The 72,089-nt window shown below is 39.7% G+C and overlaps 8 pseudogenes; all 8 read right to left on the minus strand.

Moving 5' to 3' along the window:
* Positions 1-3,708: 3,708 nt before the first annotated feature.
* Positions 3,709-3,815, minus strand: LOC146006112 (U2 spliceosomal RNA; annotated as a pseudogene).
* Positions 3,816-20,836: 17,021 nt separating this feature from the next.
* Positions 20,837-20,972, minus strand: LOC146005854 (U2 spliceosomal RNA; annotated as a pseudogene).
* A 3,871-nt stretch (positions 20,973-24,843) lies between these two features.
* LOC146005861 (U2 spliceosomal RNA) lies at positions 24,844-24,979 on the minus strand (annotated as a pseudogene).
* Positions 24,980-39,534: 14,555 nt separating this feature from the next.
* LOC146005855 (U2 spliceosomal RNA) lies at positions 39,535-39,670 on the minus strand (annotated as a pseudogene).
* Positions 39,671-43,479: 3,809 nt separating this feature from the next.
* Positions 43,480-43,615, minus strand: LOC146005856 (U2 spliceosomal RNA; annotated as a pseudogene).
* A 3,808-nt stretch (positions 43,616-47,423) lies between these two features.
* On the minus strand, positions 47,424-47,559 carry LOC146005867 (U2 spliceosomal RNA; annotated as a pseudogene).
* A 5,514-nt stretch (positions 47,560-53,073) lies between these two features.
* On the minus strand, positions 53,074-53,209 carry LOC146005857 (U2 spliceosomal RNA; annotated as a pseudogene).
* Positions 53,210-57,024: 3,815 nt separating this feature from the next.
* Positions 57,025-57,160, minus strand: LOC146005868 (U2 spliceosomal RNA; annotated as a pseudogene).
* Between the last annotated feature and the right edge of the window lie 14,929 nt (positions 57,161-72,089).

Here is a 72,089-nt window from a genome sequence, read left to right on the forward strand (position 1 = left end):
ACAGGTCTGATCCGGATGAACAATCTGTCCGATGACAGCCTTCAGCCTGTTGGCCAGTACCTTGGCGAGGATCTTGTAGTCCACGTTCAGAAGAGAGATGGGCCTCCAATTTTTCAGCTCACATCTCTCCCCCTTCCGCTTATACAAGATCGTGATCATCCCTTCCCTCAGCGAAGGAGGCATTTTCCCCTCCACCACCATCTCCTCATACAGCTCGAGCAGGTCCGGGCCGATTAGATCCCACAGCGCTACATAGAGCTCAGCTGGGAGACCATCGTTACCTGGAGTCCTGCCTTGCCTAAAGGATTTGGTGGCAGAGAATACCTCCTCCAGCGTCAGGGGAGCGTCCAGCGCCGATCTGCCTGCAGGATCAATAGGGTTAGTGATACCTGACAGGAACTTGTCGGCCATGTCGTTGTCAGTCGTCTTAGGGGAGTAGAGGTCGCTGTAGTAGTCGCGGACGACCTTCATCACGCCCTCCTTCCCCTGTCTGGGAATGCCATTCTCATCTCGCAGCTCGGTCAGGGGCGTGTGGCCAGAGTGGAGTTTCCTGAAAAAGAAAGAAGAACACTTCTCACCCTTCTCCAGATTCTCCACCTTGGAACGGAAGACGATGCGTCTGGACTCCTCCTCAAAGTGCCTTTTCAGGCTCTTTTTGGTCTCATCCAGGTCATCCTTCACGTCCCAGCCGCACCGCTGGAGGTCCACCAGGGACTGGAGCTCACGCTGCAGATTTCTGAGGTTCCTCTTACGGTCGCATGCCTGGATACGCCCTTTGACCTGAAAGAAACTGCGGATGTTAGATTTGGCATATTCCCACCAGTCAGACATACAGTCAAAATAACATTTGTCATTTTTCCATGTGATGTAGGCATCCTTAAGTTCAGCCAATACCTCCTCCTTTTCCAGCAGTGCACAGTTCAACTTCCAGGAGCCTGGGCCAGGTGGAAAACCATGGCCCAGGATACCTTGGAAGAGAATGGCCCTGTGGTCAGAGAAGAAGCAGGGAACCATAGAATGCCTAACCTGCTGCACTGCCCGGGAGGTGAACACAAAGTCAATGCGGGAACGCACAGAGCCATCGGGGCGGCTCCACGTGAAATTCACGGAGCCTGCCCCCATGGAGCCCACTGCGTCCCGCAGTGACGCTTCGGCCACCATTTCCCGGAGCAGATTGGACGTGATGTCCAACTTCGCAGAGTTGCAGGTGCTTCGTCCATCCCCTTCGATCGGGCAGTTGAAGTCTCCAGCCATCACTACAGCCCTGGTGGTGGCGAGCTGGGTCCGCAGGGTCTGGAATAATTCCAAACGCTCATTCTTGATAGGTGAAGCGTACACGCAGATAAGCCTGATGGGCTCACCTGCCCAGGAGCCGTCTACGACAATAAGTCTGCCGCAGACAAGCTCCTGAACAGAATCCAGCGTGAAGAGGCTCCCCCTGATCAGAATGGCTACCCCTGCAGACTTACACTCACCTCCACCGGACCAGTAGGACGGGCCATGGGACCACTGCCGGGCCAGGTGCTTGTAGGACCTGGAGAAAGGGAGAGAGCATTCCTGCAACATGTAAACATCACATTTCTGATAGTCAAGGAAAGTAAAAACAGACTGTCTCCTAGCCTTATCCTTAATGCTCCTCACATTAATGGTAAGAATATTAAAAGCTACCATCTGTTAAGAGAAAGGGTAGGTTAGGTTACGATACGTTTACGTTACCACTCCCATCAGGGGGCGCAGCGTCCGGCTCTGCAGCTGGATCTCCTTCATGGGTTGGTTCCGTAATGCCAAGCAGCTGGTCGATGTCGCTGTCGCAGACGAGTTCAGTCGCCCCGAACTCGTCGTAACATTCCACCAAGGCCGCCATCTCCTCCTCGAGGGAGGGGGCGGGCTGGGGTGGTTCCACCAACTCAACTGCTGCCTTTTTGGAAGTTTCCGGGTCGGCAGCGGGGCTCTCCAACACCTTCCTCTTCCGTCTCAGCGTAGTCGGACCTGCAGGGGCAAGGGGTGGAAACTCCTCCTCGGAGAGGGGAGGGGCAGAGGGGGTGGAGGGAAGAGGGGTGGGTTGGGCAAGAGGTCGGGAGGGTGAGGGAGGGGGGTGAGCAGCAGTGGAGGGGGGTGCTGTCACAGAGGGAGGTAGGGGAGGAGGGGTGGGGATGACAGGGGCAGGGGAGGGTTTCTTACCACCTTGTTTCTGCGGCTTCGGCTTTGGCTGCTTCTGTACCGGCTGGGGAGGCACCATGGGGGTAACTCCCTTCACTGCTGCGGCGTAGGACCTCGCTCTGTCAGGGCATGCCTTGTAGAGGTGGTCTCCTTTGCCGCACAGGTTGCAGACGAGCTTCGTGGGGCAGTCCTTTGTCTCGTGGCCGGCCACGTGACAGAACTTGCATGCCGAGACCTTGCACTCTCTTCCCACGTGGTCTTTCCCACTGCACTTTCGACAAGTGCGTGGTTGATCCGCGTAGTAGATGAGTCCAGCGGTTCCCCCCAGGGAGAAGCACTGTTTGAGGTGCTTGACTCCGTCTGGGCACGAAGTGTCCTTGTGGAGCCTGACCACCACCGACCACTTTCCGTCCCAGAGCCCGTTGCTCAGCAGGACCCTTGTGGGGTCCCTGATGACCGTGCAGGATCTGCTCAGGAACGTGACGATGTCTTTGGCAGGCACATGTGGACTTCGCATTGAAACCATCAACCGCCTCTCCTCTCTTTGAATAGGGCAGTTGCCCACAAAGCGAGAGAGAGGGGAATCAGGCTTCGCCGCTTTCACCGCCTCCCAATACCTCTTGCAGATGGCAATGGTGGCGAAGGTGACGTAAAAGATCCCCTTGATGAAGGTCTGGGTGCTGAGGACTTCGGGGGCCGAGAATCCTTGGTCCAGGACCATCATCTTGCCGAATTGCACCAGCGAAAGGTCCGGCACCCGTCCGTCCACCTCCTTCAGCTTCATCACCACGGTCTGCCTCATCCAGGGTTCCAGGGCTGGGGTAGCCTTGGAGCAATCCCTGGCGGGCACCGCTGGTGGTGTTCCTGAAGGGGGGCAGGAGCTGGGGCCGGCCACATCTGCTGAGGTTACGGCTGGGGACTTGCCCTTCTTCCCGGCGAGGGGGGCCGGAGCGGAGGCTGTGGCCATCCTTCCGGCTTCTCGGGGCAAAAGGGTCTTTTCCGGGACCCCGGCAGGGGGGGAAGGAGGAGATCTCTTCAGAGGGCAGAGCAACACAAGTCTAACCCTCCCAGGTGGCTAGAGAGCGATGCACGGCTTCAGAGGGCAGAGCAAAGCAAGTCTAACCCTCCACGGAGGCTGGGGAGCGTTGCAGAGCTTCGGAGGGCAGAGCAGAAAGTCTGACCCTCGGCGGCGGCTCCGGAGCGGTGGAGGCTTCAGAGGGCAGAGCAGAAAAGTCTGACCCTCCTAGGCAGCTCGGGAGTGCTGCAAGGCTTCGAGAGGGCAGAGCAAACAAGTCTGCCTCTCCCAGGTGGCTAGGGTGCGTTGATCTCCCTCCTCAGGCGAAATCCTCTTCTCCTCGCAGTCGGGGGCGGAGCTTCTTCCTCGGCGTCGAGAGGCGGAGGGGTCGGCAGTCGCTTCGGAGGGCAGAGCAGAGCAAGTCTGACCCTCAGTCTTCTCCGGCTTCTCCCTCTTCAGCGATGTCTTCTCCTCCTCGCAGTCTCGACGTCTTCGCTCAATTCGCTCTTCTCGGCCTGGCAGCGGTAGCCCTGAGAAGGACCGTTGTCGGTCCAAGAAACAAGGAGCAGAGCTGCCTCTCAGAATAAACTGATAAGAACAGATACTACACTTGATCTTAGCCAAAAGGCTGAGGTAACATGTGCAGAGAGAGTTACATTTGGGTGGGGTGTGTTGAAACTGAAATCTAAATTGCAGTGTAAACATAATGCAGCCAGTATTTATCCTGCACAGAAACAAAATAACTCACACAAATCTAACTCTCTCTTTACAAGTTACATCTGCCCCACCTGCTGTGCACATGGTTTTTCCCATTTTGAGAACAAATTTGTACTGTGATCAGATCTGAATAAGGGCCAAAATAACATACAGTAACACAAACAACATAAAAATCTGAAACCTCATAAATTATAATAAATTAACATAAATTAACATAAATTAACATAAATTGTAGTAAGTTTAATGAAAGCAAAAGGACCAACATAACACTACATAAAGCAACATAAAACAACATTAGCAACATAAAACTACATAACCTGCATAAAAAAACATAAAGCAACACAAAAACCATAACACCACATAAACAACATAAAAACCTGCAACCGCATAAATTATCATAAATTATCATAAATTAACATAAATTATAGTAATTTCAATGAAAGCAAAATGACCTTAACCCCTTCCCGACATTTGACGTATATATACGTCATGGCCGGGATGTACTTCCCGACACATGACGTATATATACGTCATGACTTTAAACTGTCCCCGCGTCTATAGACTATAGTCTATAGACGCGGGGACAGAGGGACGATGTCTGCTGTCCCTGACAGCAGACATGTCCCTGCATGCCCAGGGGGGGCTGCGATGCCGCCCCCCGTCGGCAATCGCTGTGATTGGCTGTTCAGTGTGAACAGCCATTCACAGCGTTTTCCTGTGTTACCGGCGAATCAGACGCTCGGTAACACAGGTGTCAATCACCGCCGGGCGTCAGGGGGCATGAGGGGGTCATCGGTGACGACGACACCTCACCCCACCTGCCCCCAAGGCTGTGATTGGTCCGTGGGACCCACGGACCAATCACAGCCAAGGCGCGTGATTTAAACTAACGGTGACTGCACTGCAGACGCCATTCCGGTCTGGAATTGCGTGCAGAGCGGTCACCGTGCCAATCTGTCGTGATACATACCTGATCCTTGCCTGAAACTTACCTGATCACCGCTGATCACCGCTGGTAGCATGCTGCCAGCAGCTGGATACTTCCTGGATCTTGTGACTTCTGTGTGTGCTGCTGCTGCAGTGTCATAGAGTCACAGATCGTGAGAGATAGGGACAGATAGTGATAGAGAGTGATAGAGAGTGATAGAGAGTGCTATTTTTTGTGTCTGCTGCACCCCCTTTTGTGCTGATCACTATATCTGAGGTGATCAGCAACTTTTTGGGGGTGCAGAGTTTTTTTTTTTATATATATACCTGTCAGTTGCAGCAAAGGTTGTGCTGCCTGTGCAACTGACTGCTGCCCCCCCCTGCTGCCCCCCTTTTGTGCTGATTGTGCTGATTAATTAACTGATCAGCAACTTTTTGGGGGTCCAGGGTTTTTTTTTTTATATATATACCTGTCAGTTGCACCAAAGGTTGTGCTGCGTGTGCAACTGACTGCTGCCCTCCCTGCTGCCCCCCCTTTTGTGCTGGTCAGTTTAAATTAGTTAATCAGCAACTTTTTGGGGGTCCAGGTTTTTTTTTTATATATATACCCTGTCAGGTTGTGTGTCTGCTGCCCCTCACTGCTAATCAGTGTTGCATCACTGCATCACTGATCTGCAGGTTTTTTTTTTTTTTGGAGAGTGCAGTGGGGTTTTGTTTTTACACCCACGTTGCTTGTGTGGTTGTCCTGTGGCCGCTGAGCGCTGATCAGTGACGTACAATCACTGAACAGCATTTTTGGCACAGGGTTGATATCATTTTTTTTCTGCAGTTTTTTTTAAATTGTTTTTTTTTGTTTTTACACCCACGTTCTTTTTGTGGGTGTCCTGTTGCCTTTGAGCGCTGTTCAGTGACGGACGTTACTGACCAACATCTGTGCTCAATTTTTGGCGCAGGACCTTTTTTTTTTTTTTTAACCCCTTCAATTTTTTTTTTTATTGGGATCAAATTCCTGTATAAAGTATTTTTTTTTTCTGCAGTTTTTTTAAATTGTTTTTTTTTGGAGAGTGCTGTGGAATTTTTTTTAAAATTGTTTTTACACCCACGTTGCTTTTGTGGGTGTCCTGTGGCCGCTGATCAGTGACGTACAATCACTGAACAGCATTTTTGGCACAGGTTGATATCATTTTTTTTCTGCAGTTTTTTTTAAATTGTTTTTTTTTGTTTTTACACCCACGTTGTTTTTGTGGGTGTCCTGTTGCCTTTGAGCGCTGTTCAGTGACGGACATTACTGACCAACATCTGTGCTCAATTTTTGGCGCAGGTCCTTTTTTTTTTTTTTTTTAACCCCTTCAATTTTTTTTTTATTGGGATCAAATTCCTGTATAAAGTATTTTTTTTCTGCACTACATACACACTACACACTACATACCCCCCGTGTTGAAATAAAGTTTGTACCCCCCCTACCCTATACACGTGTTGAAACATTACACTTACAGAAACACAAAAATAAAAATGGCATCCCAAATGTCATCCCAAATGACATCCCAGTCATCCAGAAGAATGTATTCAGCGGAGGAGGCATATGCCATGCTTGCCTCTGACTCTGACTCTGACACAGCCAGTGATGCAAGCGGGGAATTTGAAGGATTCGCCTTAAGCTCCTCTTCCTCCTCTGCTGATGAGGGACCCCCTCAAAGACGCCCCCGTAGAGCAGCTGAGACCCCCCCCAAATGATTGATCCCGTATGGATCCCACCACCAGACAATTTTGAGCCCCAGGTTCCTGAGTTTTTGGCCATCCCAGGAATCCAATTTGATTCAGCAGGTCTCAGAGAAATTGACTTTTTTCAAATTATTTTTCTCTGATGATTTTATAAATTTAATGGTGGACCAAAGTAATTTATATGCCCAGCAGTTTATTGCTCAAAACCCCACATCATCATTTGCTAGGTGGACCCCTGTAGATGCAGTAGAGATGATGACGTTTTGGGGTGTGGTGTTACATATGGGCATAGTAAAAAAGCCAGAAATTAGGCAATATTGGAGAACAGATGTTCTGTACAGCACCCCATTTTACCGTATGGCCATGACTCGGGCTCGTTTTGAGATAATCCTTAAATTTTTACATTACACCGATAATACACTGTGCCCACCCAGAGATGATCCCACCTTTGACCGGCTATTCAAAGTCAGGCCGGTCATTGATCATTTCAGTGCCAAATTTGCAGAGATGTACATCCCTGAAAAATTTATTTGTATTGACGAGTCCCTTATACATTTTAAAGGAAGGGTTACATTCCGCCAGTACCTTCCCAGTAAGAGGGCAAGGTATGGCATAAAAATGTATAAGCTGTGTGAAAGCACCTCAGGGTACACCCACAGGTTTAGGGTATATGAAGGGAAGGATTCAAGAATTGAACCGCCAGAATGCTCCCCCTCCCTCGTAGGTGTTAGTGGAAAAATTGTCTGGGATTTAGTGCACCCCTTCCTGGATAAAGGTTATCACCTCTATGTGGATAACTTTTACACTAGCATCCCCCTGTTTAAGGCCCTTGGTTCAAGAGGTACAGCAGCTTGCGGTACTGTGCGTAAGAACCAAAGAGGCCTCCCAAAAACGCACATTGCCCAAGTAATGAGAAGGGGTGAAAGCAGGGGAATATGCACCGAAAATATGTTGTTGGTCAAATATAAGGACAAGAGGGATGTCCTTATACTGACAACAATTCATGGAGACAGTACCACCTCCATCCCTGTACGAGGTACCAGTACCCACACCTCAAAACCTAATTGTATCCTAGATTACAATAGGTACATGGGCGGAGTGGATCTTTCAGATCAGGTACTGAAGCCGTACAGTGCCCTGCGGAAAACAAAAATCTGGTACAAGAAGCTGGCCGTTTATATCATCCAGATGGCACTGTATAATGCTTAAGTGCTATTCCGTTCTACCAGACAGAGGGGGACATTTATGCACTTTCAAGAGGAAGTCATAAAGGGCCTAATATTTGGGAACCAGCAGGCAGAGGGCCCCCGTATTGTACCAGGGCAGCATTTTCCTAACGAAATCCCCTCCACTGCAAGAAAGGGCAGGACACAAAAAAGGTGCAAAGTTTGCTATAAAAAGGGAATAAGAAAGGAAACTATTTTCCACTGTGAAACTTGCCCCGACAAACCCGGCCTATGTATAAAGGAGTGTTTTAAAATATACTACACATCTATGGATTATTAGGTTCATCATTTCACCGTGCTTCGGGGGTCTTGCTAATGCCACATAGCACCCACCATTCATTCCACCAGAATCTGAGCTGTAAAATCCAAAAATCACTCCTTCCCTTCTGAGTCCTGCCATGCACCCAACTGGTATTTTTTGGTCACATATGAGGCATTGCCATACTCGGGAGAAATTGGGGCACAGATTTTGGGGTGCTTTTTCTCCTTCATACCTTCTGAAAATGAAAAATTTTGAGCCAGAACTCCTTCCCTTCTGAGTCCTGCCATGCACCCAAATGGTATTTTTTGGTCACATGTGAGGCATTGCCGTACTCGGGAGAAATTGGGGCACAGATTTTGGGGTGCTTTGTCTCCTTCATTCCTTGTGAAAATGAAAAATTTTGAGCCAGAACTGCATTTTTGTGTAAAAAATTTAATTTTTTATTTTCACTGCCCAGTTGTACCACAATTGGTGAAACCCCTGGGGGTTTGAAATGTACACTATACCCCTAGATGAATTCCCTGATGGGTGTAGTTTGCTAAATGGGGTCACTTGTTGGGGGTTCCACTGTATTGGTGCTTTGGGGGTCTTGCTAATGCGACATAGCACCCACCAACATTCCACCAGAATCTGAGCTGCAAAATCCAAAAATCACTCCTTCCCTTCTGAGTCCTGCCATGCACCCAAATGGTATTTTATGGTAACATGTGAGGCATTGCCGTACTCGGGAGAAATTGGGGCACAGATTTTGGGGTGCTTTTTCTCCTTCATACCTTCTGAAAATGAAAAATTTTGAGCCAGAACTGCATTTTTGTGTAAAAAAATGTAATTTTTCATTTTCACTGCCCAGTTGTATCAAAATTGGTGAAACCCCTGGGGGTTTGAAATGTACACTATACTCCTAGATGAATTCCCTGAGGGGTGTAGTTTGCAAAATGGGGTCACTTGTGGGGGGGTTCCACTGTATTGGTGCTTTGGGGGTCTTGCTAATGCGACATAGCACCCACCAACATTCCACCAGAATCTGTGCTGCAAAATCCAAATATCACTCCTTCCCTTCTGAGTCCTGCCACTTTTTGGTCACACATGAGGCATTGCCGTACTCGGGAGAAATTGGGGCACAGATTTTGGGGTGCTTTGTCTCCTTCCTTCCTTGGGAAAATGAAAAATTTTGAGCCAGAACTGCATTTTTTGTGTAAAAAATTTAATTTTTCATTTTCACTGCCCAGTTGTACCACAATTGGTGAAACCCCTGGGGGTTTGAAATGTACACTATACCCCTAGATGAATTCCCTGAGGGGTGTAGTTTGCAAAATGGGGTCACTTGTGGGGGGTTCCACTGTATTGGTGCTTGGGGGGTCTTGCTAATGCGACATAGCACCCACCAACATTACACCAGAATCTGAGCTGCAAAATCAAAAAATCACTCCTTCCCTTCTGAGTCCTGCCATGCACCCAAATGGTATTTTTTGGTCACATGTGAGGCATTGCCGTACTCGGGAGAAATTGGGGCACAGATTTTGGGGTGCTTTGTCTCCTTCATTCCTTGTGAAAATGAAAAATTTTGAGCCAGAACTGCATTTTTGTGTAAAAAATGTAATTTTTCATTTGCACAGCCCAGTTGTATCAAAATTGGTGAAACCCCTGGGGGTTTGAAATGTACACTATACCCCTAGATGAATTCCCTGAGGGGTGTAGTTTGCAAAATGGGGTCACTTGTGGGGGGGTTCCACTGTATTGGTGCTTTGGGGGTCTTGCTAATGCGACATAGCACCCACCAACATTCCACCAGAATCTGAGCTGCAAAATCCAAAAATCACTCCTTCCCTTCTGAGTCCTGCCATGCACCCAAATGGTATTTTTTGGTCACATGTGAGGCATTGCCGTACTCGGGAGAAATTGGGGCACAGATTTTGGGGTGCTTTGTCTCCTTCATTCCTTGTGAAAATGAAAAATTTGAGCCAGAACTGCATTTTTGTGTAAAAAATGTAATTTTTCATTTGCACAGCCCAGTTGTATCAAAATTGGTGAAACCCCTGGGGGTTTTAAATGTACACTATACCCCTAGATGAATTCCCTGAGGGGTGTAGTTTGCAAAATGGGGTCACTTGTGGGGGGGTTCCACTGTATTGGTGCTTGGGGGGTTTTGCTAATGCGACATAGCACCCACCAACATTCAACCAGAATCTGAGCTGCAAAATCCAAAAATCACTCTTTCCCTTCTGAGTCCTGCCATGCACCCAAATGGTATTTTTTGGTCACATGTGAGGCATTGCCGTACTCGGGAGAAATTGGGGCACAGATTTTGCGGTGCTTTGTCTCCTTCATTCCTTGTGAAAATGAAAAATTTTGAGCCAGAACTGCATTTTTGTGTAAAAAATTTAATTTTTCATTTTCACTGCCCAGTTGTACCACAATTGGTGAAACCCCTGGGGGTTTGAAATGTACACTATACCCCTAGATGAATTCCCTGAGGGGTGTTGTTTGCAAATTGGGGTCACTTGTGGGGGGGTTCCTAAATTTTAGCATCTTATGGTGCCTAGAAACCTACATGGTGCCTAAAAAATAATCTCATAAAAAGGAGGCTCCAAAATCAAGTAGGTGCTCCTTCTATTATGAAGCCTGTGGTTTGGTCAACGTGCACACTAGGGCCACATATAGGATATTTATGAAAACAAAAGAATTGGGGGAATCAATTTTTAGTCACATTTCTCTAGTAAAATCTACTGTGTTCCTTAGAAAAATGTATTAAAATTGCAAATCTGCAAAAAAAATATGAAATTTTGAAATTTCACCTACACTTTGTTTTAATTCCTGTGAAACACCTAAAGGGTAAACAAACTTCCAAAATGCTGTTTTGAATACTGTGAGGGGTGCAGTTTTTGAAATGGCATCATTTATGGGGGTGTCTCACATACAAGTCCCTCAATGTCACATCAGAACTGAACTGGTCCCTAAAAAAATCAGTGTTTGAAATTTTCTTGAAAATTTGAGAATTTGCTAATCAAATTGTAAGCCTCCTAGTGTCCAAAAAAATTAAAAGGAAGTTGAAATAATGATGGAAACATAAAGTAGACATATGGTCTATGTTAGTTATTAACTATTTTGAGTGGTATGATTATTTGTCTCACAAGCAGAAAATTTAACATTTTGCAAATTGCTAAATTTTCCATTTTTTTACGACATTTTGGTATTTTTCACAAAAAAACACAGACTGTATCGACCCAAATTTACCACTAATTTGAAGTACAATGTGTCACGAGAAAACAATCTCAAAATCACTGGGATAAGTAAAAGCAAAAAAAAGTTATCCCCACTTAAGTGATACATGTCAGATTTGAAAAAAAATGGCTCTGTCAGGAAGGCAAAAACTGGCTGTGTCAGGAAGGGGTTAATAACACCACATAAAGCCACATAAGCAACATAAAACTACATAAACTGCATAAAAACACATGAAGCTACACAAAATAACATAAAGAAACACAAACAACATAAAAATCGGAAACCGCATAGATTATCATAAATTTACATAAATTAACACAAATTAACATACATTAACATAAATTGTAGTAATTTTTCTGAAAGCAAAAGGACCAACATAACACCACATAAAGCAACATAAGCAACATAAAACAACCTAAAACTACATAAACTGCATAAAAAACTTGAAGCAACACAAAATAACATAAAGCAACCCAAACAACATAAAAATCTGAAACCGCATAAATTATCATAAATTAACATATATTATCATAAATTAACATACATAATAGTAACTTCAATGAAAGCAAAATGACCAAAATAACACCACATAAAGCAACATAAAACAACATTAGCAACATAAAACTACATAACCTGCATAAAAAAACATAAAGCAACACAAAGGCCCTTATTCAGATATTATCACAGTACAAATTTGTTCTCAAAATAGGCAAAACCATATGCACTGCATGTGGTGCAGATGAGTATGAAGAAACTCAGGAGCCCGAGGTGTGCTCCCTACCACCAGTGCTGTGCCTAAACACGTGCATAGTAATTTCAATGAAAGCAAAATGACCTTAATAACACCACATGAAGTCACATAAGCAACATAAAACTACATAAACTGCATAAAAATACATGAAGCAACACAAAATAACATAAAGTAACATAAAAATCTGAAACCGCATAAATTATCATAAATTTACATAAATTAACATACATTAACATAAATTAACATAAATTGTAGGAAGTTTTATGAAAGCAAAAGGACCAACATAACACCACATAAAGCAACATAAAACAAAATTAGCAACATAAAACTACATCACCTGCACAAAAAACATAAAGCAACACAAAAACCATAACACAACATAAACAACATAAAAATCTGCTACCACATAAATTATCATAAATTAACATAAATTATAGTAATTTCAATGAAAGCAAAATGACCTAAATAACACCACATAAAGTCACATAAGCAACATAAAACTACATAAACTGCATAAAAATACATGAAGCAACACAAAATAACATAAAGCAACACAAAAAACATAAAAATCTGAAACCGCATAAATTATCAACAATTTACATAAATTTACATAAATTTACACACATTAACATAAATTAACATAAATGAACATAGATTAACATAAATTGTAGTCGTTTTCTGAAAGCAAAAGGACCAACATAACACCACATAAAGCAACATAAGCAACATAAAACAACCTAAAACTACATAAACTGCATAAAAAACTTGAAGCAACACAAAATAACATAAAGCAACCCAAACAACATAAAAATCTGAAACAACATAAATTATCATAAATTAACATATATTATCATATATTAACATACATAATAGTAACTTCAATGAAAGCAAAATGACCAAAATAACATAACATAAAGCAACATAAAACAACATTAGCAACATAAAACTACATAACCTGCATAAAAAAACATAAAGCAACACAAAGGCCCTTATTCAGATCTTATCGCAGTACAAATTTGTTCTCAAAATAGGCAAAACCATATGCACTGCAGGTGGGGCAGACTTAACATGTGCAGAGAGAGTTACATTTGGGTGGGGTGTGTTGAAACTGAAATCTAAATTGCAGTGTAAACAGTATTTATCCTGCACAGAAACAAAATAACTCACACAAATCTAACTCTCTCTTTACAAGTTACATCTGCCCCACCTGCTGTGCACATGGTTTTTCCCATTTTGAGAACAAATTTGTACTGTGATCAGATCTGAATAAGGGCCAAAATAACATACAGTAACACAAACAACATAAAAATCTGAAACCGCATAAATTATAATAAATTATCATAAATTGTCATAAATTAACATAAATGAACATACATTAACATAAATTAACATAAATTGTAGTAAGTTTAATGAAAGCAAAAGGACCAACATAACACCACATAAAGCAACATAAAAAACATTAGCAACATAAAACTACATAACCTGCACAAAAAACATAAAGCAACACAAAAACCATAACACAACATAAACAACATAAAAATCTGCAACCGCATAAATTATCATAAATTATCATAAATTAACATAAATAATAGTAATTTCAATGAAAGCAAAATGACCTTAATAACACCACATAAAGTCACATAAGCAACATAAAACTACATAAACTGCATAAAAATACATGAAGCAATACAAAATAACATAAAGCAACACAAACAACATAAAAATCTAAAATCACATAAATTATCATAAATTTACATAAATTAACATACATTAACATAAATTAACAAAAATTGTAGGAAGTTTAATGAAAGCAAAAGGACCAACATAACACCACATAAAGCAAAATAAAACAACATTAGCAACATAAAACTACATAACCTGCATAAAAAAACATAAATCAACACAAAAACCATAACACAACATAAACAACATAAAAATCTGCAACCGCATAAATTATCACAAATTATCATAAATTATCATAAATTAACATAGATTAACATAGATTAACATAAATTATAGTACTTTCAATGAAAGGAAAATGACCTAAATAACACCACATAAAGTCACATAAGCAACATAAAACTAAGTAAACTGCATAAAAATACATGAAGCAACACAAAATAACATAAAGCAACACAAACAACATAAAAATCTGAAACCGCATTAATTATCACAAATTTACATAATTTTACATAAATTTACATACATTAACATAGATTAACATAGATTAACATAGATTGTAGTAGTTTTCTGAAAGCAAAAGGACCTAAATAACACCACATAAAGCCACATAAGCAACATAAAACTACATAAACTGCATAAAAACACATGAAGCTACACAAAATAACATAAAGCAACACAAACAACATAAAAATCGGAAACCGCATAGATTTTCATAAATTTACATAAATTAACACAAATTAACATACATTAACATAAATTGTAGTAATTTTTCTGAAAGCAAAAGGACCAACATAACACCACATAAAGCAACATAAGCAACATAAAACAACCTAAAACTACATAAACTGCATAAAAAACTTGAAGCAACACAAAATAACATAAAGCAACATAAAAATCTGAAACCGCATAAATTATCATAAATTATCATATATTATCATAAATTAACATACATAATAGTAACTTCAATGAAAGCAAAATGACCAAAATAACACCACATAAAGCAACATAAAACAACATTAGCAACATAAAACTACATAACCTGCATAAAAAACATAAAGCAACACAAAGGCCCTTATTCAGATATTATCGCAGTACAAATTTGTTCTCAAAATAGGCAAAACCATATGCACTGCATGTGGGGCAGATGAGTTTGAAGAAACTCAGGAGCCCGAGGTGTGCTCCCTACCACCAGTGCTGTGCCTAAACACATGCAAAGGGGGCCGTGCTATCGAATGGGCTTATCTCCCGAAGGAGACGGGCCCCGTTTTTCCCCTAACCCCTCTCAACCATAAGGCCGAAGAGGGGAAAATAGGGAACGGTGGGTCCTCTTCACCGAAGCTTAGAGAGACCCTCTTTCCTCAACCCCCGGCAGGGTTAGGACGGTGGGTCCTCCGCACCCGAAGGTTTGGAGAGACCCTCAGTGGACTTCCCTCCGCCTTGCGGCTCGGGGTCGGCCTCGGGGGGACCGCAGCTCTCCCCAAAAGGCGAGAGCTTTGGCACGTTGGGGAAATGGAAGGCCCGTAAGGGTCGACCACACTACCCAAAAAAAGTGACAAACTACAGAAAACAGAAAACGCGAAAAGTGCATGAACGTGAGAAGAAGAGAAATAAATAATAAAGAGGACCCCAGCCAGAGGGCCGGGGTGGGGGTGTGAAAAATTGTCCTACCCCATCCAAAATGACGAGGTAAGGACGTGAAGCACTAACCTAGAGGGAAGTGCGCAGTGCTAGTGCCATACTAGTGCATGGTGATTTTGGGATCACCTGTGCATGTTCGGCACCCCCGAGTTTCCCCGGGGGCACAGTGCAGCCTCGGACTCCAAGCAGCCGACCGATCAGCGTCCGACCAAGTGTTTCTCTGCTCCCATCATAGGGCACTTTCCAGCCCCTGGCATGGGAATGGGTACTCCACTGGGCTTTTCGAAAGACTCCCTTAGGGGCTGCACCCCCCTCGGAAGAGCAATCTACTCAGTCTCAGTGTTTCTCCGATCCCAAGGTTAAGGTACTAAGCTGGGCCTTTCGCGGTCTCCCCATCAGAGGCTACGAACCTCTAGAACAGGAGCCATCTACTCAGTCCCAGCCTTTCTCCGCTCCTTGGGAATGGATACTAGACTGAGCCTTTTGCTGGCTCATCCTTCAGGGGCTACGAACCCCGTCAAGAGAGTAAAACTACTAGGCCCAGTGTTTCTCCCCCCCTCTTACCAGTTGATTTAAGGAAACAACACCTCCTACCAAAGGCAGAGGTGAAGGTACTCAGCCAGACATTTCACCACTCCCAGGCAAAAAAGAGGGGTCCCACACCCTCCACCCATCAGAGCAGCTACTCAGTCCAGCCTTTCTCTATTCTCTGCCAGAGGCCAGTCCATACCCACTGATAAGAACAGATACTACACTTGATTTTAGCCATAAGGCCGAGGTAACATGTGCAGAGAGAGTTACATTTGGGTGGGGTGTGTTGAAACTGAAATCTAAATTGCAGTGTAAACATAATGCAGCCTGTATTTATCCTGCACATAAACAAAATAACACACAAATCTAACTCTCTCTTTACAAGTTACATCTGCCCCACCTGCTGTGCACATGGTTTTTCCCATTTTGAGAACAAATTTGTACTGTGATCAGATCTGAATAAGAGCCAAAATAACATACAGTAACACAAACAACATAAAAATCTGAAACCGCATAAATTATAATAAATGATCATAAATTGTCATAAATTAACATAAATGAACATACATTAACATAAATTAACATAAATTGTAGTAAGTTTAATGAAAGCAAAAGGACCAACATAACACCACATAAAGCAACATAAAACAACATTAGCAACATAAAACTACATAACTTGCATAAAAAACATAAAGAACACAAAAACCATAACACAACATAAACAACATAAAAATCTGCAACCGCATACATTATCATAAATTTTCATAAATTAACATAAATGAACATAAATTAACATAAATTATAGTAATTTCAATGAAAGCAAAATGACCTAAATAACACCACATAAAGTCACATAAGCAACATAAAACTACATAAACTGCATAAAAATACATGAATCAACACAAAATAACATAAAGCAGCACAAACAACATAAAAATCTGAAACTGCATAAATTATCATAAATTTACAAAAATTAACACACATTAACATAAATTAACATAAATTGTAGGAAGTTTAATGAAAGCCAAAGGACCAACATAACACCACATAAAGCAAAATAAAACAACATTAGCAACATAAAACTACATAAACTGCATAAAAAACATAAACACAACATAAACCACATAAAAAATCTGCAACCGCATAAATTATCATAAATTATCATAAATTAACATAAATTATAGAAATTTCAATGAAAGCAAAATGACCTAAATAATACCACATAAAGTCACATAAGCAACATAAAACTACATAACCTGCATAAAAAAACATAAAGCAACACAAAAACCATAACACAACATAAACAACATAAAAATCTGCAACCGCATAAATTATCAAAAAATTACATAAATTTACATACATTAACATAAATTAACATAGATTAACATAAATTGTAGTAGTTTTCTGAAAGCAAAAGGACCTAAATAACACCACATAAAGCCACATAAGCAACATAAAACTACGTAAACTGTATAAAAATACATGAAGCAACACAAAATAACATAAAGCAACACAAACAATATAAAAATCTGAAACCGCATAAATTATCATAAATTTACAAAAATTAACATACATTAACATAAATTAACATAAATTGTAGGACGTTTAATGAAAGCCAAAGGACCAACATAACTCCACATAAAGCAAAATAAAACAACATTAGCAACATAAAACTACATAACCTGCATAAAAAACATAAAGCAACACAAAAACCATAACACACCATAAACCACATAAAAATCTGCAACCGCATAAATTATCATAAAATTATCATAAATTAACATAAATTAACATAAATTATAGTAATTTCAATGAAAGCAAAATGACCTAAATAACACCACATAAAGTCACATAAGCAACATAAAACTACATAAACTGCATAAAAATACATAAAGCAACACAAAATAACATAAAGCAACACAAACAACATAAAAATCTGAAACCACATAAAGTATCATAAATTTACATAAATTAACACACATTAACATAAATTGTAGGAAGTTTAATGAAAGCAAAAGGACCAACATAACACCACATAAAGCAAAATAAAACAACATTAGCAACATAAAACTACATAACCTGCATAAAAAACATAAATCAACGCAAAAACCATAACACAACATAAAAATCTGCAACCGCATAAATGATCATAAATTATCATAAATTTTCATAAATTAACATAAATAAACATAAAGTAACATAAATTATAATAATTTCAATGAAAGCAAAATTACCTAAATAACACCACATAAAGTCACATAAGCAACATAAAACTACATAAACTGCATAAAAATACATAAAGCAACACAAAATAACATAAAGCAACACAAACAACATAAAAATCTGAAACCACATAAATTATCACAAATTTACATAAATTAACATACATTAACATAAATTAACAGAAATTGTAGGAAGTTTAATGAAAGCAAAAGGACCAACATAACACCACATAAAGCAACATAAAACAACATTAGCAACATAAAACTACATAACCTGCATAAAAAACATAAAGCAACACAAAAACCATAACACAACATAAACAACATAAAAATCTGCAACCTCATAAATTATCATAAATTATCATAAATTAACATAAATTAACATAAATTATAGTAATTTCAATGAAAGCAAAATGACCTAAATAACACCACATAAAGTCACATAAGCAACATAAAACTAAGTAAACTGCATAAAAATACATCAAGCAACACAAAATAAAATAAAGCAACACAAACAACATAAAAATCCGAAACCGCATAAATTATCACAAATTTACATAAATTTACATAAATGTACATACATTAACATAGATTAACATAGATTAACATAGATTGTAGTAGTTTTCTGAAAGCAAAAGGACCTAAATAACACCACATAAAGCCACATAAGCAACATAAAACTACATAAACTGCATAAAAACACATGAAGCTACACAAAATAACATAAAGCAACACAAACAACATAAAAATCGGAAACCGCATAGATGATCATAAATTTACATAAATTAACACAAATTAACATACATTAACATAAATTGTATTAATTTTTCTGAAAGCAAAAGGACCAACATAACATCACATAAAGCAACATAAGCAACATAAAACAACCTAAAACTACATAAACTGCATAAAAAACTTGAAGCAACACAAAATAACATAAAGCAACACAAACAACATAAAAATCGGAAACCGCATAGATGATCATAAATTTACATAAATTAACATAAATTAACATAGATTGTAGTAGTTTTCTGAAAGCAAAATGACCTAAATAACACCACATAAATTCACATAAGCAACATAAAACTACATGAACTGCATAAAAACACATGAAGCTACACAAAATAACATAAAGCAACACAAACAACATAAAAATCGGAAACCGCATAGATGATCATAAATTTACATAAATTAACACAAATTAACATACATTAACATAAATTGTAGTAATTTATCTGAAAGCAAAAGGACCAACATAACACCACATAAAGCAACATAAGCAACATAAAACAACCTAAAACTACATAAACTGCATAAAAAACTTGAAGCAACACAAAATAACATAAAGCAACACAAACAACATAAAAATTTGAAACCGCATAAATTATCATAAATTAACATATATTATCATAAATTAACATACATAATAGTAACTTCAATGAAAGCAAAATGACCAAAATAACACCACATAAAGCAACATAAAACAACATTAGCAACATAAAACTACATAACCTGCATAAAAAACATAAAGCAACACAAAGGCCCTTATTCAGATATTATCGCAGTACAAATTTGTTCTCAAAATAGGCAAAACCATATGCACTGCATGTGGGGCAGATGAGTTTGAAGAAACTCAGGAGCCCGAGGTGTGCTCCCTACCACCAGTGCTGTGCCTAAACACGTTCAAAGGGGGCCGTGCTATCAAATGGGCTTATCTCTCGAAGGAGACGGGCCCCGTTTTTCCCCTAACCCCTCTCAACCATAAGGCCGAAGAGGGGAAAATAGGGAATGGTGGGTCCTCTTCGCCGAAGCTTAGAGAGACCCTCTTTCCTCAACCCCCGGAAGGGTTAGGACGGTGGGTCCTCCGCACCCGAAGGTTTGGAGAGACCCTCAGTGGACTTCCCTCCGCCGTGCGGCTCGGGGTCGGCCTCGGGATGACCGCAGCTCTCCCCAAAAGGCGAGACCCTTGGCACGTTGGGGAAATGGAAGGCCCGTAAGGGTCGACCACACTACCCAAAAAAAGTGACAAACTACAGAAAACAGAAAACGTGAAAAGTGCATGAACGTGAGAAGAAGAGAAATAAATAATAAAGAGGACCCCAGCCAGAGGGCCGGGGTGGGGGTGTGAAAAATGATCCTACCCCATCCAAAATGACGAGGTAAGGACGTGAAGCACTAACCTAGAGGGAAGTGCGCAGTGCTAGTGCCATACTAGTGCATGGTGATTTTGGGATCACCCATGCATGTTCGGCACCCCCGAGTTTCCCCAGGGGCACAGTGCAGCCTCGGACTCCAAGCAGCCGACCGATCAGCGTCCGACCAAGTGTTTCTCTGCTCCCATCATAGGGCACTTTCCAGCCCCTGGCATGGGAATGGGTACTCCACTGGGCTTTTCGAAAGACTCCCTTAGGGGCTGCACCCCCCTCGGAAGAGCAATCTACTCAGTCTCAGTGTTTCTCCGATCCCAAGGTTAAGGTACTAAGCTGGGCCTTTTGCGGTCTCCCCATCAGAGGCTACGAACCTCTAGAACAGGAGCCATCTACTCAGTCCCAGCCTTTCTCCGCTCCTTTGGAATGGATACTAGACTGAGCCTTTTGCTGGCTCATCCTTCGGGGGCTACGAACCCCGTCAAGAGAGTCAAACTACTAGGCCCAGTGTTTCTCCCCCCCTCTTACCAGTGGATTTAAGGAAACAACACCTCCTACCAAAGGCAGAGGTGAAGGTACTCAGCCAGACTTTTCACCACTCCCAGGCAAAAAAGAGGGGTCCCACACCCTCCACCCATCAGAGCAGCTACTCAGTCCAGCCTTTCTCTATTCTCTGCCAGAGGCCAGTCCATACCCACTGATAAGAACAGATACTACACTTGATCTTAGCCAAAAGGCCGAGGTAAAATGTGAAGAGAGAGTTACATTTGGGTGGGGTGTGTTGAAACTGAAATCTAAATTGCAGTGTAAACATAATGCAGCCAGTATTTATCCTGCACAGAAACAAAATAACTCACACAAATCTAACTCTCTCTTTACAAGTTACATCTGCCCCACCTGCTGTGCACATGGTTTTTCCCATTTTGAGAACAAATTTGTACTGTGATCAGATCTGAATAAGGGCCAAAATAACATACAGTAACACAAACAACATAAAAATCTGAAACAGCATAAATTATAATAAATTATCATAAATTGTCATAAATTAACATAAATGAACATATATTAACATAAATTAACATAAATTATAGTAATTTCAATGAAAGCAAAATGACCTAAATAACACCACATGAAGTCACATAAGCAACATAAAACTACATAAACTGCATAAAAATACATGAAGCAACACAAAATAACATAAAGCAACACAAACAACATAAAAATATGAAACCACATAAATTATCATAAATTTACATAAATTAACATACATTAACATAAATTAACATAAATTGTAGGAAGTTTAATGAAAGCAAAAGGACCAACATAACACCAAATAAAGCAACATAAAACAACATTAGCAACATAAAACTACATAACCTGCACAAAAAACATAAAGCAACACAAAAACCATAACACAACATAAACAACATAAAAATCTGCAACCGCATAAATTATCATAAATTAACATAAATTATAGTAATTTCAATGAAAGCAAAATGACATAAATAATACCACATAAAGTCACATTTTATGTTGCATAAAACTACATAAACTGCATAAAAATACATGAAGCAACACAAAATAACATAAAGCAACACAAACAACATAAAAATCTGAAACCGCATAAATTATCAACAATTTACATAAATTTACATTAATTTACATACATTAACATAAATTAACATACATGAACATAGATTAACATAAATTGTAGTAGTTTTCTGAAAGCAAAAGGACCAACATAACACCACATAGAGCAACATAAGCAACATAAAACAACATAAAGCAACCCAAACAACATAAAAATCTGAAACAACATAAATTATCATAAATTAACATATATTATCATATATTAACATACATAATAGTAACTTCAATGAAAGCAAAATGATCAAAATAACACCACATAAAGCAACATAAAACATTATTAGCAACATAAAACTACATAACCTGCATAAAAAAACATAAAGCAACACAAAGGCCCTTATTCAGATCTTATCGCAGTACAAATTTGTTCTCAAAATAGGCAAAACCATATGCACTGCAGGTAGAGCAGACTTAACATGTGCAGAGAGAGTTACATTTGGGTGGGGTGTGTTGAAACTGAAATCTAAATTGCAGTGTAAACATAATGCAGCCAGTATTTATCCTGCACAGAAACAAAATAACTCACACAAATCTAACTCTCTCTGCACATGTTAAGTCTGCTCTACCTGCAGTGCATATGGTTTTGCCTATTTTGAGAACAAATTTACAAGTTACATCTGCCCCACCTGCTGTGCACATGGTTTTTCCCATTTTGAGATCAAATTTGTACTGTGATCAGATCTGAATAAGGGCCAAAATAACATACAGTAACACAAACAACATAAAAATCTGAAACCGCATAAATTATAATAAATTATCATAAATTGTCATAAATGAACATACATTAACATAAATTAACATAAATTAACATAAATTGTAGTAAGTTTAATGAAAGCAAAAGGACCAACATAACACCACATAAAGCAACATAAAACAACATTAGCAACATAAAACTACATAACCTGCATAAAAAACATAGAGCAACACAAAAACCATAACACAACATAAACAACATAAAAATCTGCAACCTCACAAATTATCATAAATTAACATAAATTAACATAAATTATAGTAATTTCAATGAAAGAAAAATGACCTAAATAACACCACATAAAGTCACATAAGCAACATAAAACTAAGTAAACTGCATAAAAATACATGAAGCAACACAAAATAAAATAAAGCAACACAAACAACATAAAAATCCGAAACCGCATAAATTATCACAAATTTACATAAATTTACATAAATGTACATACATTAACATAGATTAACATAGATTAACACAGATTGTAGTAGTTTTCTTAAAGCAAAAGGACCTAAATAACACCACATAAAGCCACATAAGCAACATAAAACTACATAAACTGCATAAAAACACATGAAGCTACACAAAATAACATAAAGCAACACAAACAACATAAAAATCGGAAACCGCATAGATGATCATAAATTTACATAAATTAACACAAATTAACATACATTAACATAAATTGTAGTAATTTTTCTGAAAGCAAAAGGACCAACATAACACCACATAAAGCAACATAAGCAACATAAAACAACCTAAAACTACATAAACTGCATAAAAAACTTGAAGCAACACAAAATAACATAAAGCAACCCAAACAACATAAAAATCTGAAACCGCATAAATTATCATAAATTAACATATATTATCATAAATTAACATACATAATAGTAACTTCAATGAAAGCAAAATGACCAAAATAACACCACATAAAGCAACATAAAACAACATTAGCAACATAAAACTACATAACCTGCATAAAAAACATAAAGCAACACAAAGGCCCTTATTCAGATATTATCGCAGTACAAATTTGTTCTCAAAATAGGCAAAACCATATGCACTGCATGTGGGGCAGATGAGTTTGAAGAAACTCAGGAGCCCGAGGTGTGCTCCCTACCACCAGTGCTGTGCCTAAACACGTGCAAAGGGGGCCTTGCTATCGAATGGGCTTATCTCTCGAAGGAGACGGGCCCCGTTTTTCCCCTAACCCCTCTCAACCATAAGGCCGAAGAGGGGAAAATAGGGAATGGTGGGTCCTCTTCGCCGAAGCTTAGAGAGACCCTCTTTCCTCAACCCCCGGAAGGGTTAGGACGGTGGGTCCTCCGCACCCGAAGGTTTGGAGAGACCCTCAGTGGACTTCCCTCCGCCGTGCGGCTCGGGGTCGGCCTCGGGGGGACCGCAGCTCTCCCCAAAAGGCGAGACCCTTGGCACGTTGGGGAAATGGAAGGCCCGTAAGGGTCGACCACACTACCCAAAAAAAGTGACAAACTACAGAAAACAGAAAACGTGAAAAGTGCATGAACGTGAGAAGAAGAGAAATAAATAATAAAGAGGACCCCAGCCAGAGGGCCGGGGTGGGGGTGTGAAAAATTATCCTACCCCATCCAAAATGACGAGGTAAGGACGTGAAGCACTAACCTAGAGGGAAGTGCGCAGTGCTAGTGCCATACTAGTGCATGGTGATTTTGGGATCACCTGTGCATGTTCGGCACCCCCGAGTTTCCCCGGGGGCACAGTGCAGCCTCGGACTCCAAGCAGCCGACCGATCAGCGTCCGACCAAGTGTTTCTCTGCTCCCATCATAGGGCACTTTCCAGCCCCTGGCATGGGAATGGGTACTCCACTGGGCTTTTCGAAAGACTCCCTTAGGGGCTGCACCCCCCTCGGAAGAGCAATCTACTCAGTCTCAGTGTTTCTCCGATCCCAAGGTTAAGGTACTAAGCTGGGCCTTTCGTGGTCTCCCCATCAGAGGCTACGAACCTCTAGAACAGGAGCCATCTACTCAGTCCCAGCCTTTCTCCGCTCCTTGGGAATGGATACTAGACTGAGCCTTTCGCTGGCTCATCCTTCGGGGGCTACGAACCCCGTCAAGAGAGTCAAACTACTAGGCCCAGTGTTTCTCCCCCCCCTCTTACCAGTGGATTTAAGGAAACAACACCTCCTACCAAAGCCAGAGGTGAAGGTACTCAGCCAGACTTTTCACCACTCCCAGGCAAAAAAGAAGGGTCTCACACCCTCCACCCATCAGAGCAGCTACTCCGTCCAGCCTTTCTCTATTCTCTGCCAGAGGCCAGTTCATACCAACTGATAAGAACAGATACTACACTTGATCTTAGCCAAAAGGCCGAGGTAACATGTGCAGAGAGAGTTACATTTGGGTGGGGTGGGTTGAAACTAAAATCTAAATTGCAGTGTAAACATAATGCAGCCAGTATTTATCCTGCACAGAAACAAAATAACTCACACAAATCTAACTCTCTCTTTACAAGTTACATCTGCCCCACCTGCTGTGCACATGGTTTTTCCCATTTTGAGAACAAATTTGTACTGTGATCAGATCTGAATAAGGGCCAAAATAACATACAGTAACACAAACAACATAAAAATCTGAAACCGCATAAATTATAATAAATTATCATAAATTGTCATAAATTAACATAAATGAACATACATTAACATAAATTAACATAAATTAACATAACTTGTAGTAAGTTTAATGAAAGCAAAAGGACCAACATAACACCACATAAAGCAACATAAAACAACATTAGCAACATAAAACTACATAACGCAACACAAAAACCATAACACAACATAAACAACATAAATATCTGCAGCAGCATAAATTAACATAAATTAACATAAATTAACATAAATTATAGTAATTTCAATGAAAGCAAAATGACCTAAATAACACCACATAAAGTCACATAAGCAACATAAAACTACGTAAACTGCATAAAAATACATGAAGCAACACAAAATAACATAAAGCAACACAAACAACATAAAAATCTGAAACCGCATAAATTACCATAAATTTACATAAATGTACATACATTTACATAAATGTACATAAATTTACATACATTAACATAGATTAACATAGATTAACATAGATTGTAGTAGTTTTCTGAAAGCAAAAGGACCTAAATACCACCACATAAGCAACATAAAACTACATAAACTGCATAAAAACACATGAAGCTACACAAAATAACATAAAGCAACACAAACAACATAAAAATCGGAAACCGCATAGATGATCATAAATTTACATAAATTAACACAAATTAACATATATTAACATAAATTTTAGTAATTTTTCTGAAAGCAAAAGGACCAACATAACACCACATAAAGCAACATAAGCAACATAAACAACCTAAAACTACATAAACTGCATAAAAAACTTGAAGCAACACAAAATAACATAAAGCAACCCAAACAACATAAAAATCTGAAACCGCATAAATTATCATAAATTAACATATATTATCATAAATTAACATACATAATAGTAACTTCAATGAAAGCAAAATGACCAAAATAACACCACAGAAAGCAACATAAAACAACATTAGCAACATAAAAATACATAACCTGCATAAAAAACATAAAGCAACACAAAGGCCCTTATTCAGATATTATCGCAGTACAAATTTGTTCTCAAAATAGGCAAAACCATAAGAACTGCATGTGGGGCAGATGAGTTTGAAGAAACTCAGGAACCCGAGGTGTGCTCCCTACCAACAGTGCTGTGCCTAAACATGTGCAAAGGGGGCCGTGCTATCGAATGGGCTTATCTCCCGAAGGAGACGGGCCCCGATTTTCCCTTAACCCCTCTCAACCATAAGGCCGAAGAGGGGAAAATAGAGAACGGTGGGTCCTCTTCACCGAAGCTTAGAGAGAACCTCTTTCCTCAACCCCCCGGAAGGGTTAGGACGGTGGGTACTCCGCACCCGAAGGTTTGGAGAGACCCTCAGTGGACTTCCTTCCGCCTTGCGGCTCGGGGTCGGCCTCGGGGGGACCGCAGCTCTCCCCAAAAGGCGAGAGCTTTGGCACGTTGGGGAAATGGAAGGCCCGTAAGGGTCGACCACACAACCCAAAAAAAGTGACAAACTACAGAAAACAGAAAACGTGAAAAGTGCATGAACGTGAGAAGAAGAGAAATAAATAATAAAGAGGACCCCAGCCAGAGGGCCGGGGTGGGGGTGTGAAAAATTGTCCTACCCCATCCAAAATGACGAGGTAAGGATGTGAAGCACTAACCTAGAGGGAAGTGCGCAGTGCTAGTGCCATACTAGTGCATGGTGAGTCAAACTACTAGGCCCAGTGTTTCTCCCCCCTCTTACCAGTGGATTTAAGGAAACAACACCTCCTACCAAAGGCAGAGGTGAAGGTACTCAGCCAGACGTTTCACCACTCCCAGGCAAAAAAGAGGGGTCCCACACCCTCCACCCATCAGAGCAGCTACTCAGTCCAGCCTTTCTCTATTCTCTGCCAGAGGCCAGTCCATACCCACTGATAAGAACAGATACTACACTTGATCTTAGCCATAAGGCCGAGGTAACATGTGCAGAGAGAGTTACATTTGGGTGGGGTGTGTTGAAACTGAAATCTAAATTGCAGTGTAAACATAATGCAGCCAGTATTTATCCTGCAAAGAAACAAAATAACACACAAATCAAACTCTCTCTTTACAAGTTACATCTGCCCCACCTGTTGGGCACATGGTTTTTCCCATTTTGAGAACAAATTTGTACTGTGATCAGATCTGAATAAGGGCCAAAATAACATACAGTAACACAAACAACATAAAAATCTGAAACAGCATAAATTATAATAAATTATCACAAATTGTCATAAATTAACATAAATTAACATACATTAACATAAATTAACATAAATTGTAGTAAGTTTAATGAAAGCAAAAGGACCAACATAACACCACATAAAGCAACATAAAACAACATTAGCAACATAAAACTACATAACTTGCATAAAAAACATAAAGAACACAAAAACCATAACACAACATAAACAACATAAAAATCTGCAACCGCATACATTATCATAAATTTTCATAAATTAACATAAATGAACATAAATTAACATAAATTATAGTAATTTCAATGAAAGCAAAATGACCTAAATAACACCACATAAAGTCACATAAGCAACATAAAACTACATAAACTGCATAAAAATACATGAATCAACACAAAATAACATAAAGCAGCACAAACAACATAAAAATCTGAAACTGCATAAATTATCATAAATTTACAAAAATTAACATACATTAACCCCTTCCCGACATTTGACGTACATTTACGTCATGGTCGGGAAGCACTTCCCGACACATGGCGTAAATGTACGTCATGGATTTAAACTGTCACCGCGTCTATAGACGCGGTGACAGTTTCAACATGTCTGCTGTCCCTGACAGCAGACATGTCCGTGCATGCCCAGGGGGGGCTGCGATGCCGCCCCCCCGTCGGCGATCGCTGTGATTGGCTGTTCAGTGTGAACAGCCATTCACAGCGTTTTCCTGTGTCACCGGCGAATAACGTTCGCCGGTGACACGGGATCAGAGGTGATTGGTGCTGTAAAGTACAGCACCAATCACCGCGGGGTGTAAGGGTGACACTGGTGTCACCCCACCTCACCCCGCCCGCCCCCAAAGGCCGTGATTGGTCCGTCGGACCGACGGACCAATCACAGCCAAGGAGGGGGATTTAAACTAACGGTGACTGCACTGCAGACGCCATTCCGGTCTGGAATAGCGTGCAGTGCGGTCACCGTACCCCCCTGCCGCCATATACTGACCAGAACCTTGCTCCATACTTACCTGATCGCTGCTTCATCACTGCTTGATCACTGCTTGATCTGTGCTTGAAGTGTGCTGGATGCTTCCTGGATCCTGTTGCTACTTGTGCCTTCCTGTGCTGTGAAATTGTGCTGCTGCAGTGTAATAGCTAGATAGAGAGATAGATAGAGAGAGATAGAGAGAGATAGAGAGATAGAGAGAGATAGAGAGAGATAGAGAGAGAGATAGTGTCAGAGAGTGCTATATTTTGTGCTGCTGCAGTGTGATATAGTTATAGAGAGAGAGAGATAGAGAGATAGAGAGAGATAGAGAGAGAGAGATAGATAGAGAGGCCTAGTGACAGAGTGCTATATTTTGTGCTGCTGCAGTGTGATAGTTATAGAGAGATAGAGAGAGATAGAGAGAGAGAGATAGAGAGAGATAGTGACAGATTGTGCTATATATTTTTTATATAACTGACTGCTGCCCCCTCCTTTTGTGCTGATCAGTATAAATTAACTGATCAGCAACTTTTTGGGGGCGCAGGTTTTTTTTTATATATAGATATACCTGTCAGTGCTGCTGCTGCAGTGTCATAGAGTGATAGATAGTGAGAGATAGAGAGATAGAGAGAGATAGTGACAGAGAGTGATAGAGAGTGCTAAATTTTGTGTCTGCTGCCCCCGCCTTTTGTGCTGATCACTATATCTGAGGTGATCAGCAACTTTTTTGGGGGTACAGAGGTTTTTTTTTTTTTATATATACCTGTCAGTTGCACCAAAGGTTGTGCACCTGCTGCACCTCACTGGTAATCAGTGTCGCATCACTGATCACCTTTTTTTTTTGTGTGTGTGCTGTGGGGTCTTTTTTTAATTTTTTTTTTACACACACTGTGATTTTGTGGGTGTCCTGTGGCCGCTGTGCGCTGATCAGTGACGTACATCACTGATCATCTTTTTCGGCACAGGGTTGATCTATTTTTTTTTTTTTTGATCAAATTCCTGTTGCCTTTGAGTGCTGTTCAGTGACAGACGTTACTGACCAACATCTGTGCTCAATTTTTGGCGCAGGACCTTTTTTTTTTTTTTTTTTTTAACCCCTTAAATTTTTTATTTTTAACCCCTTCATTTTTTTTTTTTTTATTGGTATAAAGTATTTTTTTTTTTTCTGCACTACATACACACTACACACTACATACCCCCCGGATTGAAATAAAGTTTGTACCCCCCCCTACACTATACACGTGTTGAAACATTTCACTACCAGTAACACAAAAATAAAAATGGCATCCCAAATGTCCTCCCAAATGTCCTCCCAAATGTCCTCCCAGTCATCCAGGAGAATGTATTCAGTGGAGGAGGCATATGCCATGCTTGCTTCTGACTCTGACACAGCCAGTGATGCAAGCGGGGAATTTGAAGGATTTGCCTTAAGCTCCTCTTCCTCCTCTGGTGATGAGGGACCCCCTCAAAGACGCCCCCGTAGAGCAGCTGAGACCCCCCCCCCCAATAATTGATCTCGTATGGACCCCACCACCAGACAATTTTGAGCCCCAGGTTCCTGAGTTTTTGGCCATGCCAGGAATCCAATTTGATTCCACAGGTCTCAGAGAAATTGACTTTTTCAAATTATTTTTCTCTGATGATTTTATAAATTTAATGGTGGACCAAACTAATTTATATGCCCAGCAGTTTATTGCTCAAAACCCCACGTCATCATTTGCTAGGTGGACCCCTGTAGATGCAGTAGAGATGATGACGTTTTGGGGTCTGGTGTTTCATATGGGCATAGTAAAAAAGCCAGAAATTAGGCAATATTGGAGTACAGATGTTCTGTACAGTACTCCATTTTACCGTATGGCCATGACCCGGACTCGATTTGAGACAATTCTTAAATTTATACATTACACCGATAATGCACAGTGCCCACCCAGAGATGATCCCACCTTTGACCGGCTATTCAAAGTCAGGCCGGTCATTGATCATTTCAGTGCCAAATTTGAAGAGGTGTACATCCCTGAAAAATTTATTTGTATCGACGAGTCCCTTATACATTTTAAAGGAAGGGTTAAATTCCGCCAGTACCTTCCCAGTAAGAGGGCAAGGTATGGCATAAAAATGTATAAGCTGTGTGAAAGCACCTCAGGGTACACTCACAGGTTTAGGGTATATGAAGGGAAGGATTCAAGAATTGAACCGCCAGAATGCCCCCCCTCCCTCGTAGGTGTTAGTGGGAAAATTGTCTGGGATTTAGTGCACCCCTTCCTGGATAAAGGTTATCACCTCTATGTGGATAACTTTTACACCAGCATCCCCCTGTTTAAGGCCCTTGGTTCAAGAGGTACAGCAGCTTGCGGTACTGTGCGCAAGAACCAAAGAGGCCTCCCAAAAACGCACATTGCCCAAGTAATGAGAAGGGGTGAAAGCAGGGGAATATGCAACGAAAATATGTTGTTGGTCAAATATAAGGACAAGAGGGATGTCCTTATACTGACAACAATTCACGGAGACAGTACCACCTCCATCCCTGTACGAGGTACCAGTACCCACACCTCCAAACCTAATTGTATCCTGGATTACAATAGGTACATGGGCGGAGTGGATCTTTCAGATCAGGTACTGAAGCCGTACAGTGCCCTGCGGAAAACAAAAATCTGGTACAAGAAGGTGGCCGTGTATATCATCCAGATGGCACTGTATAACGCTTACGTGCTATTCCGTTCTACCGGCCAGAGGGGGACATTTATGCACTTTCAAGAGGAAGTCATAAAGGGCCTAATATTTGGGAACCAGCAGGCAGAGGGCCCCAGTACTTCTAGTACTGGTCCCCGTATTGTACCAGGGCAGCATTTTCCTGATGAAATCCCCTCCACTGGAAAAAAGGGCAGGACACAAAAAAGGTGCAAAGTTTGCTATAAAAAGGGAATAAGAAAGCAAACTATTTTCCAGTGTGACACTTGCCCCGACAAACCCGGCCTATGTATAAAGGAGTGTTTTAAAATATACCACACATCTATGGAATATTAGGTTCATAATTTCACCGTGCTTCGGGGGTCTTGCTAATGCCACATAGCACCCACCATTCATTCCACCAGAATCTGAGCCGCAAAATCCAAAAATCACTCCTTCCCTTCTGAGTCCTGCCATGCACCCAACTGGTATTTTTTGGTCACATGTGAGGCATTGCCGTACTTGGGAGAAATTGGGGCACAGATTTTGGGGTGCTTTGTCTCCTTCATACCTTGTGAAAATTAAAAATTTTGAGCCAGAACTGCATTTTTGTGTAAAAAAATGTAATTTTTCATGTTCACTGCCCACTTGTATCAAAATTGGTGAAACCCCTGGGGGTTTGAAATGTACACTATACCCCTAGATGAATTCCCTGAGGGGTGTAGTTTGCAAAATGGGGTCACTTGTGGGGGGGTTCCACTGTATTGGTGCTTTGGGGGTCTTGCTAATGCGACATAGCACCCACCATCATTCCACCAGAATTTGTGCTGCAAAATCCAAATATCACTCCTTCCCTTCTGAGTCCTGCCACTTTTTGGTCACACATGAGGCATTGCCGTACTCGGGAGAAATTGGGGCACAGATTTTGGGGTGCTTTGTCTCCTTCATACCTTCTGAAAATGAAAAATTTTGAGCCAGAACTGCATTTTTGTGTAAAAAAATGTAATTTTTCATTTTCACTGCCCACTTGTATCAAAATTGGTGAAACCCCTGGGGGTTTGAAATGTACACTATACCCCTAGATGAATTCCCTGAGGGGTGTACTTTGCAAAATGGGGTGACTTGTGGGGGGGTTCCACTGTATTGGTGCAACATAGCACCCACCATTCATTCCACCAAAATCTGTGCTGCAAAATCCAAAAATCACTCCTTCCCTTCTGAGTCCTGCCATGCACCCAACTGGTACTTTTTGGTCACATGTGAGGCATTGCCGTACTCGGGAGAAATTGGGGCACAGATTTTGGGGTGCTTTTTCTCCTTCATACCTTCTGAAAATGAAAAATTTTGAGCCAGAACTGCATTTTTGTGTAAAAAAATGTAATTTTTCATGTTCACTGCCCACTTGTATCAAAATTGGTGAAACCCCTGGGGGTTTGGAATGTACACTATACCCCTAGATGAATTCCCTGAGGGGTGTAGTTTGCAAAATGGGGTCACTTGTGGGGGGGTTCCACTGTCTTGGTGCTTGGGGGGTCTTGCTAATGCGACATAGCACCCACCAAAATTCCACCAGAATCTGAGCTGCAAAATCCAAAAATCACTCCTTCCCTTCTGAGTCCTGCCATGCACCCAACTGGTATTTTTTGGTCACATGTGAGGCATTGCTGTACTCGGGAGAAATTGGGGCACAGATTTTGGGGTGCTTTTTCTCCTTCATTCCTTGTGAAAATGAAAAATTTTGAGCCAGAACTGCATTTTTGTGTAAAAAAATGTAATTTTTCATGTTCACTGCCCACTTGTATCAAAATTGGTGAAACCCCTGGGGGTTTGAAATGTACACTATACCCCTAGATGAATTCCCTGAGGGGTGTAGTTTGCAAAATGGGGTCACTTGTGGGGGGGTTCCACTGTATTGGTGCTTGGGGGGTCTTGCTAATGCGACATAGCACCCACCAAAATTCCACCAGAATCTGAGCTGCAAAATCCAAAAATCACTCCTTCCCTTCTGAGTCCTGCCATGCACCCAACTGGTATTTTTTGGTCACATGTGAGGCATTGCCGTACTCGGGAGAAATTGGGGCACAGATTTTGGGGGGCTTTGTCTCCTTCATTCCTTGTGAAAATGAAAAATTTTGAGCCAGAACTGCATTTTTGTGTAAAAAAATGTAATTTTTCATGTTCACTGCCCACTTGTATCAAAATTGGTGAAACCCCTGGGGGTTTGAAATGTACACTATACCCCTAGATGAATTCCCTGAGGGGTGTAGTTTGCAAAATGGGGTCACTTGTGGGGGGGTTCCACTGTATTGGTGCTTTGGGGGTCTTGCTAATGCGACATAGCACCCACCATCATTCCACCAGAATTTGTGCTGCAAAATCCAAAAATCACTCCTTCCCTTCTGAGTCCTGCCACTTTTTGGTCACACATGAGGCATTGCCGTACTCGGGAGAAATTGGGGCACAGATTTTGGGGTGCTTTGTCTCCTTCATACCTTCTGAAAATGAAAAATTTTGAGCCAGAACTGCATTTTTGTGTAAAAAAATTTAATTTTTCATTTTCACTGCCCACTTGTATCAAAATTGGTGAAACCCCTGGGGGTTTGAAATGTACACTATACCCCTAGATGAATTCCCTGAGGGGTGTACTTTGCAAAATGGGGTGACTTGTGGGGGGGTTCCACTGTATTGGTGCAACATAGCACCCACCATTCATTCCACCAAAATCTGTGCTGCAAAATCCAAAAATCACTCCTTCCCTTCTGAGTCCTGCCATGCACCCAACTGGTACTTTTTGGTCACATGTGAGGCATTGCCGTACTCGGGAGAAATTGGGGCACAGATTTTGGGGTGCTTTTTCTCCTTCATACCTTCTGAAAATGAAAAATTTTGAGCCAGAACTGCATTTTTGTGTAAAAAAATGTAATTTTTCATGTTCACTGCCCACTTGTATCAAAATTGGTGAAACCCCTGGGGGTTTGAAATGTACACTATACCCCTAGATGAATTCCCTGAGGGGTGTAGTTTGCAAAATGGGGTCACTTGTGGGGGGGTTCCACTGTCTTGGTGCTTGGGGGGTCTTGCTAATGCGACATAGCACCCACCAAAATTCCACCAGAATCTGAGCTGCAAAATCCAAAACTCACTCCTTCCCTTCTGAGTCCTGCCATGCACCCAACTGGTATTTTTTGGTCACATGTGAGGCATTGCCGTACTCGGGAGAAATTGGGGCACAGATTTTGGGGTGCTTTTTCTCCTTCATTCCTTGTGAAAATGAAAAATTTTGAGCCAGAACTGCATTTTTGTGTAAAAAAATGTAATTTTTCATGTTCACTGCCCACTTGTATCAAAATTGGTGAAACCCCTGGGGGTTTGAAATGTACACTATACCCCTAGATGAATTCCCTGAGGGGTGTAGTTTGCAAAATGGGGTCACTTGTGGGGGGGTTCCACTGTATTGGTGCTTGGGGGGTCTTGCTAATGCGACATAGCACCCACCAAAATTCCACCAGAATCTGAGCTGCAAAATCCAAAAATCACTCCTTCCCTTCTGAGTCCTGCCAGGCACCCAACTGGTATTTTTTGGTCACATGTGAGGCATTGCCGTACTCGGGAGAAATTGGGGCACAGATTTTGGGGGGCTTTGTCTCCTTCATTCCTTGTGAAAATGAAAAATTTTGAGCCAGAACTGCATTTTTGTGTAAAAAAATGTAATTTTTCATGTTCACTGCCCACTTGTATCAAAATTGGTGAAACCCCTGGGGGTTTGAAATGTACACTATACCCCTAGATGAATTCCCTGAGGGGTGTAGTTTGCAAAATGGGGTCACTTGTGGGGGTTTCCACTGTATTGGTGCTTGGGGGGTCTTGCTAATGCGACATAGCACCCACCAAAATTCCACCAGAATCTGAGCTGCAAAATCCAAAAATCACTCCTTCCCTTCTGAGTCCTGCCATGCACCCAACTGGAATTTTTTGGTCACATGTGAGGCATTGCCGTACTCGGGAGAAATTGGGGCACAGATTTTGGGGTGCTTTTTCTCCTTCATTCCTTGTGAAAATTAAAAATTTTGAGCCAGAACTGCATTTTTGTGTAAAAAAATGTAATTTTTCATTTTCACTGCCCACTTGTATCAAAATTGGTGAAACCCCTGGGGGTTTGAAATGTACACTATACCCCTAGATGAATTCCCTGAGGGGTGTACTTTGCAAAATGGGGTGACTTGTGGGGGGGTTCCACTGTATTGGTGCAACATAGCACCCACCATTCATTCCACCAAAATCTGTGCTGCAAAATCCAAAAATCACTCCTTCCCTTCTGAGTCCTGCCATGCACCCAACTGGTACTTTTTGGTCACATGTGAGGCATTGCCGTACTCGGGAGAAATTGGGGCACAGATTTTGGGGTGCTTTTTCTCCTTCATACCTTCTGAAAATGAAAAATTTTGAGCCAGAACTGCATTTTTGTGTAAAAAAATGTAATTTTTCATTTTCACTGCCCACTTGTATCAAAATTGGTGAAACCCCTGGGGGTTTAAAATGTACACTATACCCCTAGATGAATTCCCTGAGGGGTGTAGTTTGCAAAATGGGGTCACTTGTGGGGGGGTTCCACTGTCTTGTTGCTTGGGGGGTCTTGCTAATGCGACATAGCACCCACCAAAATTCCACCAGAATCTGAGCTGCAAAATCCAAAAATCACTCCTTCCCTTCTGAGTCCTGCCATGCACCCAACTGGTATTTTTTGGTCACATGTGAGGCATTGCCGTACTCGGTAGAAATTGGGGCACAGATTTTGGGGGGCTTTGTCTCCTTCATTCCTTGTGAAAATGAAAAATTTTGAGCCAGAACTGCATTTTTGTGTAAAAAATTTAATTTTTCATTTTCACTGCCCAGTTGTACCACAATTGGTGAAACCCCTGGGGGTTTGAAATGTACACTATACCCCTAGATGAATTCCCTGAGGGGTGTAGTTTGCAAAATGGGGTCACTTGTGGGGGTGTTCCTAAATTTTAGCATCTTATGGTGCCTAGAAACCTACATGGTGCCTAAAAAATAATCTCATAAAAAGGAGGCTCCAAAATCAAGTAGTTGCTCCTTCTATTATGAAGCCTGTGGTTTGGTCAACGTGCACACTAGGGCCACATATAGGATATTTATGAAAACAAAAGAATTGGGGGAATCAATTTTTAGTCACATTTCTCTAGTAAAATGTACTGTGTTCCTTAGAAAAATTTATTAAAATTGCAAATCTGCAAAAAAAATGAAATTTTGAAATTTCACCTACACTTTGTTTTAATTCCTGTGAAACACCTAAAGGGTTAACAAACTTCCAAAATGCTGTTTTGAATACTGTGAGGGGTGCAGTTTTTGAAATGGCATCATTTATGGGGGTGTCTCACATACAAGTCCCTCAAAGTCACATCAGAACTGAACTGGTCCCTAAAAAAATCAGTGTTTGAAATTTTCTTGAAAATTTGAGAATTTGCTATTCATATTGTAAGCCTCCTAGTGTCCAAAAAAATTAAAAGGAAGTTGAAATAATGATGGAAACATAAAGTAGACATATGGTCTATGTTAGTTATTAACTATTTTGAGTGGTAAGATTATTTGTCTCACAAGCAGAAAATTTAACATTTTGCAAATCGCTAAATTTTCCATTTTTTTACGACATTTTGGTATTTTTCACAAAAAAACACAGACTGTATCGACCCAAGTTTACCACTAATTTGAAGTACAATGTGTCACGAAAAAACAATCTCAAAATCACTGGGATAAGTAAAAGCAAAAAAAAGTTATCCCCACTTAAGTGAGACATGTCAGATTTGAAAAAAATGGCTCTGTCAGGAACGCAAACACTAGCTCTGTCAGGAAGGGGTTAACATAAATTAACATAAATTGTAGGAAGTTTAATGAAAGCCAAAGGACCAACATAACACCACATAAAGCAAAATAAAACAACATTAGCAACATAAAACTACATAAACTGCATAAAAAACATAAACACAACATAAACCACATAAAAATCTGCAACCGCATAAATTATCATAAATTATCATAAATTAACATAAATTATAGAAATTTCAATGAAAGCAAAATGACCTAAATAATACCACATAAAGTCACATAAGCAACATAAAACTACATAACCTGCATAAAAAAACATAAAGCAACACAAAAACCATAACACAACATAAACAACATAAAAATCTGCAACCGAATAAATTAACAGAAATTTACATAAATTTACATACATTAACATAAATTAACATAGATTAACATAGATTGTAGTAGTTTTCTGAAAGCAAAAGGACCTAAATAACACCACATAAAGCCACATAAGCAACATAAAACTACATAAACTGCATAAAAACACATGAAGCTACACAAAATAACATAAAGCAACACAAACAACATAAAAATCGGAAACCGCATAGATGATCATAAATTTACATAAATTAACACAAATTAACATACATTAACATAAATTGTAGTAATTTTTCTGAAAGCAAAAGGACCAACATAACATCACATAAAGCAACATAAGCAACATAAAACAACCTAAAACTACATAAAAGGCATAAAAAACTTGAAGCAACACAAAATAACATAAAGCAACACAAACAACATAAAAATCGGAAACCGCATAGATGATCATAAATTTACATAAATTAACATAAATTAACATAGATTGTAGTAGTTTTCTGAAAGCAAAATGACCTAAATAACACCACATAAATTCACATAAGCAACATAAAACTACATAAACTGCATAAAAACACATGAAGCTACACAAAATAACATAAAGCAACACAAACAACATAAAAATCGGAAACCGCATAGATGATCATAAATTTACATAAATTAACACAAATTAACATACATTAACATAAATTGTAGTAATTTTTCTGAAAGCAAAAGGACCAACATAACACCACATAAAGCAACATAAGCAACATAAAACAACCTAAAACTACATAAACTGCATAAAAAACTTGAAGCAACACAAAATAACATAAAGCAACACAAACAACATACAAATTTGAAACCGCATAAATTATCATAAATTAACATATATTATCATAAATTAACATACATAATAGTAACTTCAATGAAAGCAAAATGACCAAAATAACACCACATAAAGCAACATAAAACAACATTAGCAACATAAAACTACATAACCTGCATAAAAAACATAAAGCAACACAAAGGCCCTTATTCAGATATTATCGCAGTACAAATTTGTTCTCAAAATAGGCAAAACCATATGCACTGCATGTGGGGCAGATGAGTTTGAAGAAACTCAGGAGCCCGAGGTGTGCTCCCTACCACCAGTGCTGTGCCTAAACACGTGCAAAGGGGGCCGTGCTATCGAATGGGCTTATCTCTCGAAGGAGACGGGCCCCGTTTTTCCCCTAACCCCTCTCAACCATAAGGCCAAAGAGGGGAAAATAGGGAATGGTGGGTCCTCTTCGCCGAAGCTTAGAGAGACCCTCTTTCCTCAACCCCCGGAAGGGTTAGGACGGTGGGTCCTCCGCACCCGAAGGTTTGGAGAGACCCTCAGTGGACTTCCCTCCGCCGTGCGGCTCGGGGTCGGCCTCGGGATGACCGCAGCTCTCCCCAAAAGGCGAGACCCTTGGCACGTTGGGGAAATGGAAGGCCCGTAAGGGTCGACCACACTACCCAAAAAAAGTGACAAACTACAGAAAACAGAAAACGTGAAAAGTGCATGAACGTGAGAAGAAGAGAAATAAATAATAAAGAGGACCCCAGCCAGAGGGCCGGGGTGGGGGTGTGAAAAATTATCCTACCCCATCCAAAATGACGAGGTAAGGACGTGAAGCACTAACCTAGAGGGAAGTGCGCAGTGCTAGTGCCATACTAGTGCATGGTGATTTTGGGATCACCCATGCATGTTCGGCACCCCCGAGTTTCCCCAGGGGCACAGTGCAGCCTCGGACTCCAAGCAGCCGACCGATCAGCGTCCGACCAAGTGTTTCTCTGCTCCCATCATAGGGCACTTTCCAGCCCCTGGCATGGGAATGGGTACTCCACTGGGCTTTTCGAAAGACTCCCTTAGGGGCTGCACCCCCCTCGGAAGAGCAATCTACTCAGTCTCAGTGTTTCTCCGATCCCAAGGTTAAGGTACTAAGCTGGGCCTTTCGCGGTCTCCCCATCAGAGGCTACGAACCTCTAGAACAGGAGCCATCTACTCAGTCCCAGCCTTTCTCCGCTCCTTTGGAATGGATACTAGACTGAGCCTTTTGCTGGCTCATCCTTCGGGGGCTACGAACCCCGTCAAGAGAGTCAAACTACTAGGCCCAGTGTTTCTCCCCCCCTCTTACCAGTGGATTTAAGGAAACAACACCTCCTACCAAAGGCAGAGGTGAAGGTACTCAGCCAGACTTTTCACCACTCCCAGGCAAAAAAGAGGGGTCCCACACCCTCCACCCATCAGAGCAGCTACTCAGTCCAGCCTTTCTCTATTCTCTGCCAGAGGCCAGTCCATACCCACTGATAAGAACAGATACTACACTTGATCTTAGCCAAAAGGCCGAGGTAAAATGTGAAGAGAGAGTTACATTTGGGTGGGGTGTGTTGAAACTGAAATCTAAATTGCAGTGTAAACATAATGCAGCCAGTATTTATCCTGCACAGAAACAAAATAACTCACACAAATCTAACTCTCTCTTTACAAGTTACATCTGCCCCACCTGCTGTGCACATGGTTTTTCCCATTTTGAGAACAAATTTGTACTGTGATCAGATCTGAATAAGGGCCAAAATAACATACAGTAACACAAACAACATAAAAATCTGAAACAGCATAAATTATAATAAATTATCATAAATTGTCATAAATTAACATAAATGAACATATATTAACATAAATTAACATAAATTATAGTAATTTCAATGAAAGCAAAATGACCTAAATAACACCACATGAAGTCACATAAGCAACATAAAACTACATAAACTGCATAAAAATACATGAAGCAACACAAAATAACATAAAGCAACACAAACAACATAAAAATATGAAACCACATAAATTATCATAAATTTACATAAATTAACATACATTAACATAAATTAACATAAATTGTAGGAAGTTTAATGAAAGCAAAAGGACCAACATAACACCAAATAAAGCAACATAAAACAACATTAGCAACATAAAACTACATAACCTGCACAAAAAACATAAAGCAACACAAAAACCATAACACAACATAAACAACATAAAAATCTGCAACCGCATAAATTATCATAAATTAACATAAATTATAGTAATTTCAATGAAAGCAAAATGACATAAATAATACCACATAAAGTCACATTTTATGTTGCATAAAACTACATAAACTGCATAAAAATACATGAAGCAACACAAAATAACAAAGCAACACAAACAACATAAAAATCTGAAACCGCATAAATTATCAACAATTTACATAAATTTACATTAATTTACATACATTAACATAAATTAACATACATGAACATAGATTAACATAAATTGTAGTAGTTTTCTGAAAGCAAAAGGACCAACATAACACCACATAAAGCAACATAAGCAACATAAAACAACATAAAGCAACCCAAACAACATAAAAATCTGAAACAACATAAATTATCATAAATTAACATATATTATCATATATTAACATACATAATAGTAACTTCAATGAAAGCAAAATGATCAAAATAACACCACATAAAGCAACATAAAACATTATTAGCAACATAAAACTACATAACCTGCATAAAAAAACATAAAGCAACACAAAGGCCCTTATTCAGATCTTATCGCAGTACAAATTTGTTCTCAAAATAGGCAAAACCATATGCACTGCAGGTAGAGCAGACTTAACATGTGCAGAGAGAGTTAAATTTGGGTGGGGTGTGTTGAAACTGAAATCTAAATTGCAGTGTAAACATAATGCAGCCAGTATTTATCCTGCACAGAAACAAAATAACTCACACAAATCTAACTCTCTCTTTACAAGTTACATCTGCCCCACCTGCTGTGCATATGGTTTTTCCCATTTTGAGATCAAATTTGTACTGTGATCAGATCTGAATAAGGGCCAAAATAACATACAGTAACACAAACAACATAAAAATCTGAAACCGCATAAATTATAATAAATTATCATAAATTGTCATAAATGAACATACATTAACATAAATTAACATAAATTAACATAAATTGTAGTAAGTTTAATGAAAGCAAAAGGACCAACATAACACCACATAAAGCAACATAAAACAACATTAGCAACATAAAACTACATAACCTGCATAAAAAAACATAGAGCAACACAAAAACCATAACACAACATAAACAACATAAAAATCTGCAACCTCACAAATTATCATAAATTAACAAAAATTAACATAAATTATAGTAATTTCAATGAAAGCAAAATGACCTAAATAACACCACATAAAGTCACATAAGCAACATAAAACTAAGTAAACTGCATAAAAATACATGAAGCAACACAAAATAAAATAAAGCAACACAAACAACATAAAAATCCGAAACCGCATAAATTATCACAAATTTACATAAATTTACATAAATGTACATACATTAACATAGATTAACATAGATTAACATAGATTGTAGTAGTTTTCTTAAAGCAAAAGGACCTAAATAACACCACATAAAGCCACATAAGCAACATAAAACTACATAAACTGCATAAAAACACATGAAGCTACACAAAATAACATAAAGCAACACAAACAACATAAAAATCGGAAACCGCATAGATGATCATAAATTTACATAAATTAACACAAATTAACATACATTAACATAAATTGTAGTAATTTTTCTGAAAGCAAAAGGACCAACATAACACCACATAAAGCAACATAAGCAACATAAAACAACCTAAAACTACATAAACTGCATAAAAAACTTGAAGCAACACAAAATAACATAAAGCAACACAAACAACATAAAAATTTGAAACCGCATAAATTATCATAAATTAACATATATTATCATAAATTAACATACATAATAGTAACTTCAATGAAAGCAAAATGACCAAAATAACACCACATAAAGCAACATAAAACAACATTAGCAACATAAAACTACATAACCTGCATAAAAAACATAAAGCAACACAAAGGCCCTTATTCAGATATTATCGCAGTACAAATTTGTTCTCAAAATAGGCAAAACCATATGCACTGCATGTGGGGCAGATGAGTTTGAAGAAACTCAGGAGCCCGAGGTGTGCTCCCTACCACCAGTGCTGTGCCTAAACACGTGCAAAGGGGGCCGTGCTATCGAATGGGCTTATCTCTCGAAGGAGACGGGCCCCGTTTTTCCCCTAACCCCTCTCAACCATAAGGCCAAAGAGGGGAAAATAGGGAATGGTGGGTCCTCTTCGCCGAAGCTTAGAGAGACCCTCTTTCCTCAACCCCCGGAAGGGTTAGGACGGTGGGTCCTCCGCACCCGAAGGTTTGGAGAGACCCTCAGTGGACTTCCCTCCGCCGTGCGGCTCGGGGTCGGCCTCGGGATGACCGCAGCTCTCCCCAAAAGGCGAGACCCTTGGCACGTTGGGGAAATGGAAGGCCCGTAAGGGTCGACCACACTACCCAAAAAAAGTGACAAACTACAGAAAACAGAAAACGTGAAAAGTGCATGAACGTGAGAAGAAGAGAAATAAATAATAAAGAGGACCCCAGCCAGAGGGCCGGGGTGGGGGTGTGAAAAATTATCCTACCCCATCCAAAATGACGAGGTAAGGACGTGAAGCACTAACCTAGAGGGAAGTGCGCAGTGCTAGTGCCATACTAGTGCATGGTGATTTTGGGATCACCCATGCATGTTCGGCACCCCCGAGTTTCCCCAGGGGCACAGTGCAGCCTCGGACTCCAAGCAGCCGACCGATCAGCGTCCGACCAAGTGTTTCTCTGCTCCCATCATAGGGCACTTTCCAGCCCCTGGCATGGGAATGGGTACTCCACTGGGCTTTTCGAAAGACTCCCTTAGGGGCTGCACCCCCCTCGGAAGAGCAATCTACTCAGTCTCAGTGTTTCTCCGATCCCAAGGTTAAGGTACTAAGCTGGGCCTTTCGCGGTCTCCCCATCAGAGGCTACGAACCTCTAGAACAGGAGCCATCTACTCAGTCCCAGCCTTTCTCCGCTCCTTTGGAATGGATACTAGACTGAGCCTTTTGCTGGCTCATCCTTCGGGGGCTACGAACCCCGTCAAGAGAGTCAAACTACTAGGCCCAGTGTTTCTCCCCCCCTCTTACCAGTGGATTTAAGGAAACAACACCTCCTACCAAAGGCAGAGGTGAAGGTACTCAGCCAGACTTTTCACCACTCCCAGGCAAAAAAGAGGGGTCCCACACCCTCCACCCATCAGAGCAGCTACTCAGTCCAGCCTTTCTCTATTCTCTGCCAGAGGCCAGTCCATACCCACTGATAAGAACAGATACTACACTTGATCTTAGCCAAAAGGCCGAGGTAAAATGTGAAGAGAGAGTTACATTTGGGTGGGGTGTGTTGAAACTGAAATCTAAATTGCAGTGTAAACATAATGCAGCCAGTATTTATCCTGCACAGAAACAAAATAACTCACACAAATCTAACTCTCTCTTTACAAGTTACATCTGCCCCACCTGCTGTGCACATGGTTTTTCCCATTTTGAGAACAAATTTGTACTGTGATCAGATCTGAATAAGGGCCAAAATAACATACAGTAACACAAACAACATAAAAATCTGAAACAGCATAAATTATAATAAATTATCATAAATTGTCATAAATTAACATAAATGAACATATATTAACATAAATTAACATAAATTATAGTAATTTCAATGAAAGCAAAATGACCTAAATAACACCACATGAAGTCACATAAGCAACATAAAACTACATAAACTGCATAAAAATACATGAAGCAACACAAAATAACATAAAGCAACACAAACAACATAAAAATATGAAACCACATAAATTATCATAAATTTACATAAATTAACATACATTAACATAAATTAACATAAATTGTAGGAAGTTTAATGAAAGCAAAAGGACCAACATAACACCAAATAAAGCAACATAAAACAACATTAGCAACATAAAACTACATAACCTGCACAAAAAACATAAAGCAACACAAAAACCATAACACAACATAAACAACATAAAAATCTGCAACCGCATAAATTATCATAAATTAACATAAATTATAGTAATTTCAATGAAAGCAAAATGACATAAATAATACCACATAAAGTCACATTTTATGTTGCATAAAACTACATAAACTGCATAAAAATACATGAAGCAACACAAAATAACAAAGCAACACAAACAACATAAAAATCTGAAACCGCATAAATTATCAACAATTTACATAAATTTACATTAATTTACATACATTAACATAAATTAACATACATGAACATAGATTAACATGAATTGTAGTAGTTTTCTGAAAGCAAAAGGACCAACATAACACCACATAAAGCAACATAAGCAACATAAAACAACATAAAGCAACCCAAACAACATAAAAATCTGAAACAACATAAATTATCATAAATTAACATATATTATCATATATTAACATACATAATAGTAACTTCAATGAAAGCAAAATGATCAAAATAACACCACATAAAGCAACATAAAACATTATTAGCAACATAAAACTACATAACCTGCATAAAAAAACATAAAGCAACACAAAGGCCCTTATTCAGATCTTATCGCAGTACAAATTTGTTCTCAAAATAGGCAAAACCATATGCACTGCAGGTAGAGCAGACTTAACATGTGCAGAGAGAGTTAAATTTGGGTGGGGTGTGTTGAAACTGAAATCTAAATTGCAGTGTAAACATAATGCAGCCAGTATTTATCCTGCACAGAAACAAAATAACTCACACAAATCTAACTCTCTCTTTACAAGTTACATCTGCCCCACCTGCTGTGCACATGGTTTTTCCCATTTTGAGATCAAATTTGTACTGTGATCAGATCTGAATAAGGGCCAAAATAACATACAGTAACACAAACAACATAAAAATCTGAAACCGCATAAATTATAATAAATTATCATAAATTGTCATAAATGAACATACATTAACATAAATTAACATAAATTAACATAAATTGTAGTAAGTTTAATGAAAGCAAAAGGACCAACATAACACCACATAAAGCAACATAAAACAACATTAGCAACATAAAACTACATAACCTGCATAAAAAACATAGAGCAACACAAAAACCATAACACAACATAAACAACATAAAAATCTGCAACCTCACAAATTATCATAAATTAACAAAAATTAACATAAATTATAGTAATTTCAATGAAAGCAAAATGACCTAAATAACACCACATAAAGTCACATAAGCAACATAAAACTAAGTAAACTGCATAAAAATACATGAAGCAACACAAAATAAAATAAAGCAACACAAACAACATAAAAATCCGAAACCGCATAAATTATCACAAATTTACATAAATTTACATAAATGTACATACATTAAAATAGATTAACATAGATTAACATAGATTGTAGTAGTTTTCTTAAAGCAAAAGGACCTAAATAACACCACATAAAGCCACATAAGCAACATAAAACTACATAAACTGCATAAAAACACATGAAGCTACACAAAATAACATAAAGCAACACAAACAACATAAAAATCGGAAACCGCATAGATGATCATAAATTTACATAAATTAACACAAATTAACATACATTAACATAAATTGTAGTAATTTTTCTGAAAGCAAAAGGACCAACATAACACCACATAAAGCAACATAAGCAACATAAAACAACCTAAAACTACATAAACTGCATAAAAAACTTGAAGCAACACAAAATAACATAAAGCAACACAAACAACATAAAAATTTGAAACCGCATAAATTATCATAAATTAACATATATTATCATAAATTAACATACATAATAGTAACTTCAATGAAAGCAAAATGACCAAAATAACACCACATAAAGCAACATAAAACAACATTAGCAACATAAAACTACATAACCTGCATAAAAAACATAAAGCAACACAAAGGCCCTTATTCAGATATTATCGCAGTACAAATTTGTTCTCAAAATAGGCAAAACCATATGCACTGCATGTGGGGCAGATGAGTTTGAAGAAACTCAGGAGCCCGAGGTGTGCTCCCTACCACCAGTGCTGTGCCTAAACACGTGCAAAGGGGGCCGTGCTATCGAATGGGCTTATCTCTCGAAGGAGACGGGCCCCGTTTTTCCCCTAACCCCTCTCAACCATAAGGCCGAAGAGGGGAAAATAGGGAATGGTGGGTCCTCTTCGCCGAAGCTTAGAGAGACCCTCTTTCCTCAACCCCCGGAAGGGTTAGGACGGTGGGTCCTCCGCACCCGAAGGTTTGGAGAGACCCTCAGTGGACTTCCCTCCGCCGTGCGGCTCGGGGTCGGCCTCGGGGGGACCGCAGCTCTCCCCAAAAGGCGAGACCCTTGGCACGTTGGGGAAATGGAAGGCCCGTAAGGGTCGACCACACTACCCAAAAAAAGTGACAAACTACAGAAAACAGAAAACGTGAAAAGTGCATGAACATGAGAAGAAGAGAAATAAATAATAAAGAGGACCCCAGCCAGAGGGCCGGGGTGGGGGTGTGAAAAATTGTCCTACCCCATCCAAAATTACGAGGTAAGGACGTGAAGCACTAACCTAGAGGGAAGTGCGCAGTGCTAGTGCCATACTAGTGCATGGTGATTTTGGGATCACCTGTGCATGTTCGGCACCCCCGAGTTTCCCCGGGGGCACAGTGCAGCCTCGGACTCCAAGCAGCCGACCGATCAGCGTCCGACCAAGTGTTTCTCTGCTCCCATCATAGGGCACTTTCCAGCCCCTGGCATGGGAATGGGTACTCCACTGGGCTTTTCGAAAGACTCCCTTAGGGGCTGCACCCCCCTCGGAAGAGCAATCTACTCAGTCTCAGTGTTTCTCCGATCCCAAGGTTAAGGTACTAAGCTGGGCCTTTCGTGGTCTCCCCATCAGAGGCTACGAACCTCTAGAACAGGAGCCATCTACTCAGTCCCAGCCTTTCTCCGCTCCTTGGGAATGGATACTAGACTGAGCCTTTCGCTGGCTCATCCTTCGGGGGCTACGAACCCCGTCAAGAGAGTCAAACTACTAGGCCCAGTGTTTCTCCCCCCCTCTTACCAGTGGATTTAAGGAAACAACACCTCCTACCAAAGCCAGAGGTGAAGGTACTCAGCCAGACTTTTCACCACTCCCAGGCAAAAAAGAGGGGTCTCACACCCTCCACCCATCAGAGCAGCTACTCCGTCCAGCCTTTCTCTATTCTCTGCCAGAGGCCAGTTCATACCAACTGATAAGAACAGATACTACACTTGATCTTAGCCAAAAGGCCGAGGTAACATGTGCAGAGAGAGTTACATTTGGGTGGGGTGGGTTGAAACTAAAATCTAAATTGCAGTGTAAACATAATGCAGCCAGTATTTATCCTGCACAGAAACAAAATAACTCACACAAATCTAACTCTCTCTTTACAAGTTACATCTGCCCCACCTGCTGTGCACATGGTTTTTCCCATTTTGAGAACAAATTTGTACTGTGATCAGATCTGAATAAGGGCCAAAATAACATACAGTAACACAAACAACATAAAAATCTGAAACCGCATAAATTATAATAAATTATCATAAATTGTCATAAATTAACATAAATGAACATACATTAACATAAATTAACATAAATTAACATAAATTAACATAAATTAACATAACTTGTAGTAAGTTTAATGAAAGCAAAAGGACCAACATAACACCACATAAAGCAACATAAAACAACATTAGCAACATAAAACTACATAACGCAACACAAAAACCATAACACAACATAAACAACATAAATATCTGCAGCAGCATAAATTAACATAAATTAACATAAATTAACATAAATTATAGTAATTTCAATGAAAGCAAAATTACCTAAATAACACCACATAAAGTCACATAAGCAACATAAAACTACGTAAACTGCATAAAAATACATGAAGCAACACAAAATAACATAAAGCAACACAAACAACATAAAAATCTGAAACCGCATAAATTACCATAAATTTACATACATTTACATAAATGTACATAAATTTACATACAATAACATAGATTAACATAGATTAACATAGATTGTAGTAGTTTTCTGAAAGCAAAAGGACCTAAATAACACCACATAAGCAACATAAAACTACATAAACTGCATAAAAACACATGAAGCTACACAAAATAACATAAAGCAACACAAACAACATAAAAATCGGAAACCGCATAGATGATCATAAATTTACATAAATTAACACAAATTAACATATATTAACATAAATTGTAGTAATTTTTCTGAAAGCAAAAGGACCAACATAACACCACATAAAGCAACATAAGCAACATAAACAACCTAAAACTACATAAACTGCATAAAAAACTTGAAGCAACACAAAATAACATAAAGCAACCCAAACAACATAAAAATCTGAAACCGCATAAATTATCATAAATTAACATATATTATCATAAATTAACATACATAATAGTAACTTCAATGAAAGCAAAATGACCAAAATAACACCACAGAAAGCAACATAAAACAACATTAGCAACATAAAAATACATAACCTGCATAAAAAACATAAAGCAACACAAAGGCCCTTATTCAGATATTATCGCAGTACAAATTTGTTCTCAAAATAGGCAAAACCATAAGAACTGCATGTGGGGCAGATGAGTTTGAAGAAACTCAGGAACCCGAGGTGTGCTCCCTACCAACAGTGCTGTGCCTAAACATGTGCAAAGGGGGCCGTGCTATCGAATGGGCTTATCTCCCGAAGGAGACGGGCCCCGATTTTCCCTTAACCCCTCTCAACCATAAGGCCGAAGAGGGGAAAATAGAGAACGGTGGGTCCTCTTCACCGAAGCTTAGAGAGAACCTCTTTCCTCAACCCCCCGGAAGGGTTAGGACGGTGGGTCCTCCGCACCCGAAGGTTTGGAGAGACCCTCAGTGGACTTCCTTCCGCCTTGCGGCTCGGGGTCGGCCTCGGGGGGACCGCAGCTCTCCCCAAAAGGCGAGAGCTTTGGCACGTTGGGGAAAAGGAAGGCCCGTAAGGGTCGACCACACAACCCAAAAAAAGTGACAAACTACAGAAAACAGAAAACGTGAAAAGTGCATGAACGTGAGAAGAAGAGAAATAAATAATAAAGAGGGCCCCAGCCAGAGGGCCGGGGTGGGGGTGTGAAAAATTGTCCTACCCCATCCAAAATGACGAGGTAAGGATGTGAAGCACTAACCTAGAGGGAAGTGCGCAGTGCTAGTGCCATACTAGTGCATGGTGAGTCAAACTACTAGGCCCAGTGTTTCTCCCCCCTCTTACCAGTGGATTTAAGGAAACAACACCTCCTACCAAAGGCAGAGGTGAAGGTACTCAGCCAGACGTTTCACCACTCCCAGGCAAAAAAGAGGGGTCCCACACCCTCCACCCATCAGAGCAGCTACTCAGTCCAGCCTTTCTCTATTCTCTGCCAGAGGCCAGTCCATACCCACTGATAAGAACAGATACTACACTTGATCTTAGCCATAAGGCCGAGGTAACATGTGCAGAGAGAGTTACATTTGGGTGGGGTGTGTTGAAACTGAAATCTAAATTGCAGTGTAAACATAATGCAGCCAGTATTTATCCTGCACAGAAACAAAATAACACACAAATCAAACTCTCTCTTTACAAGTTACATCTGCCCCACCTGTTGGGCACATGGTTTTTCCCATTTTGAGAACAAATTTGTACTGTGATCAGATCTGAATAAGGGCCAAAATAACATACAGTAACACAAACAACATAAAAATCTGAAACCGCATAAATTATAATAAATTATCATAAATTGTCATAAATGACCATACATTAACATAAATTAACATAAATTAACATAAATTGTAGTAAGTTTAATGAAAGCAAAAGGACCAACATAACACCACATAAAGCAACATAAAACAACATTAGCAACATAAAACTACATAACTTGCATAAAAAACATAAAGAACACAAAAACCATAACACAACATAAACAACATAAAAATCTGCAACCGCATACATTATCATAAATTTTCATAAATTAACATAAATGAACATAAATTAACATAAATTATAGTAATTTCAATGAAAGCAAAATGACCTAAATAACACCACATAAAGTCACATAAGCAACATAAAACTACATAAACTGCATAAAAATACATGAATCAACACAAAATAACATAAAGCAGCACAAACAACATAAAAATCTGAAACTGCATAAATTATCATAAATTTACAAAAATTAACATACATTAACATAAATTAACATAAATTGTAGGAAGTTTAATGAAAGCCAAAGGACCAACATAACACCACATAAAGCAAAATAAAACAACATTAGCAACATAAAACTACATAAACTGCATAAAAAACATAAACACAACATAAACCACATAAAAATCTGCAACCGCATAAATTATCATAAATTATCATAAATTAACATAAATTATAGAAATTTCAATGAAAGCAAAATGACCTAAATAATACCACATAAAGTCACATAAGCAACATAAAACTACATAACCTGCATAAAAAAACATAAAGCAACACAAAAACCATAACACAACATAAACAACATAAAAATCTGCAACCGAATAAATTAACAGAAATTTACATAAATTTACATACATTAACATAAATTAACATAGATTAACATAGATTGTAGTAGTTTTCTGAAAGCAAAAGGACCTAAATAACACCACATAAAGCCACATAAGCAACATAAAACTACATAAACTGCATAAAAACACATGAAGCTACACAAAATAACATAAAGCAACACAAACAACATAAAAATCGGAAACCGCATAGATGATCATAAATTTACATAAATTAACACAAATTAACATACATTAACATAAATTGTAGTAATTTTTCTGAAAGCAAAAGGACCAACATAACATCACATAAAGCAACATAAGCAACATAAAACAACCTAAAACTACATAAACTGCATAAAAAACTTGAAGCAACACAAAATAACATAAAGCAACACAAACAACATAAAAATCGGAAACCGCATAGATGATCATAAATTTACATAAATTAACATAAATTAACATAGATTGTAGTAGTTTTCTGAAAGCAAAATGACCTAAATAACACCACATAAATTCACATAAGCAACATAAAACTACATAAACTGCATAAAAACACATGAAGCTACACAAAATAACATAAAGCAACACAAACAACATAAAAATCGGAAACCGCATAGATGATCATAAATTTACATAAATTAACACAAATTAACATACATTAACATAAATTGTAGTAATTTTTCTGAAAGCAAAAGGACCAACATAACACCACATAAAGCAACATAAGCAACATAAAACAACCTAAAACTACATAAACTGCATAAAAAACTTGAAGCAACACAAAATAACATAAAGCAACACAAACAACATAAAAATTTGAAACCGCATAAATTATCATAAATTAACATATATTATCATAAATTAACATACATAATAGTAACTTCAATGAAAGGAAAATGACCAAAATAACACCACATAAAGCAACATAAAACAACATTAGCAACATAAAACTACATAACCTGCATAAAAAACATAAAGCAACACAAAGGCCCTTATTCAGATATTATCGCAGTACAAATTTGTTCTCAAAATAGGCAAAACCATATGCACTGCATGTGGGGCAGATGAGTTTGAAGAAACTCAGGAGCCCGAGGTGTGCTCCCTACCACCAGTGCTGTGCCTAAACACGTGCAAAGGGGGCCGTGCTATCGAATGGGCTTATCTCTCGAAGGAGACGGGCCCCGTTTTTCCCCTAACCCCTCTCAACCATAAGGCCGAAGAGGGGAAAATAGGGAATGGTGGGTCCTCTTCGCCGAAGCTTAGAGAGACCCTCTTTCCTCAACCCCCGGAAGGGTTAGGACGGTGGGTCCTCCGCACCCGAAGGTTTGGAGAGACCCTCAGTGGACTTCCCTCCGCCGTGCGGCTCGGGGTCGGCCTCGGGATGACCGCAGCTCTCCCCAAAAGGCGAGACCCTTGGCACGTTGGGGAAATGGAAGGCCCGTAAGGGTCGACCACACTACCCAAAAAAAGTGACAAACTACAGAAAACAGAAAACGTGAAAAGTGCATGAACGTGAGAAGAAGAGAAATAAATAATAAAGAGGACCCCAGCCAGAGGGCCGGGGTGGGGGTGTGAAAAATTATCCTACCCCATCCAAAATGACGAGGTAAGGACGTGAAGCACTAACCTAGAGGGAAGTGCGCAGTGCTAGTGCCATACTAGTGCATGGTGATTTTGGGATCACCCATGCATGTTCGGCACCCCCGAGTTTCCCCAGGGGCACAGTGCAGCCTCGGACTCCAAGCAGCCGACCGATCAGCGTCCGACCAAGTGTTTCTCTGCTCCCATCATAGGGCACTTTCCAGCCCCTGGCATGGGAATGGGTACTCCACTGGGCTTTTCGAAAGACTCCCTTAGGGGCTGCACCCCCCTCGGAAGAGCAATCTACTCAGTCTCAGTGTTTCTCCGATCCCAAGGTTAAGGTACTAAGCTGGGCCTTTCGCGGTCTCCCCATCAGAGGCTACGAACCTCTAGAACAGGAGCCATCTACTCAGTCCCAGCCTTTCTCCGCTCCTTTGGAATGGATACTAGACTGAGCCTTTTGCTGGCTCATCCTTCGGGGGCTACGAACCCCGTCAAGAGAGTCAAACTACTAGGCCCAGTGTTTCTCCCCCCCTCTTACCAGTGGATTTAAGGAAACAACACCTCCTACCAAAGGCAGAGGTGAAGGTACTCAGCCAGACTTTTCACCACTCCCAGGCAAAAAAGAGGGGTCCCACACCCTCCACCCATCAGAGCAGCTACTCAGTCCAGCCTTTCTCTATTCTCTGCCAGAGGCCAGTCCATACCCACTGATAAGAACAGATACTACACTTGATCTTAGCCAAAAGGCCGAGGTAAAATGTGAAGAGAGAGTTACATTTGGGTGGGGTGTGTTGAAACTGAAATCTAAATTGCAGTGTAAACATAATGCAGCCAGTATTTATCCTGCACAGAAACAAAATAACTCACACAAATCTAACTCTCTCTTTACAAGTTACATCTGCCCCACCTGCTGTGCACATGGTTTTTCCCATTTTGAGAACAAATTTGTACTGTGATCAGATCTGAATAAGGGCCAAAATAACATACAGTAACACAAACAACATAAAAATCTGAAACAGCATAAATTATAATAAATTATCATAAATTGTCATAAATTAACATAAATGAACATATATTAACATAAATTAACATAAATTATAGTAATTTCAATGAAAGCAAAATGACCTAAATAACACCACATGAAGTCACATAAGCAACATAAAACTACATAAACTGCATAAAAATACATGAAGCAACACAAAATAACATAAAGCAACACAAACAACATAAAAATCTGAAACCGCATAAATTATCATAAATTTACATAAATTAACATACATTAACATAAATTAACATAAATTGTAGGAAGTTTAATGAAAGCAAAAGGACCAACATAACACCAAATAAAGCAACATAAAACAACATTAGCAACATAAAACTACATAACCTGCACAAAAAACATAAAGCAACACAAAAACCATAACACAACATAAACAACATAAAAATCTGCAACCGCATAAATTATCATAAATTAACATAAATTATAGTAATTTCAATGAAAGCAAAATGACATAAATAATACCACATAAAGTCACATTTTATGTTGCATAAAACTACATAAACTGCATAAAAATACATGAAGCAACACAAAATAACATAAAGCAACACAAACAACATAAAAATCTGAAACCGCATAAATTATCAACAATTTACATAAATTTACATTAATTTACATACATTAACATAAATTAACATACATGAACATAGATTAACATAAATTGTAGTAGTTTTCTGAAAGCAAAAGGACCAACATAACACCACATAAAGCAACATAAGCAACATAAAACAACATAAAGCAACCCAAACAACATAAAAATCTGAAACAACATAAATTATCATAAATTAACATATATTATCATATATTAACATACATAATAGTAACTTCAATGAAAGCAAAATGATCAAAATAACACCACATAAAGCAACATAAAACATTATTAGCAACATAAAACTACATAACCTGCATAAAAAAACATAAAGCAACACAAAGGCCCTTATTCAGATCTTATCGCAGTACAAATTTGTTCTCAAAATAGGCAAAACCATATGCACTGCAGGTAGAGCAGACTTAACATGTGCAGAGAGAGTTAAATTTGGGTGGGGTGTGTTGAAACTGAAATCTAAATTGCAGTGTAAACATAATGCAGCCAGTATTTATCCTGCACAGAAACAAAATAACTCACACAAATCTAACTCTCTCTTTACAAGTTACATCTGCCCCACCTGCTGTGCACATGGTTTTTCCCATTTTGAGATCAAATTTGTACTGTGATCAGATCTGAATAAGGGCCAAAATAACATACAGTAACACAAACAACATAAAAATCTGAAACCGCATAAATTATAATAAATTATCATAAATTGTCATAAATGAACATACATTAACATAAATTAACATAAATTAACATAAATTGTAGTAAGTTTAATGAAAGCAAAAGGACCAACATAACACCACATAAAGCAACATAAAACAACATTAGCAACATAAAACTACATAACCTGCATAAAAAACATAGAGCAACACAAAAACCATAACACAACATAAACAATATAAAAATCTGCAACCTCACAAATTACCATAAATTAACATAAATTAACATAAATTATAGTAATTTCAATGAAAGCAAAATGACCTAAATAACACCACATAAAGTCACATAAGCAACATAAAACTAAGTAAACTGCATAAAAATACATGAAGCAACACAAAATAAAATAAAGCAACACAAACAACGTAAAAATCCGAAACCGCATAAATTATCACAAATTTACATAAATTTACATAAATGTACATACATTAACATAGATTAACATAGATTAACATAGATTAACATAGATTGTAGTAGTTTTCTTAAAGCAAAAGGACCTAAATAACAACACATAAAGCCACATAAGCAACATAAAACTACATAAACTGCATAAAAACACATGAAGCTACACAAAATAACATAAAGCAACACAAACAACATAAAAATCGGAAACCGCATAGATGATCATAAATTTACATAAATTACCACAAATTAACATACATTAACATAAATTGTAGTAATTTTTCTGAAAGCAAAAGGACCAACATAACACCACATAAAGCAACATAAGCAACATAAAACAACCTAAAACTACATAAACTGCATAAAAAACTTGAAGCAACACAAAATAACATAAAGCAACCCAAACAACATAAAAATCTGAAACCGCATAAATTATCATAAATTAACATATATTATCATAAATTAACATACATAATAGTAACTTCAATGAAAGCAAAATGACCAAAATAACACCACATAAAGCAACATAAAACAACATTAGCAACATAAAACTACATAACCTGCATAAAAAACATAAAGCAACACAAAGGCCCTTATTCAGATATTATCGCAGTACAAATTTGTTCTCAAAATAGACAAAACCATATGCACTGCATGTGGGGCAGATGAGTTTGAAGAAACTCAGGAGCCCGAGGTGTGCTCCCTACCAGTGCTGTGCCTAAACACGTGCAAAGGGGGCCGTGCTATCGAATGGGCTTATTTCTCGAAGGAGACGGGCCCCGTTTTTCCCCTAACCCCTCTCAACCATAAGGCCGAAGAGGGGAAAATAGGGAATGGTGGGTCCTCTTCGCCGAAGCTTAGAGAGACCCTCTTTCCTCAACCCCCGGAAGGGTTAGGACGGTGGGTCCTCCGCACCCGAAGGTTTGGAGAGACCCTCAGTGGACTTCCCTCCGCCGTGCGGCTCGGGGTCGGCCTCGGGGGGACCGCAGCTCTCCCCAAAAGGCGAGACCCTTGGCACGTTGGGGAAATGGAAGGCCCGTAAGGGTCGACCACACTACCCAAAAAAAGTGACAAACTACAGAAAACAGAAAACGTGAAAAGTGCATGAACGTGAGAAGAAGAGAAATAAATAATAAAGAGGACCCCAGCCAGAGGGCCGGGGTGGGGGTGTGAAAAATTGTCCTACCCCATCCAAAATTACGAGGTAAGGACGTGAAGCACTAACCTAGAGGGAAGTGCGCAGTGCTAGTGCCATACTAGTGCATGGTGATTTTGGGATCACCTGTGCATGTTCGGCACCCCCGAGTTTCCCCGGGGGCACAGTGCAGCCTCAGACTCCAAGCAGCCGACCGATCAGCGTCCGACCAAGTGTTTCTCTGCTCCCATCATAGGGCACTTTCCAGCCCCTGGCATGGGAATGGGTACTCCACTGGGCTTTTCGAAAGACTCCCTTAGGGGCTGCACCCCCCTCGGAAGAGCAATCTACTCAGTCTCAGTGTTTCTCCGATCCCAAGGTTAAGGTACTAAGCTGGGCCTTTCGTGGTCTCCCCATCAGAGGCTACGAACCTCTAGAACAGGAGCCATCTACTCAGTCCCAGCCTTTCTCCGCTCCTTGGGAATGGATACTAGACTGAGCCTTTCGCTGGCTCATCCTTCGGGGGCTACGAACCCCGTCAAGAGAGTCAAACTACTAGGCCCAGTGTTTCTCCCCCTCTTACCAGTGGATTTAAGGAAACAACACCTCCTACCAAAGCCAGAGGTGAAGGTACTCAGCCAGACTTTTCACCACTCCCAGGCAAAAAAGAGGGGTCTCACACCCTCCACCCATCAGAGCAGCTACTCCGTCCAGCCTTTCTCTATTCTCTGCCAGAGGCCAGTTCATACCAACTGATAAGAACAGATACTACACTTGATCTTAGCCAAAAGGCCGAGGTAACATGTGCAGAGAGAGTTACATTTGGGTGGGGTGGGTTGAAACTAAAATCTAAATTGCAGTGTAAACATAATGCAGCCAGTATTTATCCTGCACAGAAACAAAATAACTCACACAAATCTAAAACTCTCTTTACAAGTTACATCTGCCCCACCTGCTGTGCACATGGTTTTTCCCATTTTGAGAACAAATTTGTACTGTGATCAGATCTGAATAAGGGCCAAAATAACATACAGTAACACAAACAACATAAAAATCTGAAACCGCATAAATTATAATAAATTATCATAAATTGTCATAAATTAACATAAATGAACATACATTAACATAAATTAACATAAATTAACATAACTTGTAGTAAGTTTAATGAAAGCAAAAGGACCAACATAACACCACATAAAGCAACATAAAACAACATTAGCAACATAAAACTACATAACGCAACACAAAAACCATAACACAACATAAACAACATAAATATCTGCAGCAGCATAAATTAACATAAATTAACATAAATTATAGTAATTTCAATGAAAGCAAAATTACCTAAATAACACCACATAAAGTCACATAAGCAACATAAAACTACGTAAACTGCATAAAAATACATGAAGCAACACAAAATAACATAAAGCAACACAAACAACATAAAAATCTGAAACCGCATAAATTACCATAAATTTACATACATTTACATAAATGTACATAAATTTACATACAATAACATAGATTAACATAGATTAACATAGATTGTAGTAGTTTTCTGAAAGCAAAAGGACCTAAATAACACCACATAAGCAACATAAAACTACATAAACTGCATAAAAACACATGAAGCTACACAAAATAACATAAAGCAACACAAACAACATAAAAATCGGAAACCGCATAGATGATCATAAATTTACATAAATTAACACAAATTAACATATATTAACATAAATTGTAGTAATTTTTCTGAAAGCAAAAGGACCAACATAACACCACATAAAGCAACATAAGCAACATAAACAACCTAAAACTACATAAACTGCATAAAAAACTTGAAGCAACACAAAATAACATAAAGCAACCCAAACAACATAAAAATCTGAAACCGCATAAATTATCATAAATTAACATATATTATCATAAATTAACATACATAATAGTAACTTCAATGAAAGCAAAATGACCAAAATAACACCACAGAAAGCAACATAAAACAACATTAGCAACATAAAAATACATAACCTGCATAAAAAACATAAAGCAACACAAAGGCCCTTATTCAGATATTATCGCAGTACAAATTTGTTCTCAAAATAGGCAAAACCATAAGAACTGCATGTGGGGCAGATGAGTTTGAAGAAACTCAGGAACCCGAGGTGTGCTCCCTACCAACAGTGCTGTGCCTAAACATGTGCAAAGGGGGCCGTGCTATCGAATGGGCTTATCTCCCGAAGGAGACGGGCCCCGATTTTCCCTTAACCCCTCTCAACCATAAGGCCGAAGAGGGGAAAATAGAGAACGGTGGGTCCTCTTCACCGAAGCTTAGAGAGAACCTCTTTCCTCAACCCCCCGGAAGGGTTAGGACGGTGGGTCCTCCGCACCCGAAGGTTTGGAGAGACCCTCAGTGGACTTCCTTCCGCCTTGCGGCTCGGGGTCGGCCTCGGGGGGACCGCAGCTCTCCCCAAAAGGCGAGAGCTTTGGCACGTTGGGGAAATGGAAGGCCCGTAAGGGTCGACCACACAACCCAAAAAAAGTGACAAACTACAGAAAACAGAAAACGTGAAAAGTGCATGAACGTGAGAAGAAGAGAAATAAATAATAAAGAGGACCCCAGCCAGAGGGCCGGGGTGGGGGTGTGAAAAATTGTCCTACCCCATCCAAAATGACGAGGTAAGGATGTGAAGCACTAACCTAGAGGGAAGTGCGCAGTGCTAGTGCCATACTAGTGCATGGTGAGTCAAACTACTAGGCCCAGTGTTTCTCCCCCCTCTTACCAGTGGATTTAAGGAAACAACACCTCCTACCAAAGGCAGAGGTGAAGGTACTCAGCCAGACGTTTCACCACTCCCAGGCAAAAAAGAGGGGTCCCACACCCTCCACCCATCAGAGCAGCTACTCAGTCCAGCCTTTCTCTATTCTCTGCCAGAGGCCAGTCCATACCCACTGATAAGAACAGATACTACACTTGATCTTAGCCATAAGGCCGAGGTAACATGTGCAGAGAGAGTTACATTTGGGTGGGGTGTGTTGAAACTGAAATCTAAATTGCAGTGTAAACATAATGCAGCCAGTATTTATCCTGCACAGAAACAAAATAACACACAAATCAAACTCTCTCTTTACAAGTTACATCTGCCCCACCTGTTGGGCACATGGTTTTTCCCATTTTGAGAACAAATTTGTACTGTGATCAGATCTGAATAAGGGCCAAAATAACATACAGTAACACAAACAACATAAAAATCTGAAACCGCATAAATTATAATAAATTATCATAAATTGTCATAAATTAACATAAATGAACATACATTAACATAAATTAACATAAATTGTAGTAAGTTTAATGAAAGCAAAAGGACCAACATAACACCACATAAAGCAACATAAAACAACATTAGCAACATAAAACTACATAACTTGCATAAAAAACATAAAGAACACAAAAACCATAACACAACATAAACAACATAAAAATCTGCAACCGCATACATTATCATAAATTTTCATAAATTAACATAAATGAACATAAATTAACATAAATTATAGTAATTTCAATGAAAGCAAAATGACCTAAATAACACCACATAAAGTCACATAAGCAACATAAAACTACATAAACTGCATAAAAATACATGAATCAACACAAAATAACATAAAGCAACACAAACAACATAAAAATCTGAAACTGCATAAATTATCATAAATTTACAAAAATTAACATACATTAACATAAATTAACATAAATTGTAGGAAGTTTAATGAAAGCCAAAGGACCAACATAACACCACATAAAGCAAAATAAAACAACATTAGCAACATAAAACTACATAAACTGCATAAAAAACATAAACACAACATAAACCACATAAAAATCTGCAACCGCATAAATTATCATAAATTATCATAAATTAACATAAATTATAGAAATTTCAATGAAAGCAAAATGACCTAAATAATACCACATAAAGTCACATAAGCAACATAAAACTACATAACCTGCATAAAAAAACATAAAGCAACACAAAAACCATAACACAACATAAACAACATAAAAATCTGCAACCGAATAAATTAACAGAAATTTACATAAATTTACATACATTAACATAAATTAACATAGATTAACATAAATTGTAGTAGTTTTCTGAAAGCAAAAGGACCTAAATAACACCTCATAAAGCCACATAAGCAACATAAAACTACGTAAACTGTATAAAAATACATGAAGCAACACAAAATAACATAAAGCAACACAAACAATATAAAAATCTGAAACCGCATAAATTATCATAAATTTACAAAAATTAACATACATTAACATAAATTAACATAAATTGTAGGACGTTTAATGAAAGCCAAAGGACCAACATAACACCACATAAAGCAAAATAAAACAACATTAGCAACATAAAACTACATAACCTGCATAAAAAACATAAAGCAACACAAAAACCATAACACACCATAAACCACATAAAAATCTGCAACCGCATAAATTATCATAAAATTATCATAAATTAACATAAATTAACATAAATTATAGTAATTTCAATGAAAGCAAAATGACCTAAATAACACCACATAAAGGGCCTTATTCTGGTTGGAGCGGCCGGGCCGTACGCGTACGTCCCGGGGTTTTTCATGATCTGCGCATGTGCAGATACGCTAATGCGCCGGCGCGAACACTCCACAACGCTTACGGCCGGGCTCTCAACGTGCGAAAAAACCTGTACGCGAGCGTACGGGTAATGGGGCGGCATAGGGGCGTGTTGATGGGAGCGGCCGAAATAATGAGGGAAAATGGGCGTAAATATGGGCGTACACGGGGGTGTGCACAAAAAATGAGCGGTGCTACTACCGCACGATCGACTAAGGCACCGTTCATTTCGGACACCAAACAGGCGGCCACCAACCGCCAGCTCAAACCACCCCTACAGATACCGCATGCCAGCGTGCGCCTGAGTTGGCTAATTTACGCTGATTACTACTCAAACACATACACCTGAATGTAATAAGCAATGCTGCAGTCTATTAAGTCCAAAGCATGATTTCACTACCTGCAAGCCACACACACAGCACGCAAACACATTGGAAGCTTATGTTTTTATACTTCTCCACATTTAAAGGTTTGTTTAATTTAAGGTAAGAATCTTTTTATACGCTAAGGTAGGTATTTGCTAAACAGACACATCCACTACGTGCTTTCATAGACTTTACGCAGTAGCACACTCAATCTACACAAGTCGACATGTGTCAACGTGTTCACTCTAATACTAACATAGGTTTTGTATTTAGGATACAATAACATAAACCACATCTAACACCTACAAAGGATGTTTCAGCAATGTTTGAAGCCCATGACCACTATTTTCCACACAATCTTTGTATAGTACCCAAAATAATGACCTGTACCACTATCTCATCTGCTATGATTTGGATTTGACTACACTCTGGATGTAAGATGCCACCATTCACATTATTGCACTCTCATTTCTCTAACAAAGGATTTCTACATCTGCTTATGACACTGTCAAATCATATATATTTAAAAAGTTAGGCATGTTTGTTCACAAGCTAATTTATCATGTTTGGCCCATTCACACATCTTTTTTTAGGGAGGACACATATGCATTCCTACACAAATTTACCTTTTCACCCTTGTTTGTCTGCCTCACCCACTCCATGAGGAAAGCATTGTTCTGGACCTGCTTTTACCTACTACTGTAGGAGCTACCTCACCTGCACACAAACTGCTTTCTCACCTATTAAGTTGCTCTGCACATGTGCTGACACAAACTAATTAGCAGGGAAAAGTTGGATAGGAACATGGGAATGGCCATGGAGAGGGTTACACATGGGAAACTTCGACCACACTTCAACAAATGTTCAAAAATACCCTGGTCAGTAAGTACACATAAATCTAGTATTTTTTTCACACAAGAAATTACACATACCACAATTTAGATTTAATTTGTAAAATAAATTTATTTGCTGTTCAGCATCACAGCTTGACACTTTAATGTGAGAAATCAAATAACCAAATAAAATAGACACACAAATAATAAAACAGCCAGAACAAGAGGTTGCATATCTCCAAACATGTGTTACCCTGCAAATGCAATGGTAAAAGAAATGGGGACACCAGAATACGTACTGCAACAACCAGGGTGAATACTAAGCAAGATACACACCACCAAAAAAAAAAAGCCTGCATTTGTAGAGGTCAAAATACGAACTTTCATGCCCATGGCACGCAAATGGATCGATGGCCAACTCAGGAAGCGGATGTCCAGTGCAATTTAAACCTTTGGCCTCCAACCACAGAGGAAGTGAACCAGGTCTCATTTGGGCCCTTTTTTGCCCCTTTTAGATGGGGCCTTGGGGACAGGGGCCTTTGGCTCAGCTGCCTTGCGGCGTCTTCCACTAGTCGACACAGGAGGGTCAGCCGAGGTGGAAGGTTGGGGAGCAGCTTGGGGTGGGGCAGCAGATGGGGGATTGTCCCTTAGGGACCTGGCGGTGGACAGCTGCTCCGCAAGAAGTTCATTCTGGCGGCTGAGGTGTTGGCCAATGCTTAGCATGCCAGCCGCCAGAGTTTCATTAATGCGGTTCAAGGCCTCAACCTGCACCTGGTTTGTGGCCTTCCACTCCGTCAGAAAATCCGCCACCTGCTGCTGACGGATCGCAGCATCCACCCCTTGCTGCTCGATCCTGTCCAGCGTCACCAACAGGCTCTCAGTCCATGTTTCCTGTGGCTGGGGCTGGGGGCGACGTGTTGGTGGAGGCTGGACCACTTGCTCCACCTGTGGCTCTGCAGAGGAAGATGCTGCCGGTACATACTGTGTTTCTGCTTCTTCTAGGATAAGAATTGAAAACAATGTCACCATCACATACGCAATCAAAAATATCTTTCTAAATACAATGCATTACTGTGACTTACCATCAAAAGCAGCAGCAAAGACCTCCGCCGGGAGCTCACTGTCCATATTGGAGATCCCCCTGACCTCGGCCACATCGATCATGTCACAGGAGTCCAGCTCCAGGGGGGTATACTCCAAATGGTCAGGCATAGGACCTCTCCCGGTGGACATGCTGTGGTTGTACCGGTCAGTCATCTTCTTCTTCAGTGCACTTTTGAAGTCAGTCCACCTACAAGTTTAAAAATACAAATATCACCATGAGATATGTGCACCACTGTGCTACGTGTAGGGTTACCACCTAGTCCCTTTAATTCCGGACACATGTTACTTACACAGGTTCTGTGGCAGTTTAAAATTAGGTGAAGTGGAGTCTTGAAGTCAGCCAGCCACAGAACCTGTGTAATTAATATGTGTCCGGAATTAAAGGGACTAGGTGGTACCCCTAGCTACGTGACATTTGCTAGTGTGGGTGATCTTATGTTTTTTTGCCATATGTGTCCCACACACACATTCATGTCTCAATTAGGAGGCATTTCAGTGTCTCATCTCATTCATTAGGCCACTAAATGCACATACATACATCACTATGCAGAAATGACATCATCCATGGCCAAATTAGGCACCTCCACCTGGTGTGAAACTACACATTTCACCATAGCTTGACAATGTGGTTATTATGGAGTAATTTAACTATGGAATGGCATACTGGGATGTGTAGTTTTTCACCAGCTACATGTGCACAGTTTGCTCATTCTTGTTTCAGTAGCATCATATGGAACATGTTACAACAACTCTTTCAAAAACACACTTTCTCTTGTCCCATCACATACTTCACATGAGCAGAACTGTGCCCATAACCTCACATCACACCAATGGTGCATGTTTCATATATCAATGTGGGTTATTAGACATGGTTGTGTTCACATGTGACATTGAAGTGTAGCACTATCTACAAACACACCTTTCTATTAGTCTCCAAACATACATGTAACATATGTACACACATATGACATTATCAGGGGGACAAAGACCAGGGCAATTTTTCAGCAGTCTCCAGCAGGAACTGAGGCCCTTATTCTAGTTCACTCTTTCTGGCCAAATATTTCTTAGATGGACAAAACCATGTGCACTGCAGGTGAGGCAGGTGTAAAACCCCACCCAAATCTGATTATCTCTGCACAAGTAACACCTGCCTCACCTGCAGTGCACATGGTTTGGTCCATCTAATAAATATTTGGCCAGAAAGAGTGAACTAGAATAAGGGCCTCAGTTCCTGCTGGAGACTGCTGAAAAATTGCCCTGACAAACACACTAACCTTTTCTTCACCGCGTCCCAAGTTCTGACCACTGGTGACACCTGGTTCACTTCCTCTGTGATCTTCTCCCAAAGGTTTCTCCTTGCACTGGCACCCGGCTTCCTGGTTGCCAACTCAATCCATTCGCGTGCCCTGGGCACTAGAATTCGCATTTCGGCCTCTACAAATGCAGGGTTTCTCTTTCTGGTGGTGGTATCCTGCTCAGTCCTCACCCTCGATGTTGCAGCACGTTTTCTGGTGGCCCCAGTTCTCTCACCATGCACCTGCTGGGTCACACCTGTTTGGAGAGATGCAACCTCTTGTTCTGGCTGGTTGCTTGGCCCTTGTGGAGCTGGTGGAGGTTCACCAGGGCCTGTTACTGAGGGGCCCGCTTGATCTTGCAGGCTACTCCTCTCTTGGGCCCTCCTTCTCCGCTCCTGTTCCCTCTTCTGTAATGCTTCAAGCAGGGATTCTGCTTGTGCTCTCTGCAGAGCGTCCTCTGCTGCTGAATCGTCAGAGCCAGACATGTTTGCAGCAATTGTGGCCTGCATCTGACTGAATATTTATATGTTAATTTCCCGCCATGAACAAGGGGGCGTATATTTTTCCCCGCAAGGTAGATGCAAATTTACGCCGATATTTCCCGCCGATAATTGCCGCTTAAATTACGCAGGTCTCAATGCACCTGATCAATCACCCGTATATGTATATACACAGGTTGTGGAGCATTGTGGGCTACATCGTGAAATGTGTGCACCTGTCATTCCAATGATGAGTGTTGTCAGCTGGTATCTGTTGGAGTTCGTGTATGCTTTGTGAGTCACATTTCAAAACATCACGTTATAATGCTTTCCTTACATATGTAATGTGTATGAAATTGTCATACAGCAACATGTTGCATTGTGGCCCTTTAGGCAGTGTAGTTATAAGTAGAGGGTTGCGTGTATTATTTTCCACACACTGTAAATACAGTACTTCTCTCTTCATTGAATGCATGCTGTTGGTTGTGGTGTGTGTATATCGGAACGGTCCGCGTAAGTTTCTATTCGCATCCAGTTTGTTAATGTAAGAGGGATTAATAAAGTTAATACCTAACAAACAATGTTTTCGACCAATCAGCAAGCACCAAAAGTGATATATGTACCTGCAATTAATAACTGCGCCATTGCCAATATGACTTGTACAAGAGCTAGGCCCTTTTCGACATCAGAGCTTTTGGCCCTGGTGGAAGTGATGGATCGTCACCTGGGGCCCAGGGGCCCATATGTTTCTAATGCGGACAAGCGGCGGGCGTATAATGCTGCCCGCCGCCTGATATTTTCCACAACCGGCATCCGCAGAAGCCTGGGGCAGGTTGAGCGGCGCTGGTCCGACCTGCGCCGGCGGCAGCCGGTTTTACTCAGCAGCCTTCGCCGCCATATTGCCCGATGTAAGTTTTGATTACTAGTATGTCAGCGTTTTTTAGCAATGTTTTGTGTACTTTTTATAAATATGTTCCTGAGTATGGGGGTGTATATGGGTGTATAGGGGGTGTATAGGGGGTGTATATGGGTGTATATGGGGGGTATATGGGGGGTATATGGGGGGTATATGGGTGTATATGGGGGGTATATGGGGTGTATATGGGTGTATATGGGTGTATATGGGGGGTATATGGGGGGTATATGGGGGGTATATGGGTGGTATATGGGGGGTATATGGGTGTATATGGGGTGTATATGGGGGTATATGGGTGTATATGGGGGGTATATGGGGGGTATATGGGTGTATAGGGGGTGTATAGGGGGGGGTTTAAGTAGTTGATCAGTTTTTGGGTGTAGGATATCAAATAGTTTGCATGATAAATGTCTAATATTTCACAGCAATGATAATTTTGAAGGTTATGAGCATGACTAATGTGAATTTTTCTTTCCCCCTTTTTTATGAAACCCAATCTTCGATTTCTATGCCATCAACATGAACATTTCAGCACGGGCAAGGGCACGCATTCAAGCCCGGGAGCAGGCAGCCCGGGACCAGGCAGCCGAGGAGGAGGAGGAAGAGGAGGAGGAAGAAGAGGAGGAGGAAGAGGAGGAGGAGGAGGAGGAGGAGGAGGAAGAGGAGGAGGAGGAGGAGGAGGAGGAGGAGGAAGAAGAGGAGGAGGAACAAGAGGAGACCCAGGGTGCAGTTTGGACCCACACCATTTCCCCATCCCCTTCCCCCTCCACAACCCCCACCCCCTCCACAACCCCCACCCCCTCCACAACCCCCTCCCCAACCCACACCCCCTCCCCAACACTGGAGACAATGGGTGCAGTTTGGACCCACACCATTTCCCCATCCCCTTCCCCCTCCACAACCCCCTCCCCAACCCACACCCCCTCCCCAACACTGGAGACAATGGGTGCAGTTTGGACCCACACCATTTCCCCATCCCCTTCCCCCTCCACAACCCCCACCCCCTCCACAACCCCCCCCCTCCACAACCCCCACCCTCTCCACAACCCCCACCCCCTCCACAACCCCCCCCCCTCCCCACCCCATTTCCAACCCCCCTACACCTCTCCACCACCCACCCCCAAACCTCTCCACTCCCCAGTCACACCCACTACCTCGGTCCAAACACCAGGACCATCCTCCTTGCTCCTGCCCCCCCCCAACCACTCCACAGCCAACCAGCGGCGCCCAGGATGGCTCAAGTAGCCGTAAGTAAATAATGTGTCTAATGTTGACCTACACATTTCTACACATAAACAATCACAACAACCACATATGTGTATCCAACATCAACATTAGTTGCAACATATCACTGCAGGCCGACCATGAGGTGTGGCCTGTCCTTCTCCAGGAACAAGGGTCCCCTTGGTGGTTTTTTGGAGTGTGGCCATGCCTCACCCCTTGAATAATTGACATAACAGTACATCCAATGAGATATCCGACATTAGTGGTGTGGTAGTTATGTGGCTCCAGGTGTTGGGTAACTCCAGTTCCCAGCATGATGTGCAACACAGGGCCAGATTATAATGGAGGCGCAAGGGGTCAGTGCCCCTGGGACCCCCTCTAGCTAGGGGCCCCCTGTGGTTGTCATTTTTTTTTTTAAAAAGAAAATGTTTAAGTTATGTTTTTTTTTTTTTTAGCTAAATGTTTTGTGCATGGGTGGGGTAGTGCTGCAGCTTCACCTATCTGCCAATGTGACAATGATTTATGGTGCTGAGCATCGGGAGGCAAGGCACACTGATTGCACAAGTGTGCAGTGCATTTCTGGGAGTTGACTAAGTCCCATGACACTTTGCACCAGAGGACAGAGGCTGAGAAGTTTGTGCTGAGCTCTGATTGGTGGAGCTCATTACATACTTCTCAGGTCCATGGAGAACAGCAGCAGCAGCTTAGTCATAGGAGGGTTTTTAATCAGAGGCAGCACTAGGACTGTGAGGTCTCCTCCAGAGTAAGGGGCAGAGGGACAAACACAGGCTTTTCATGTGGTGTGTGTATATATATATATATGGTGTCTATTATTATTCCGAGTGCCGCCAACCCCCTGTCTATATATATATATATATCCCCTGCAGGTAACCATTGACCAAGTTTATTCTGCCTTTACTCTATGTTTTGACAGTATAATATTCGCCCATGCAGTGTGCGGCCAGTAATGACAAGTGCAAGGGGGCCCCCCGCTCTAAAGTACCCCGGGCCCCCCAAAGGCTTAATCTGCCACTGGTGCAACTTAAATGTAGAGATTGTTTTGGTAATAGTGTGTGAGGCCATGCGGATGCATGCTTTACAAACATAGCTGTAGGCCTATAATTTGTACAGCAATGTCCTAAATTTAAAATAGTAAGGAGTGCTTAAGCCACAACAATGTCATAACCCTTAAATAGCACAGGCTAATTGTGAGGTTAGAGGAGAGTCCCCCAAAACCAAAGTACCAATTGGGATACAGCATACATTCATTGATGAAGGAGTAATTGAATTAATGTTATTTACTATGTACAGTATGTGCGTGTTAACATATTATTTTTTAGTACTGTGTTTACAGCAGACCCATCTTCAATGTAGTTTCTAAATGTATGTGGCCTTCACACATAACTCTGAACTTTTTATTATGTACAAATACAACAAACATTTGTGTATATAAATTTTTTGTTTTATCCCTTCATTACAGACACTCAACAGCAGCAGGAGGAGGTGGCAGCCCTCATGCGGGAAATAATGGTCACCCTGGTCTACCTGCAGCTACTTTTTGGCCTTCTGGAGGCCCGCCTTTAATTTTTTATTTATCCCCCCCCCCTTTTTATTTTTGTATCCAATAAAAGTTTGATAACAGTTCGAAATTGCCTGTGTTTTTAATAATAAATATGTTAGAGGGCGTGTAAGGGTAGGTACATACAGATGTGTACTGTAAGTTATACTTGTAATTTGAGGTGAGGGGTAATGATTGATGTGTGAATGTGTGTGTTTTGGAGTAAAATAACACATAGTGAAAATGCATGAATGTTTAATGTTGTTCGATTAAAACATCACACATAACATCAGGGTAGGTATACATGTTACACATTTTGGAAAAAGTAATTACGTACATAATTTAATACATATACAGAAACACCAACATAACTTGATTTAAAAGTAACAGCAATATGGGGACACATAGATAGTGATTAAAATGCCACATTAGAACATAACAAATATACATGTAATGTGGGTTCAAATGTAGTTTTATTAGGTCTTTATTAAGGTAGACAATTGAGTTAATAGAAAACAATAAGTGAATAACAAATAGATTAATTAATCAATTGTCAGATTAGTAGTTGAGAGGCAAGATTTGCAGGTCCATATATGTGAAGGGTATGCCAGCGTGCACGGACGTACGCTCACTCTCACGAGCGGTGACATAAGCTGAGTTTTCCATTGAAAACAATAGGGACCCGTCCGTGCAAACTGGCGTACGCTCAGATCTCCGCAAGAAGTCGGTGGGGAGACGGAGGAGAGACGGCCGTAGACGGCGCCGTACGCTCAGTCGTACGCCAGTTGTCGGAGTGTAAGGGCTGGGCCGGCCGCGTACGTTGCCGTACGCTCATTTGTACACCACTCCCCTTCTACGGTATTTCTGCCCGTACGTAAGCGGCTGATTTGTGGGTGGACTTAACCCTAACGGCCGCGTACGGCTAGCGTGCGGTAATGGCGAACGTACGCACGTTTGGCCGCTCCGATCAGAATAACCTCCATTGTCACATAAGCAACATAAAACTACATAAACTGCATAAAAATACATAAAGCAACACAAAATAACATAAAGCAACACAAACAACATAAAAATCTGAAACCACATAAAGTATCATAAATTTACATAAATTAACATACATTAACATAAATTGTAGGAAGTTTAATGAAAGCAAAAGGACCAACATAACACCACATAAAGCAAAATAAAACAACATTAGCAACATAAAACTACATAACCTGCATAAAAAAACATAAATCAACGCAAAAACCATAACACAACATAAAAATCTGCAACCGCATAAATGATCATAAATTTTCATAAATTAACATAAATTAACATAAAGTAACATAAATTATAGTAATTTCAATGAAAGCAAAATTACCTAAATAACACCACATAAAGTCACATAAGCAACATAAAACTACATAAACTGCATAAAAATACATAAAGCAACACAAAATAACATAAAGCAACACAAACAACATAAAAATCTGAAACCACATAAATTATCATAAATTTACATAAATTAACATACATTAACATAAATTAACAGAAATTGTAGGAAGTTTAATGAAAGCAAAAGGACCAACATAACACCACATAAAGCAAAATAAAACAACATTAGCAACATAAAACTACATAACCTATATAAAAAACATAAATCAACACAAAAACCATAACACAACATAAACAACATAAAAATCTGCAACCGCATAAATTATCACAAATTATCATAAATTAACATAAATTAACATAAATTAACATAAATTATAGTAATTTCAATGAAAGCAAAATGACCTAAATAACACCACATAAAGTCACATAAGCAACATAAAACTACGTAAACTGCATAAAAATACATGAAGCAACACAAAATAACATAAAGCAACACAAACAACATAAAAATCTGAAACCGCATAAATTATCATACATTTACATAAATTAACACACATTAACATACATTAACATAAATTAACATAAATTGTAGGAAGTTTAATGAAAGCAAAAGGACCAACATAACACCACATAAAGCAACATAAAACAACATTAGCAACATAAAACTACATAACCTGCATAAAAAACATAAAGCAACACAAAAACCATAACACAACATAAACAACATAAAAATCTGCAACCTCATAAATTATCATAAATTATCATAAATTAACATAAATTAACATAAATTATAGTAATTTCAATGAAAGCAAAATGACCTAAATAACACCACATAAAGTCACATAAGCAACATAAAACTAAGTAAACTGCATAAAAATACATGAAGCAACACAAAATAAAATAAAGCAACACAAACAACATAAAAATCCGAAACCGCATAAATTATCACAAATTTACATAAATTTACATAAATGTACATACATTAACATAGATTAACATAGATTAACATAGATTGTAGTAGTTTTCTGAAAGCAAAAGGACCTAAATAACACCACATAAAGCCACATAAGCAACATAAAACTACATAAACTGCATAAAAACACATGAAGCTACACAAAATAACATAAAGCAACACAAACAACATAAAAATCGGAAACCGCATAGATGATCATAAATTTACATAAATTAACACAAATTAACATACATTAACATAAATTGTAGTAATTTTTCTGAAAGCAAAAGGACCAACATAACATCACATAAAGCAACATAAGCAACATAAAACAACCTAAAACTACATAAACTGCATAAAAAACTTGAAGCAACACAAAATAACATAAAGCAACACAAACAACATAAAAATCGGAAACCGCATAGATGATCATAAATTTACATAAATTAACATAAATTAACATAGATTGTAGTAGTTTTCTGAAAGCAAAATGACCTAAATAACACCACATAAAGTCACATAAGCAACATAAAACTACATAAACTGCATAAAAACACATGAAGCTACACAAAATAACATAAAGCAACACAAACAACATAAAAATCGGAAACCGCATAGATGATCATAAATTTACATAAATTAACACAAATTAACATACATTAACATAAATTGTAGTAATTTTTCTGAAAGCAAAAGGACCAACATAACACCACATAAAGCAACATAAGCAACATAAAACAACCTAAAACTACATAAACTGCATAAAAAACTTGAAGCAACACAAAATAACATAAAGCAACACAAACAACATAAAAATTTGAAACCGCATAAATTATCATAAATTAACATATATTATCATAAATTAACATACATAATAGTAACTTCAATGAAAGCAAAATGACCAAAATAACACCACATAAAGCAACATAAAACAACATTAGCAACATAAAACTACATAACCTGC

Source organism: Crinia signifera, chromosome 5 (genome assembly GCF_055691185.1).
Source record: "Crinia signifera chromosome 5, ASM5569118v1, whole genome shotgun sequence".
Classification (NCBI taxonomy): domain Eukaryota; kingdom Metazoa; phylum Chordata; class Amphibia; order Anura; family Myobatrachidae; genus Crinia; species Crinia signifera.